This window comes from Rhinolophus hipposideros (assembly GCF_964194185.1).
Source record: "Rhinolophus hipposideros genome assembly, chromosome: 3".
Lineage (NCBI taxonomy): Eukaryota > Metazoa > Chordata > Mammalia > Chiroptera > Rhinolophidae > Rhinolophus > Rhinolophus hipposideros.
Window position 1 is genome coordinate 18,548,083 of NC_138049.1, and position 72,089 is coordinate 18,620,171.

The 72,089-nt window shown below is 35.9% G+C and overlaps 1 pseudogene across 1 annotated transcript; it reads left to right on the forward strand.

Annotated features, from left to right (window-relative positions):
* The first annotated feature begins 44,286 nt into the window (after positions 1–44,286).
* Positions 44,287–45,292, forward strand: LOC308491032 (methionine adenosyltransferase 2 subunit beta-like; annotated as a pseudogene). The gene has a single exon. The product of its transcript is annotated as a methionine adenosyltransferase 2 subunit beta-like (transcript).
* The last annotated feature ends 26,797 nt before the right edge of the window (positions 45,293–72,089 follow it).

Sequence of the window (72,089 nt, forward strand, 5' to 3'; positions counted from 1 at the left end):
GATGTTTTGAAAAAGTGGAAGAGACTCTTTGTCTGGAGTATGTCTCTTTAGTAAAAATATAATGAGACAAATCATCTGTAAAGTTACAAGTTTTTAGCCTGTGTCTCATGTCTGTGTCTTTAGCCTATGTATCATTTCTTCTATTTAAGTAGATAAGACAAGCAATGATTCAAAGAGCAGGTAACTTGGGGCCTGTTGCTGATGAGGAAGTTAGCTTACCATTTAGTTGTAGATTGGGTTGCTTGAGCACCAGTTTATATCTAACAAAACCTACAATGTTTATGAGTGTTTATTAAACATCAGGTGTCATACTATGAGGTCTGTTTGTATTAACCCTCTTTTCTTCCCAATGATTACACAAGTTAAATGTATTATTTCTGTTTTTTAGGTAAGGAAACAGCGGCTTAAAAAATTTACATCCCTTTCCTTTCCTTTTTTAATATTCTGTCTTTTTCAAAGTCTTCTGATGATCTCTTTCTTCTGCTCTTCAAAACAGTCTGCTCTTCAAAACAGTCTGCTGTTCAAAACAGACTGCTCTTCAAAACAGTCGTTTCCCAAATTCTTGTCTTTTTCCCACTATAGTTTCCATGGAATTTGACTTATATTATGCTTTTTTATAAGTTTGGGTAATTATAAACAGTGCTAAATACACCACCAAGTATAAGAACCAATGACAGATGAAGGAATACTTCACTAAGGTGAAGTATTGTATTCATATTTTGAATAGATAACACTTTAAATTAAAAAGCGAAATGGAAAACAATCACAGCCATGCATTTACTTCAATGAATCAATTATGTGGAAGCATTAGTCCCTGTGCCCTTTGAGAGAAAACAAAAAACAAAAAAACAAAAAACTGTGTCATATATATTTGTGTCCTGAGGTATTAAGACAGCTATTGATATAGAGCAGGCATAGATTAAGTATTCAAAAAAAATAGTACTAATATGATTTAATTTCTTTAACTCTAACGCAGAACTCTGCCACAAGAATAAGAGTAAATAAGGACTAGGCTACATCAACTGGATCACAGAGATCCACCAATATGTTATGTGCCTACCAAAATAATATTAAATGTTTTTGGAAGAAGATAGCACCACCCATTGCCTCTACGACTTTTCATATGTGATATTTACTTTTCAATTAAAAAAAAAATTACACAGCATGTTGGAAACAGGACAAAACTGAACACCAAGAGAAATGACAGACAATACAGACAGGCCTACTGATGATCTAGGTATCATAGTGTTTCAATTAATTTTGGTGCAAACATATTATCCCCAAACTTGGTGGAGTCAAACATTCATGATTTTGAGGGTCAATAATTTGGGAAGAGGTTGGCTGTGTAGTTTCTACTTGAGGTCTTTAATGCAACTGTAATTAGATGTTGGCTGAGGTTGCAGTCATCGGCAGCCTTTACTGGACTGGACATCCAAAGTGGTTCTTCCATATGTCTGGCAGTTGATGCTGACTGTTGGCTGGGATCTCATCTTGAGCTCTTTGCTAACTGGGACAAGTAATCATGGCTTCTCTAGCATTGTGATCTTTGTAGTTTGACTTCTTACATGGCATCTAGTTCCCTCCAGTATAATCATCCCCAAAGAGTCAGGCAGAAGCTATAAGAGTTTTTATAACCATATCCTTGGAAATTACATGGCATCATATATGTATGCTTTTTAGCTCAAGTAAATATAAACCTTTGCACGTTAAAGGCAAAAGTACATAGACTCTGCCTCTCAGCAAAAGGAGTGCCAAAAAATTTACAGTCGCTTTTAAATTGCTACACGGAGATATATAGTGTAGACTTTCAATAACTATGATAAGAATGATATCAGTAAAAATGGCTGAGTAAGGAACTCTGAAAGTTCACTACTCCATAAAAGCAAAGAAAAAAATTGGCCAAAACTGTCAGAATCAACTTTTTTAGAACTCTGGAAATTAACCAAAGGCTTGCAGGCCTAGTGAGAATTTATTCAATAAAAACAGCTGAATCTTAGTAAGCACAGTGAGATCAATAGCATTTTAACTTACCCTAAATTCACTCCTCCTTCATCAGCTCAATGGCACACTTGAATTTTGGTAGAAAGAGTAGGATGGACTTTATTCAGAAAGAATTATATTTATTTGCTTTTACCTATCTAATGGCTCCCTGGCAGACTGACTCAAAGGTTTGTTTCTATTTCACTTGACAAAAACTGACCCAGTGCTAAGGCTGCTAGTTGGGGGTGATTTATAAGGGAATGTTTTAGTTGCTGCTGCCTGTGGTAATAGATACCAGCAGGGCAAATACAGACCAACCAAAAAACTTGGGAGGAAAGGCTAGTGACTAAGATGTCCATAAGGTTTTTGAAAAGCTCTGATGTATTCCTAGGACTCTAGAAGGGATACACTTATACTCTGGGCTGTGCATATACTCAGGAAAAACCTGAGAGGGCTCTAATACTCACCTGGGCTGACCTTGAGGAACTAAGGAAGCAGGAAGTGAAGGCTGAGACAAAGTTGTAAACTGCCTGGATGAGTGTTGTAAGTATTCCCCAATTCACACACAGAGTCTTTGGACAGAGATTGGGAAATGTTTTGGTTCTGAGCATTAAAGCAAATTTCAGTTTATTACCTGACCAATAAGCTAATGAAATAGATACTTCAGAAGCCAACATATGACAACGAATAGGTATTTCAGAGAATTAGTTCAGAAGTCACTAAACAAATAAACAACTATAATAAGCATAACAACAAATACAAGTGAGGGGAGAGCATCTGATTTCCAGAGTTGCCACATTTACAATATTCAGACTGTTCACTTTTCAACAACAAAAAAATATGAGACTTGTAAAGAAACAAGAAAGTATAGTTTTGGGGCTGGCCTGGTGGCTCAGGTGGTTGGAGCTCCGTGCTTCTAACTCCGAAGGCTGCCGGTTCGATTCCCACATGGGCCAGTGGGCTCTCAACCACAAAGTTGCCGGTTTGACTCCCACAAGGGATGGTGGGCTGTGCCCCCTGCAACTAGCAATGACAACTGGACCTGGAGCTGAACTGCGCCCTCCGCAACTAAGACTGAAAGTACAACAACTTGAAGCTGAACGGCACCATCCACAACTAAGATTGAAAAGACAACAACTTGACTTGGAAAAAAGTCCTGGAAGTACACACTGTTCCCCAATAAAGTCTTGTTCCCCTTCCCCAATAAAAAAAGTCTAAAAAAAAAAAAAAAGAAAGAAAGTATAGTTTGTACATAGGACAAAGTCAATCAATTGAAACTGTTCCTGAAGAGGCCCAGATATTGGACTTCCAAGAGAAATAGAGATTATCAGTTAAAAGGTATAAATTATAAAGAGAAATTAAATAGAAACTCTGGAATTAAAAAGTAAAAAAAGAAAAAAAACTGAAATAAAAAAAATCACTAAAGGGGCTCAACAAAAGATAGGCACATCTAGAGAAAAGCAGCAGTGAACCTGAAGATGGTCAGTTGAGATTATCCACTTTGAGGAGCATAAAGAAAAAAGAATGCATAAAAATGAGGAAGTAAAGATAAATAACCCCATTTAAAAATGATTAATTGATTTGAACAGATATTTCTCCAAAGCATATATACAAATATCTAATAAACACATGAATAGAGCATGAAATTAGATTTTGTTTTGTGAGCCATTCTAAAAAATTTTTTAATGAATAAGTTAAAGGTCATTTGCATTTAAATTAGTGATTCATCAAATATATTTTGTTTCAGCCAAGTCAATTAATTTAAATTATATTTTCTGTATGCATATCTGTAATTACTGCATGTCTTTCACTGTATGTCTTTTTAATGTTTATGTCTTTATATTTCTTTTGCTATTTTGGTGTACTTTTATGTACCCCAAACTTTTCATTCTCATTATCTGTTTTATTTCTAAAGTTATTTTGTATAGATGCTGCCAACTTTGTTTGTTTGTTCATTATTAGCTGCTATGGGTTTTCCTACATAAAGAATAAAAAAGGTTATTTTACAAATCAAGAATGACGGGTTTGGATGGATGAGATAAGGCTTACTTGGTATTTTTATTAAAGAGTGCTATTGTATGTGAAATGAAAATTCTTTATTAAAAGGTAGCTTTTGGGAAGATTCTTTCTCTGATATTCTGATAATATTTTGTTTGTATAAAGCCATTGTTATCAGACGTTTCCTTCTTTCTCTTCACCACCAAACCCCTAGGAAGCATTTTCCCAACCAAACTGTCATTCTCTTTATCCCGAAGTTGTGCCTTCCTAAGAGTGTATCTGCTGGTGCTATGCACATTTTAGGGTGCTTTGTTTTTATGCCCCTAGCGTCAGTGCTCTAATCTACCAGGCTTTAGATCTTTTCTCAGTGTTCATTATCCCAGGATACAACCCTCCCATTCTGGAGGTAAATCCCAATCAATATTAACTGTAATTCACTATTTCTAGGGTCCTTGTATATTCTGTTCTCTTGTATAGAATTCTTGTCTGATGCTCTACCCTGATTTGTAATCCAGACAATATGTTCTTACATGTAAATCAAAATTATCAATATTAGCTGTCTCTCTGCTACTGTTATAGGTTATGAATGATTTCTTTTTTCTTTTTGTTGATATAAATATTTTTTGGGGAGGAGTATATGTGGGAAAATTTAAAGTTAGGTGGCCACAATTAGCCTGTGGGAAACTAAAAGCTCAATTTTTCTTCAAGCTCTGATGTTTGAAGTTAAGAAGATGGGAAACACACCTGAAAATCTGCAGACTGTACAAATCATTATTTTAGCATTTATGTTTTATATGTTAATTTTATTTAAAAATTTCAATCTGAAGTTGAAACTGAATAATTTTCCAGTGTTTTTCTGAACCTAGATTTAGTTCCTTAGCACCAGTTAATTTGGCAGTACTTTTGGTAGTTTATTTTTCATATTCATCTTTAGTTGAAGATAAGTGAATTCACTGCATTTCCAAAATCTAAATCTCAGATGTCAGATAGATGGAGATGGGGAAAGAAGAAATTTCATTCTATTTATTTTCTGTTGTGTTCTATTGCCAGGTTTTGTTTTGTATGCTGTCAATAATTTATTTTTAACTTCCAGTTTCCCCATTGAAAGACGTTGTTACAAATGTCATTTTTAACCATTGGGAATTATTTATTTCTTTTGTTTTGTCTCAGATATCTTTTCAAACCATATAGAAGAATTCTATTAATAACACAAAGTTTTTAAGGGCATTTGACTTTCAGCTGAGCCATCAAAATATTACAACCATGTATGCTTTTTACTTAAAAAAACAAATCTCCTGTTTAACACTCTTACAAGAAAAGGTTAAAAACATTTTCTTATTTAACAAAAAGTCACCAATAATTTCTATAGGAGACACTCATTTTTTTCCACAATGATGTGCATGTCTCAGTTCTTATATTAAAATCTTAAATTTTATTTTTGCCATCTTAAAACTGATTAAGAGAAACGAATAATTCTAAGTTATACAAATGTTTAATAAACTGTAATAAAATCTAGGATATTTGAACTGATATTTTTTGTATATTTAAAACAACAAAACTAAATGTATTCATTATTTCAGATTATTATGATATTCTCTAACTTTTGAGAAATATATATTAAGTACCTATAATATATGCCAAGCCTTGTTCTAGGTGCATGGAGTATGGAAGCAAATAATGTAGAGAAGACCATTGTTCTCAAGAAGGAAATAGAGATTAGACAGACAGATAAATAGATTAATCGGCTGATTAAAATATATCAGATTGTCGTAAATGTGCTGTTTAAGAACTAAAATAAGGTGTAACTAATAGTTAGTTTAGATTGGATGGATAAAGTGACGACCATTCTAGGAAATGGAAACAGCTTGCTAAAAACTGAAAGATGGCCAGTATTGGCAGAAAAAGATGAGACAAAGAGTCTATTTTTTTTAGAAAGTTTTGGCGTTTTAAAATATATTAACACCATCACATTACAGTGAATTTGTATTTGGTGTAGATAATATTTGAGAATAACTTGAGAATCTAGTGATTTAAAATACTTCATTGACTAAAGTATTTGTCAATGGAAAACTCAGTTGGTCCTTTGGTTTTGAGCTTTCCTGTTCTGAATAGAAATTTGGGAATGTGGTTTCAAGGAAACCTCGCTTCTTTTGAAAGAAATACTTCCCTAAGGATAACTTCTCAGTACTAGCAGCTGGGTAACTCTCTAGTTTAATGAAAGGAAGTGCTGAAGCAAAGAAAATCTGGTGTCTTCCAAACAGTTCTTGAGGCTCTTAATGTGTAATTGAGAAGACAGGGTATCTGTGTCGCATGCAAATGTTAAGTTCTTCTAAAGTACCTTGTTTTCCTTACCATGTTTACAACATAATTAAAACCCTCTGCCACCACAAGGAAAGAAAAATCCATCCCCAAATAAACCCTACATGTGCATAATAAGATATTTGTATGTGAGACTGTGGATAGTTTATAAATTCTAATTACAAAAAATTATATAATTCGGTGTGAAATGGATAATGGTATCCTTCCCACAAGCTGTTTCCTCTGCCTGTTATACTGTGCCTGGAAAAACATGTGACGAACTCCTTTACCTTCTTCAGAATTTGCCACTCTATTTAAAATAATCTAACCCTCCCCCAAACTCCTTATGCCTGATTCCCTTTTCCTTGTCTCTTATTCACTGGTTTTATAAAACAATATTACATTAGCTATGGGACACAATGCTAGCTATTTAAGATTGTCACAGTCAGCTCAGGATGATCTATCTTTGTTGAAAGATGCTATTTCAGGAATACTTCTGTGCTTTTTGGAAGAAAATTTCTTTGAACTCCATGAATGCCTATACAAAGCAAAAATTGCCACCAAGCATAAAAGAAAAAGTTGCTTCTCTGTCTTTCCAAACTTTGATATTATTCACAGTGAAATGTATATCTGTGCATTAAAACGGAAGAAGAGAAATAATTCTTTTTAATCAATAAAGCCATCCTTTGATGCTTTTTGAAGATGATTCAACAATTTTTGAAAAATGTAAACAGATATTGAATAAATCTCTTTGAAGCTAACTAAGAAAATGGATGAAAGCAAGGAAGTTCAAATGTTTATTAAAGTTGAAATGTAACATAAAATATTTAAACAATTTAAAAAATCAAATTCCATTTTAATTTTTGACATCTCCTAATTTTTATAATTTTTTGCTAAAGAAATTCTGAACTTTTATGTTGTATACTTGCAAAAAAAAAAAGAAAAAAGAAAAAGAAAAAGCAAACAAACAAAAAGGAAAAATCTGTTAATGCATGTATGCATATTTTCCTTCTCAGTGATTTTAACAATGCATAGTTGTATTGGTTTTTGCATTATTTTTCCTCTATGTATTCAGTCTTTTATTGTACTATCCCGTCTCTGAAAATGAAAATAACCCATTAAAAAATTTAGAATAACATGTGCTGCAATGTTGATTGTGGAAATTAAGACATTTCAATATGAATATGGTTTTGAGAGATTGTACTGTCAGAGAAGAAAGCTGTATATAAACCCACTAGAATAAATAAGTTCAAGGAAACAGGAGGAAAAAACAATGGCTCCAACTTTATTCCATCTTGGCCCTCCTGTGAACTTTAGCCAACAGTGAGTTGGTCTTTTCCTGAAAGGTGAAGATTGCTGCTCAATGCCTAGAATATGAACTGTAGAAGAAGTCAATGGAGATTTCTGGAGGTAGCATATAGTATTTAAATATTGCTACATTCTTTAAAAAGGTCATTCACAATTATTTTTCATTGTATTATTAGTTTTTAGATTCTTAATTCCTGCATGGGTTTTTATATACACAGTTAAGATGTCTAATTTGGTGGAATTTGGTTGACTAGAAAGCCACAGTCTTCATGAGCCTCCCGCAATTGATAGCCTTTGAGACTTGGTGGGGAAAGTGCTTAAGAATGAGACCTAAATGAATTACAGTCTATTTAAGTGGGAAGGCATAGTGAGGAGCTGGACAAACAACACAACATGAGGCAAACACACAGGACTCCCTGTAGCTAGTGGCTGTGTGTCTTCAATAAACTGCAAGTGCCTCAGAAGAATCACACTATCCCCTGAAATCTGACTTTCACAAAGTGACAGTATAAATGACAACAAACGCCGTACTTGACAGATATGATTGTTTATCCTTTTAATATCATTCCCAAATAGCTGGTTGTTTGATGGGAACGGGTTGGTATAGGTAAAGATAGAATAACTAATTTGGCTAGCTAGCGTACGAAATTTTAAGAGGCTCATTCTGACTGCCAAGTAACTTTATTTTCATAAAATAAAATTCAGACAATGACTTACATAGGAAGATATTCATTGAAATTTTACATATGAGAAAACATACATAAACTTGACTACATACTATATTGTGTTGTATATGCCTATATAACTCTATAGGTTAGATAGATAGACGGGTAGATAGATAGATAGAGATATAGATACAGATATACCTTGTTGCTCCAAAAATAAGACTGGGTCTTATTATTAATTTTTGCTCCAAAAGGCACATTAGGGCTTATATTTAGGGGATATCATCGTGAAAAATCATGCTGGGGCTTATTTTCCAGTTAGGTCTTATTTTGGGGGAAACACGGTAGACACATAGATCTCTCTCTCTATATATAGTATCTATATCTAGTAGAGGGATCATACATAATTATTATACTTGTATACAGATGTATACTGTGAATTATTTATTCACACCGTCATATAGATTGCGTAATTATTTGCACTCTTACATTTTGGTACACCCCTTTCCTATTTCTCTATAATACTATAATCTTTCTGAATAAACCATACCTTGCTAGGCATAAGGGTATAAATAACTTAAGTTTAAAAATTTCCAATTACTGCTGTTTCTTTCTCTCCCAGTTTAAGTAATTTCCTTCAGCTTTAAAACAAGCTGTCTCAGCTAAATATGTAGTCAATTCAAAGATACATACTCTGTGTCAGGCTGTTTCTCTATTCTGTTTTTCCTGCCTGAGATGACATTTAGAATTAAGGGAAATTTTATTGTCCTGAAGGGTTGGGCAGAGTGCAGGCTTTTGCTAGTTTTAGTTGCAGGAAGCTGGTGTCTGACTGGCACTCACCAAGGTGTGGCCTGGTGTCCTGTCACAGGCTTCCTGCTGGAGATTGCCCCTATAAACCACAGCCAGCGTAACCTGTGCTACGTTCACTCAGTTGAAGCAGTGCTATGGGGAGCACAGCCATTTCACCTGCTGATCGGCCCCAATAGTTCCCACTCATGTCACAGACTCTTGGTTTCTGGCAGAGAGCCCCATTTTGTCTCCAGCCAGTCATGTACTCTGTAGTACTTAGCTATGGAATGATTTCTCCCACATGATAGTGATCCCTGAATCTTTCTGTAAATATCCCCAGCTATTCAGTTCCCTTCTTAATCCCCACTTGGGAGGTTGGAGGAACATACAGGAACCTCTCATCTCTTCCTTGCCAAACAGTGAGTGCAAGATGTTTTAGGATTGCCCCAGACCCAACAACCTGAATGTTTTCCTCTGCTGATCATGTGCTATCTATTGCCATCCTCATACTGGCAAGATCATCATGACCAGCCATCTGATCCCAAAGTTTAGAACAGAAATGGGTGGAAACTTTTCTGATTATCATTCTCTCCTCTCTCTAACTTTTGTACACGTGGGAAGGTCAGGATCCAAATGTCTGAACGTTTGCTTCCCTTTCCTCTGATTCTCCTTTCCTTTCCACAGTTCACTGTAACCAGAAGGAGCAGGCTCCCCCCTTCCATATGACAGGACACGTTCCTGTTAATATCCTGTATTTTCTCTCCTCCTGATTTTAGCAAAGTTGGTGGTCGAGACTACCAAATCTGGGTAGAAAAGCTCTTCCTATCTTGTCAAAACCTTCATGTAACAACTTTTGTCATGCTAGGAGAAAACAACAACAACAAATAAAACATCAATTTTGATGATCAAAGCCAAGAAATTACTTTTTTTTTCTAGATGGAACTCAGTCTCTCCCAGAGCAATGAAAATAATAAAATTTTGGAAGAAAGTAAGGAGGCTTAAATCAAGTAGTTAAAAAATGATTGTCTGCTGATGAATGTTGTGGGATACAGAGAAAGTGGAGACAGATTTTAAAAAGAGGTAGAAGAAAGAATAGAAAGAAAAGGTGGTGAAAGTACAGAGTATGGAAAGAGAGCATACATTGTATGATACATTTTACTTTTCTGAGTCCCTCTCAGTTTAGTAAAATGAGCTCTATCTAATAGTATCTGATATGTGACTATTATATGTGAAAATACATATTCATTGTTATAAAATATAACAGGGGTAAGCATTTTAGGGTAAAAGGGAGTTAGTCATTGGGTCAAATGCTTACGATAAAATCTTTGGTGGTTAAATGTTATAAACAACAGAACTCTTATTGTTACAACCATGTTGATCTTTGGTGCCTCCTTAATTTCAGTTTGAAAAGGAAATCCGGGAGGCAGTGCAGTTGGAAGAGGCAGGGGAAAAGTAGGAGAAAAATGACTTAATTATGCTCTTATTTTACTGCATAAAAATCGAGAAAACGTCAGTTGTACATATCGCAGAATGGTGGTAGTAGAGTTGTCAATGGTGGCTAAAGAACCTTTGACTCCTACCTAAATGTCATCAATATTCGTGATGGTCCATAGCTTCTGAGGAAGGTGAATTGACCCCAGTTTAAGTGACATGAAATAGAATACAATTTAAATAACATGTCTGGATTCTAGCGACACAATGATAACTGCTTTTTCAGATCTTTTGCACAAAAGATGACAGAATTATATAACATATATAAGGAAAAATCCTTTGACTTACAAAGAAAATAATTAAAAAATAGAAAAATAAATGAAGTGACCCAATTAAGAAAAGTACAAAATTGGTACTTTTAGCTATTTTAAACGAATCTCAAATAATCTTTAATCATAAATATAGACTACCTATATATACCAGGGATGCCAATAAAATATATACACATTTTAAAAGATGGCATTACTTTTTTTTTTTTTTTTTTTTTTTTTTTTTTTAAAAGGATGGTTTATTAGAGACAGGAGAAGAGGTTGCAGCTCTGGAGTGGGAAGGGGTCCCGAATGGGGGTGCCCCGATGGCATTACTTTTTGAAGTTGAATTGAATTACGATCGCAATGTGTAATTGCAGAAGTCAAATATGACTTGTATTTGGTATATATATTGAATATTAAATTGAGTTTTGTTATTGGTATATATATTGAGTATTAAAATTTTAATACAGTGTTTTCCTTTTTAAAAAGTATGTATATTTTTGGCACCCTCTGTATTTTATCTACAATTAAAATAATAGCATAATCTACCTATCTAATCTACAAAAGTGTAGATTTTAATTCACCTGTTAAAAACAGTAGATTAAATAGAATATATATTACATTATATATGTATATAGACATATGTATATATACATATATAGTAGAGCTTACTATTTTTAGCAGGTTAATTAAAATCTATAGCTTAGTAGATTCTTAGTCTTTATAATTCTATTAGTTTTCACTTTATGTATTTTGAAACTATGGTTGTGTGGCTTTTTAAAAAAAATCGTAGGGTAGCATCTCCTTTTATTTCTTTTAGTACATTTTTCTTAAATTACCATTTTACCCGATAGTAATGCTATTTTATTTAGTATTTGGTGTGCTGTATCTTTTCAAACCTGTCTCAAACCAGTCTTTTTGCTTTAGATATAGTTCTCATAGATAGTATATACTTCTTGTATTTTTAATCCAAATCTAATACTGTCTACATTTAAACCTAATTCATTTATATTTACTGTTATCATTGACATTGACATATGTGAACTTATTTATTTCTACCATCTTAGTTTTCTGTTAATCTTTATCTTTACTCTTTTTCTAAACTCCTATTGAAATGTTTTTACAGATTGTTTTTAATTTTTTTAATATACATCTCTGAAATTTTCCTCACAATCTCCTTAAAAAATGCCCTGCAATGCTCTTTTCCTCTAGATTCCTTTAAGAAGTTATACAAATGCCTAAACGTGATGGTAGAAAACTCCCTGTATCACTTTCCTAAAGTTATGCATCAGTACAGAAAAAATGTTTGTTATTTAATGTTGAGCAAAAGCAAGATCCAAAATTCATAGCATGATATATACTGTATTTTGTCTCCTCTTGATGAGATAGTGCATGAAACTTATAAAATAGACTGAGTGGCACAACTTTGAAGTAAGCAATTCTCACAAAGAATTTGCTTAGGTAAGATACAGACCGTTAAATGCCATAATTATTATCATAAATTATATACTCCATTGTCCAGCCAATGTAATTATTGTGAAATAATTAGAAGTTTCCTAAGTGAATGTTCACTGTCAGGGTAAGGAACTAGTCAGAGTCATGATTAGCTTTTATGACCTCATTTCTTTGAACAAATGTTTCTTACCTGTTATATAAAGAGAACTTATAAAAGGTATACAAAAAGTGATGGAGAGGATGAAATTATACCTATAATTATATGCATGCACTAATCTCTGAAATTATCGATGCAGCAAGGGTAAAACATAATTTTAAACGTTCTAGTAGAAACATATGGTGAGCAGTTTGCAAAAATTGCAGAATATCATAAGCATATGTGTCTGTTTCATATGATCTTAAGTAATTTTAAGGGCAGAGGATATCATTTCAGAGAGCATGCTTTTTTAAATGTCAAAATCAAGCAACATTAAATATCTTTGGCCTGAATACTATGGCAGTGGGCGTGGTGTATATGTGTGTGAGTGTATAAAAGAAAAAGAGAACATAAAAATAGCTGATGACTTAATTAAAATAAAGTATATTCATCATAAATATTTCATTGGACTCCTAGGAGTTGGTTGTGTCAAAGCTGACTGGTAGTTAGAGACAGTGGTTTTGATTTCAGTATTTTTAACATTACTGCATCGAAAGAAGCTGATAACACAGAACAGTAATAATGACTCATTAAATTATATTTACAATTATGACTTAGATATTTCTTTAACATCTTAACTATTCAATGTTTAATCATGATTTATTTTAGCTCATTAGTGTATATGTGATTTTTGAACTATTTTTTCTTTTTGTATTATTCACAATTGTTATATATTTAATTAATGAATAACAAATTATTCAGAAAAGTTTGATACCAAGTTATTTTACATTTGTAGCATTTGGTTAAACTTCTCAAAAGCTTTTTTTTTAGACACTGAATAATAGTTACTATATGATCATATTGATGGTCTTAATATTTAGTGCAATGGAAATTTTCTAAACACAGAGTGTGTTAAAGAAACATCAAGGTTTCCACTGCTGTTTTCAAACTAAGTGTTTCTTTTTCAAAAAATTGAATCCCTCTGTGCTGGAGAATTAAAATATGAGAAGTCTCACAAATCCTAACGAATATAGATGCTTCTTGACTTATAATTGGGTTATGTCCCCATAAACTCATTGTAAGTTGAAAATATTGTAAGTTGAAAAGGCATTTAATACACTGTGGGGACAGAGCCCCAGAAAGCAGTTTCCAGGCTCTCGGCCTCATATGGACAGGTGCTGGCTTGGCTAGTAGATGGCCGTCAGCTGTAGCCATTGAGCCATTGGCCACTGATGTAACTGCCGCTGTTACAAAGGGGAGCCGAGGAGAGTGAAGGAGGAGACTGAAGGAGAGTAAGGAGAGTCGAGGAGAGTTGGTCGGTTGGCAGCAAAGCGGACAGCAGGTCGCACGTCGTGTAAACCCAGCCTCCAGTGAGACCATAGTGGTATGACTTCCCTACCCATGGCTCCGTGGGTGTTCCGTTTTGGCCTCACCATGTCCTGCGTTCTTATGTGGGGAGCGGGAGCAGAGACCCCGCCGGATGCCCCGCACGACATACACCTAAGCTACCAACATCAAGGTTCAGCCTAACCTACCTTAAAGGTACTCAGAACACTTACGTTAGCTACATTTGGTTAATTGTCTTGAGTTTCATCTCAAGAATAATCACCTTCCTCTTCTCACCAGAAACAGGAGACACAGAAGGGCATTTTGTACACATGATGGGATATGAAAACACAAAACACAATGTTCAAAAACACTGACAACCAGTGTATCGGTTGTTTACTCTGGGGATCACGTGACTGCCTGGGAGCTGCAGCTCGCTGGCAATACCCAGCATCCCTAGAGAGTATCAAACCGCATATCACCAGCCCAGGAAAGATTGAAATTCACAATTCAAAGTACAGTTTCTCTGATTGCGTATCATTTCTGCACCATCATAAAGTCGAACCATCGTAAGTCAGGGACCATCTATATATTTACTGCAAGTTTTATCATTGTACTTAAGGCACCTCACATCAAAATCTTTTGCAACCATTTCTCCAATTTTTGAGATTTGATTCTGTTTCTATTCCTAAATCATCTGCTTTTGCTTTAAATTCTCTTTTGTAACCTGTCTAAAAGAGTTGTATTTTTGAAAAAGTATCTTATGAAACTCAAAAAATATTAGATCTAGAAAGACCTTTGGAAGTATTCTAGTCTAGTAGGATATTTTTCTGCCCAACACATCCAAGTGATATAACACACTTCTGTTAGTAGTGGAGGATCACTGGTCTGTAATTTTCCATGGTAAGGCAATGCATGGGAGGACAGAAAGGAAAGGAGAGGTTTTCGACAGAACTTGCATGAGAAATGAGTGTGCGTGGTTTTAAAAAGCCACCCAAGAGATAAGGATATGCTTCCTCAGAAGAGAACCTTCAAATTGTAGGTATAGCTACATGGAGCACATAAGCTGTAGCTATCCATAGCAGAACTGGAACTAGAACCAAAGTTTTCTGACTCCTCATCCAAGGCCCTTTCTTCAATACCATAATACCCGCACTCATTCAAGTCCCATAAGATTTAGATTTCTTTGTTTGCAAGCAATCTAAACTGACTGGCAATTTAATTCAAAAAGAAGGGTTTTGAAATACATAGGGACAGCTCATGGAATTGCAAGGAAAAGGAAGAACCAGGCTTCAGAGCCGTTGTGGGCACTGGCCATCAAAAACAAAGTGATATCCTTTCACAAGAATCAGATCAACAGTTCATATGTCATTCTGCTCAAGAGTCAAATTGAGCAAACCTGGGGTGTGGGGTACCTGGATCAGGTGTCCCAGCAGGATTGAAAAAGGGTTCATTTCTAAAGACAGATTAGGGTGCTGTTACCTAAGGAAGGAAGAACTAGTAGAGGGCAGCCAGAAGAATACCTGTCTACTCCAGCCCCCTTCTTGAGAGAAGTCTCACTGGAGCAGAGTCTGCAAACCTGGTTTTTTGTTGTTGTTTTTGTGTATTTGTGACAGTGAGTCCTGGCATAATTTCTGGATGCCTGTGCATTGGTCACAAGCATAGATTTCTTCTCCACTCATGGCATTCTCCCACTTGAATCATCCTTCCTCTTAGCCTCCACTCAACAGATGGGATAAAGCATGCAAGAGGAGGTGGTATTCCTGGAAAGAAGTTTTTCAGAAAGGAAGAAAAGAGTAGTGAACAAAGCTGAACAGAAAACATTGAGCACTGGAAGGGAGGAATTCATGCCAGTTCTTTTCTGATTTCTCACTCCGGGCATTTACTGAGAAGGTGTAGGTTTGTAGGTGCCTGTGTGCAGCAGGTTAGAGGTGATTTAAGGGTTGCTGAGTAGCTGGTCACACCTAGATGAAAATCAGAAATGTGCAAGGGTCAGGCCAGGAGCCTAAACAGTTGTTCCCTAGTTCTGCTCTTCCCATGAGGCTGGATGAAGGGAATAGAATCTGGAATTGAGTGGTGGGGGACCAAGTGGGAGAGGTGAATTATCAGGGATTACGGTGCAAATGAAAATTACATTTGATTATGGGATCCAGGTGAAAAGGAATACTTGAAGGAGCTGAAGGAAGCTGGGCATGGAAAACCTCAGAGACTGGAAGCTGGCATGTCAAAGAGCCACGTCCTTGGTGTGTGGGGTGTAGCTGAAGGCGGCCACAGGAAGTTACGAACACAGGTAGGAGTTTTCAATGTTCAGAATTCAGGTGTGGGACCTAAGTTAATAGGACAGGACCAAAGTCTAAACTGAGAAAAAAGTCACTCCCTCCTATTTAAGAAAATATCAGAAAAATGTAAATTGAGTAATGAGAACTGATAAGTTATTGTCATGAGTTGCACTTAGAGTCAAATTATATTGGAGGCATAGCTGGAAAATCCATTTTGCTGTTCTTTTATGGGAGGGTTGTTCTTCTACCTACATATATGAATGCACCATGCTACAAAAACTCATTCTTACTGAAGAGAATTTGAGCCCATGAGACTGACTACCTCAGTACTCCATTTTTGAAAAGCTATAAAACGGAATAAAAGTAACAGATGAACTGTCTGGAATGCTGAAGGGTCAAGACCCTTGTACGACTGCCAGTTTTTAGAGCCATATTCTATGATGTGAGATGCAAAAGTGTGTTTTTCTAGGTGAAGCCTTGTGATAGAGTTTTATGGACTACTTTGGGATTTGTACTATTGAAAACCAGGATCGTTACACAAGTTTGAAATGCTAAGTAGAAGCCAGTTAAGGAGAAAGCCAAATTGAAATGAGTGAAGAGCAACTAAAACCTCTGGGAAATCTTATCGAAATTCTAGGCTGCACACCCACTCTGAAAAGCTTCCTAAGCTTTCTCGGAAACGCCAACCCAGTCTTAACATTGCCTTATCTGACACGCAGCCAGCTTAGCTAGGAGAGAGATTTCAGCCATTAGGGGGAGGTTTAACTCCTCAAAAGAGGGAATTTTCTGGCCTCTGAACATCCTGTAGGAACCCTTTTTATAGTTTTTTGTTTGTTTTACCTTTCTTTCCACAAAATACACTTACCTGGGGAATAGGATGGCAATAAAAAAATGAAGAAATAAATTTATATTTTTGTAACCCCTAAACATAAATCATATTCATACTTTGTTGGTTTGCCTATTTTGCAACAAATCCCCTATATTTTAATAACAAAAATAAAAGCACATCCTGTAACGCTCAAAACTATGCGTAAAAGCATTTGAAACAGTTTTACCTCAGGAAATATGGGACAACTTAACTCTAAAATAGAAATACCGTTGTTTGGGCTAAAGGCATGTGGTGTACCAACTCTTCCGACAGAGGGTAGGCCCAGCTGCCTACAATCTCCTAAATTGTCCTCATCTTTCAGGCTGTCTGCCATCCCTGTATTTATACATTTGGTTTTGAATTCCTGCACGTCATAGGCACGCCCATTGCTCAATATATTCTACTTCTGGGTTATAGGAAGAATTCAGGAAAACTGGAGCTATGTTTATAATCCTTTATAAAGTAGAAGCTGGGGTAATTGTGGTCAAGTTTTCATGTAAAAAAAGTATTGAAAAAAATGCCAAGTTGTGGAGTTGGGCATCATCCAACATAATCCCCATAGTCATGCTTTAATATCACCACAATTGTTGGGAAATGGACTTCATTTTGTGCCAACATCACATTTACATTAAAAACAACAACTGCAGGTCTTCAGGATGAATGGCCGACTTCACTGAGGGTATCGTGTCTGAATCATGTTTGCCTGTGGGAAGAAAATCTCTACTCCTGTAGGGTTGCTAAGCTGGGGGTTTTAGATGACACCTTTTGTTGGCAGTTACACTGATGACCTCCCTCCCTAAGTGGGCAGGCTCAAGACTGTGATTTCAAGATTTGCAGTTGGAGGTGGCTAGTGAGCCACTTGGCTACAGGGTACAGAACAAAGTGGAATGGAAACCAGAGTTCTGGAGTGAGGCAGGTCCAAGAAGAAAGGGATCTTGTAAAGCTGGGGGAGAGAGTGGAGAGCAAGAATAGGAACCTTCAGGTAAGAGAATTCAGGTAAGAGAAGCATGCGCATATGGGTTTGGGAGCCTCGAGTTACCTGAGCAACAGAACAACGCAGGGATGTCGCCTCTATGGAGTGTCTGTAGCAGAGCTCGTGGGAGGCAGAGGAGCTATCATGGGCTCCGAGAGATTCAGTCATGAACAGAGGTAGATATCATTGCAAGGCGCATTTTTGGAATCTAATAAGGTAATGTACACGACAATACTTTATAAAGTACTGCACAAATGGGAGGGGTCATTAGTGTCCTAGCTGTCATTATCATCATCGCAAAGCCCTGAAGAGCTAATATGTCTAGATGCTGGAAAAGAATGAAAAGAAATGACAACAACCGGATTCTTTACAAAACAATTTAGATGCTAAATGTCAGGCACAGATCTAACTGGAAGTAAAATGAGTTCTCTAATGAGTGCAACACCGAAGTTAAAAATGTATCTCATGTACAAATTTAGGGAAAATTTATGTTGGTGGTGGAAGGCTAAGGCAGGTATATCAGTGGACCTAATATGCCCAACATTGTCAGAGCAAAACAGGTCGTCTTGCTGTGAACAATGTGGGAAGACTTCACAGATTAGGAGAGATTTCAGAATCTCTGAAACGTTACCAAAGCCAGTCATATGGTCCAAGTGAAAACCTGTACATTATCACATTACATATTTTAACATTTTGAGTGTTCTCCATTTCTTATGATGTGTTCTGTCTTGACCACTGAAAGTGAAACTGCCTGAGGGCAGATCCTAAAGTTCCCTGATCTTGTATGTTACCCAGAAAAGTGCTAAATACTCTTTAGGTATTTAGTTTGAATACTTGGTTATTATGGCTGAAGTAACAGTGACAGTAGAGCATGGCTCAGCTTTCACAAAGGAGAGAACCCAAGTAAAGTGAATGGGCAGATTGAATAGGAAACAAGAGACTCACTAGGATAGAGGGGGGAAAAAAGTGAACCAAATAAGGCATTTCAAAAATGGTTTAAAAATAATATTTTTAGATATGTAGAAAGCCATCCCATTTCTAGAATGAGATGCTAAAGTAAAAACAATAGGCTGAAAAAAAGGACACAGTAGCAGTTGGCTGGGCAGAAGAAAATGTAAGATATTTTCAATGGCAGGAAATCCTCAAGGAGAAATTATAGGGTGGAGGAGAGGTTGAGGACGAAAGTGCTGATCAGAGGAATTCGGCATCCAAATTTGACTTGCAGGTGAAAAGATAGAGACGAGCAGGAAAGTGAAGGGTGATATTTGTGTAACTGGATGTTAAGGCAGGAAGTCTCTCTGCCTCTACTATTTCAAAATATGATGATAGACCCTCTATGCAGAAATGACAAGAAGAAGAGACAAACAAAGCAATGTAGGATATTTAGGAGGTTGAAGTTATAAAGAGACCGGAGTGGTTTGGGGAATAATTTCTTCAGAAGCAGCTAATTGAGTGCTATGACATTCTTTGCTAGCCATCCCCCCTAGGGGCAGGGCAGAAATGTCTGTGTGCTCATTCCCCACATCAAGCACAGATAGATGGGCTTTAAGAAAGCCACTTGGGAAGTTTAACTTGGGCATTTAGAGTTTGTCAGGTACAGACACAGGTACACATCTGCAAAAGCCAAAAGGCAAGATTGTGGCTGGCGAGCTGCCCAGGACAGCAGGGCAGAATGGGCTACTCTGGGAGTGGCTGGGCTTGTGTGAAGGGGCAGATGTGGAGGGAGTTGGCCTGGTGTTATTTTGATTCTGCCAAAGAGGTTTTGCTGGAGGGGTAATAGGACTCGAGCAATGTCAAGTCCGGAAAGCACCAGTGCCATGGTAGTACCTATCAGGTAAGCCTGCCCTGGTTTTACCAGTTTTCTCTCCTCCCTAATCTATTTCTAGGGAGAAGAAAAAGGCAACCTAGAGAAAGGTGAGGGAGAAGAAGTATACCATGTTTCCCCGAAAATAAGACTTAGCCAGATAATCAGTTCTAATGCATCTTTTGGAGCAAAAATAATATTTTTTTACTATAAGACTGGAAATTATAATATAATGTAATGTAATGTAATATAATATAATATAATATAATATAATATAATATAAAATACTGGATCTTATATTAATTTTTGCTCCAAAAGATGCATTATTGCTGATTGTCCGGCTAGGTCTTATTTTCGGGGAAACACAGTAAGGAAGGGAAATATTTACTGCCTAAGCAACCTACCATCCCCATCCCTTTTCCCACTCTAGACCCAGGAGAAGAAAATAAGTGAGTCAGTTTCGTGGTATTGAGAACTTTTTCATCTGAAAATATACTTTTTTTTACAGCCTGAAGGCCTTGTAACTATGGTGATGGATAGAAGTTACAGGGGCAATATTGTTTCTCAATATAAAGAAGGAGAGTCTTTTTTTTCTCAAATTGAATACATTTGACATATAGCATTTTGTAAATTTAAGATGTACAATGTATTAATATGGTACACTTATTTACTGTAATATTTACTGTAATATGATTGTTGTTGGAGTGATATTTAGCACCTCTCTCATAATACATAATTGTCCTTTCTTTTAAGAAGATGGGATAATTAGCAAGTTTCATGACTGTAGTACAATATTGATGTCTATATTCATACTATACATTAGATCTCTGTGGCTTATTTATTAGTTTGTCTCTGTAAACAGCATTAGTCTTGTCCCCACCACCCGCATCCCCTGCTAACTATTAATATTATTTTACTCTCTCTTTTTTAATGAGTTTTATTTTTTAGATTCCACCTATAAGTGATACCATCCAGTACTTGTCTTTCTCTGTCTGACTTATCTCGCTTAGCATAGTGTGCTCAGGGTCCATCCTTGTTGTCACAAATGGCAGGATATCTTCCTTTCTCATGGCTGAATAATATATATATATATATATATATATATATATATATATATATCACATTGTTCTTAACAAAACATCAAAATCAGAATTCACTGACTCGCGCTTCATGAAGGGTTCCTTGGCATCCCAGTAAGAACATGTTTCCAGAATGGTTGCAGGATCACACGAAGTGTTTAAAGGGCTATTGATGTAGGTGTCGTAGAGAGGATTCAAGCATGGGCTGGAAATTGGACCACTTGTCTTTCAGGTCTTTCTAATTTGTTTGCTATTAAGATTCTCTGAGTATAATTCATAAGCTGTTGTTCCTGCCTTCCTTCAAGTGCCACAGTTGAATTTGCAGGGCATGGTGGTAATTTCAAACTGCATACCGTAGTAAGAATTTAAGTCTTCATTATATAACATTGACATGGCCTCTGTGAAGGCTTTTGAAAATAATTTGGCATATAATTTGGCTTACTCTTTGCTCGTCGTTGAGAATCATGCTCTGAGATATAGCCAGGTGTCTAAGTCTTAACAACGTTTGCTCCTTGACTTCCAGGTTCTCCCCCCAGGCATTCTCTTTGTGTAGCAGCAGCATTTCATTGACACTTGTCCAGTGTCATGATCTTCAAAATGAAAATTGTTTATCCCCATGCACTGCATTGTTCTTATGCTATTCCTTCTTCATAATCACTATCGATTACACCAATGTTAGTAAAACAGAAAATTGATAAGACGGAAAGAGCAATCCCTGGCATTTGTCACCAATTTGAATGACTGTAGATTCCTACATATCTACTGAGGTGGAAGCAACTGGTGGAGTAAAGGTAGGACTCAAAAAAACCACTCTAGGGGGGCACAGGACCACTGATGCCTTTCCTTCCTTCTGTTGCCTTAGCAACAGTCACAGGCAAATCTCATGGCATATTGTGCAAACACATTTCCCTGTATCCTATAACGATGACAAATACAACAGGAGGCTTATTTATTTACAATGACAATTCTGACAGAAGTCATATATTTCTTCCAATTGATATTGGCAATGGAGTGGATGAGAAATGAACAAGAATCCAAGCCTCAGTCAATTTACTGAATTCCTCAGCAAATATATTCTGAGTTCTGATTATGTCTTGAGCATACTTCTGGGCTCTAGGAGAGAGCCGAAATAGAAATCAGATATGATCCCCTATACTTTAAAAGATTATAATCTAATTAAGGGGTCAAATCAATGTTGAAGATCAGTGCTAAGGGTTATCGGAATTTAGTAAAATGGGACAATTAATTATTCAGTTTTTATCCACAGAATTAGTTGACAAGCCAGATAAGTGATTTACCTCCTCTCTCTCTTTTTTCCCCATGGATGTACTTGCACTTGATTCAATAAGCTTTTGAAAGACGCCTATGACTTTTGAGGTTTATCTTTTAGAGATATTTTTCAGGTGTATGTGCATGTCATGTGTACTTTGTTTCCAACTATATATTGATTTAAAATTATGTTTATTCTATGTATAATCTGAATAAAGTATGTGTGCCAGCATTGTCAGGTAAGGATGACACCCCTTATTAGGCCAACACTGTATCTGTGAAGATGTTTTTTGAGCTTATATCCTCTCCTTTTTCTACTTCCTCTATTTTAGAAAGATCTAGGATGTTTAAGTCATACACACATCAATTCAAACCCCATCTTTGCTACCTACAAATTGTATATTCTTGAGCAAAGTTTTTATCCTCTTTGAGTATTAATATAGTAAAATACATAAAATGCTTTGGCATATGTGGAACAATGATTTTTGTAGTTGAGTGATTGTACATGGGTCTTCATTGTACTATTATTTATGTTTGAAATTTTCATAGTAAAATGCTTTTTTAAAAAATTCTTGGAATACACAGTTTTATATGTTCTAATGTGTTTCAAGCACCCTCATATCCGCTGTCTTACCTCTTCCAAACTTAATTGATTTCCTTTTATGATTTCCATCACACTTACCACCTGTCCCAATATTGTAAAATGGATCATATTTTCCCTGTGAGTATATCTGAACTCCTTCAAGTACTTATGGCTCAACTCTCTTGTATAGTTAGATATTTAACAAACATGTTTTGATAATGATTATTTCTATCTTTAAATCAATCAAGTCATTATGCCAGGAGTATTGCTAAGGAAAACTTGTTATATTTCTACTTTCCATATATCGATTCAAAAACAAACTTATTAAGAAATGTATATTGTCACAATAGAAAGAGTTGGAATCTTGTACACAAGATATGAGTACTGATCACTAACCATTATAATAAGTAATACTGGTCAAGTCACAGTAGCCCTTTCGGCCTTGGTTACAGAATTAACTATCGCTAGTATCCACATTGATGATTCTGTTGCACACATGTTCATAGAGGAAATGTAAACAATTATCAGAGCCTTTCTAGTTCATAAAATAGATTAAAAATTCCACATTTCTCCTTCTCAATAGCTTTCTTTACCTCATATTTCTTATTTGTTTTCTAGGCTGCCATCTTACCTGACTATTGTGTTTCAATTGTGAGGTCATAAGGAAGACCTGGTCAGTGTTTACTGGAGCTTTGCGAAATATATTATTTATAACAATAATTATTTTTATTGGACCAACTTCTCCCTAAAAAATTAAGAGTGTGGCTGGAGAGAGTCACAAATGATAATAGGTGCTATGAATGAAAACATAGTTTTAATATGTCCTTTTTTATTTACTTTGTTGTCACAGCTCAGACTCAATTTGTTCAAGCTCTTCAGCAGTTTATCACCTTATTAACAGCTTATCACCCATTTCAAGCCCCAAACCCTCTCTTCTCTGCTTCTCACCATTGACACCCTCATCCTATTTCATGACACAGGATCAGTGTTGGCTCTTCTCAGGCATTGTTGACAATTAACACTTTTACTTCTTCTTCCAAAATGTCCCTGACACCCATCCTTCTTCTCCATCACTCCCAACTGCCGGCAGTAGCCAGCCTGGGTCTTTATCCCTTCACATATAAATAATTCCAATAGTTTTCTTATTATCCTATTCTAAGAAGTCCTTTACTACCAGCTTCATCTTATAGTATTAATTTCATTTTGTCAGTTGCATGCTTTTCTGTTGCCTGCAAAGATTAAATTCCAAATCCCTAATTTGGCTCCTATTTACTCTCCAACCACCTACTACTTATCTTTGGGAAAACTCAGACACTCTAAACTTGGTCGTCCTTGCTTTGTTACATTTTCCACAACTCTTGTTCTTCCATGTTTTCTTCGCTCCACACATTTACAAATCCTACCATTTCAAATCTAGTACCACCTCATCCTCTAGGCCTTCTCTACAATTCCAAGCCTCATCGATCTCCCCTCTTTGGATCTCTGTAGCCTTTTCTCTCAATAACCCTCATTTGGATCACACTATTATTTTATTTCCTATGTATACATAGTAGCAAGCATCCTAGATAACTCTCACTATCTACACCTGTGTATTTTCACCTTCCACATTGAATCAGCACTGGCCTTTGTGACCAACAGAGTGTGGCGTAACTGATGGTGTGTGACTCCCACACTAAGTCATAAAAGGTTTTGCAACTTCAGCCTTGTTCTCTTGGGTCACCCACTTGGGAGACACATCATAAAGACACTCAAGAAGCCCTTTTCTTTGGTGAGGCCCATAGGAATAGGAACCAATTTACCCACATTGGCACTTTACTCACCTTGGCTTGCCAGCCATGTGAGGAAGATACCTGAGAAATGGATCCTCCAGCCATAGTCTTGAGAAGATGAGCAACTACATGAGAGGTCTGAGCCAGAACTGTCCAGCCATGCCCCTTCGAATTCCTGACTCATAGAAATTCCGAAAGATAATAAATGATTATTATTTCTTATGTCATTATGCTTTGAGGTGATGCTTTAAATAACAAATAGAAACTTACACCCAACTGCATTGCAAGCTCTTTCAGTGTAGAACATGTGCTTAAAATTTTAAAATCCAGGCAATTACTTAGGTACCATTCAATACTGTAACAAAATTAGATATTGCATTTGGAACTATAGAAAGGAACTGTCATTTATTGCATGTCCACTAAGGGGCTTTACATATGCATGAGTTTTATATGTATATATCAAAATGGCTACATACATATATATAGAACAAGATATTCTCTAAAGACATAAACCATTGTACCCAAGCTACAAAACTATAAAGTCAATTTTTCTCTTTCTTATATCATCATTTCCCAGACTTTAAAAAAAGTAAGATATGTGTGTAAGGACACTTAATAAGCTATAAAATTCTCAGTAGACATAAGGCTTTATGGCTTGCGTCAACTTATTTTTCTACCGAGTGCTTTAAAGGGATGCTTTAATACTTCTATTCTGCTGCTGCTTTTGCTTTGCTAAGGCTAGAATTAGAAATGGCACTTTGATACAAATACCTATTTTTTTTGGTAAATAAGGTAAATGGCAAAAGAAAGAAATATTGTGGCTTTGGTACTACATTCTCTCTTTTGCTCTTATAAACCCAGCAGGTGTCTACCAAAAATTGCATCATTCAAAGTCTCTAAAAGGAAGAGGTGGACCACTCAAATGGGTAATTGAGGAGAGTTTCACAGAGTTAAGGGAAACAAGAGAGAAAAGAAGAGATAGCAATTAATGGAACCCAAGGAGAGTAACGGAATTTCCGGAGAAGGCCTGCCAACAACTGTAGCCTTTGATATAGAATGCAGCCAATTAGCCTTAACCTAGCAGGGAGGAGCCGGACGTACTGAAGTTTTGGGCTTTACCCTCCTTGTACAGTCTGCTCTGCTGTCTTGATTCACAATGGCTGAATGCAAACAGAAGAGAATAAGGAAGTTGGGATGATACAGTTTATCCTAATCAGCTTCCTGGGGCACAGAGCAGGATGGAGAAGAGCAAAGAACTAATTGAGGGTGGGCAATGGAAAATATCCATCATAAATTGTAGCATTAGTTATATAATAGCAAAACAACCCCGATGGTTTACATCAGGCACAGAAACCAGAGATATATTCCAAGGGACAACTAGACAGCTCATATCAGTCAGGGTTTCAGAGAGTCTCAGATTCAAGATAAAAGAAAAAATAAGGAATTATGCTCTCAAGTAGCATGAGGGTGAGGAAACAACTGTCATTTCTTTTTGTTTTTAATCATGAAAAAGTGCACTAAGTTCCAAAGGGAATATTAAAGACATAGCTGTCTTAATGTCACTGCCATTTAAGGTGGTTAGATGCTACTTCCTAGCTATTTAACTATATAAACATGTCACCTGTGCAGAAGACATTGAAAAATCACCCAGAAACAAGCTTCAGCCAAACTGAAAGTATTTTTTCTGTATCCATTTATAACTTCTTGACTTGATGACAAATTTTAAGAATAATTTTAATAGTATTCATTCATGTCTGATATGAATAAAGTTCGTATTTTATTAACCAACATAACCCTGAAACATCTTTCCTATTTGAACTATGAAATTCATTTAATGATAGTAATAGAAATAATTTTCAGACTCATAACTTGGAAAAATATCATAAAGAACATTTTTGTTTAATGCATGTGATACCTCTACAGTTTTAATTTATGAAAATCCTTGACTATTACCATTTCCCAAAAATAAGACCTAGCCGGACAATCAGCTCTAATGCATCTTTTGGAGCAAAAATTAATATAAGACCCGGTCTTATATTAAAATTTGATTAATTTAAAAATTATGAAAGTCACTGTTTTTCATCTTCATCCACAACAGTAAGGTAGACACAACAAGGTGAACATGTAAATTCCTGGTATTAATACAAGACCTGGTCTTATATTAATTTTTGCTCCAAAAGATGCATTAGAGCTGATAGTCCAAGTAGTTCTTATTTTCGGGGAAATAGGGTATATGAGAGTTGGTAATTTTATAATATTTTGCATAGGTGTACAGAAATGCAGTAAATATGCCTTTATGCTGTACTCTTTTTTTGATTTGCTCTCATTATGTCACTGTGATATTATAAGCCTATAAAATATTTTAAATTATGTGTCTTATTTTAGAGACTCTTCCAGAATTATATAGTCCTTGACAAGCATCTCTTAGTTGCATGTTCAGAGATCATATTTTACCTAAGACAGGCAGTTTGCTTAATTTAGTGTAAATGCCTAAGACTGCCCAAATTAAAAGAAATGTTTCAAATAATTTTAGTTCATGTCAATTACCTCAATGTACCGTGACCAGGTTTGTTAATATAGTTTCATCAGAAACAAATCTCACATGTTCCTTATCCTCTGTATAGCATTTTTCTTTTCCAGGTTTGGGAAACATTGCTGTTTAAGACAAAGGCTAATGAGATACAACCCTGGGTTCAGCCACAGATCACTTGTTAGTATCTACCCGCTTTGCATTGGTACTGGGCATGATTTGGCTTTTCCCAGCACTTATCCAACTCCTTCCCAATAGAGCTCTCAGTCAAGTCTCCATTTCTTATTTTGGGAAATGATTGATTATTCTAGACCAGTGGTTTTCAAACTTGAGAGTGAAGCAGAGTCACCTGAAGGAATTGCTGAAATACATCAACACCCTAGTTTCTGATTCAGAAAGTCTGGAACTAGGGTGGCCCAAGCATTGCATTTCTCATAACTGCCCATGTGCTGTTAATGCTGTTGGTAAAGGGTTCTCACTCTGAGAGCCATTCCTATCACTCGTCTTTGGGAAGTGTATCAGTCCTTAACCAACACTAACTTCCTAGTATCGGTCCTCCTCATATTTCTTTCACTCCTCATATTTCTGCAACATTCTATTTTCCTAGAAAATTCACTGCCTCTGACTCAGCATCATTATGTACACTGCATTCACACCACCTGCCTAGCTATTCCATCTTATCTGACACCTTAATAGCTGCCATTAAAGAAAGAAATTTCAGCCAAATAAAAGGCAATTCTTATGTATGTGTATGTATCCAATAAAACATTTATCAGACATCATTCTTACTGTCACTTTCACACGCAATGGTTGCCTTTTTAAGAGTGGAAGTTAAATGACAATGGATGATGCAATTTCAATAGCAGCACCCTTATTTTAAAGCACTGAACCACAGGTCTAGCACTATATTAAATTTGTGTATGTGAAAATGGTTAGTTAAAGCTTCTTGTGTATTGTACTCAATAATTTGGGAATTTACATGTTCACCTTGCTGTGGCTACCTTCCTGTTGTGGATGAAGATGAAAAACAGTGACTTTAATAATTTTTAAATTAATCAAATTTTAAACATCCTTTGGCTGTACAAAAAACAGTATGAGCCTTTGGCAGCAGCAACCATGGCATCTGGCTATGAATGTTATTTTGACAACAAAGAGGCTTGCATTAATAATCTGAAAAAAAGAAAGAAATTTATTTGCATATTTGCGTGATGTTAAAGAAATATAAACAGAGTTTAAATAATACATAATGTGTATATGTGTTTATAGAAGTATCTCCATTATTAGATACTTACCCTCAAAATTTTTAAAAAGTAATTGATGTTTATGAATAGTAAATTCCAAATGATATTGAAGGAATATTCATAAGCAGTCAATTCCAAATGATATTGAAGGAATAATTAGAATGAGGGAAAGTTGTGAACTTGTGCAGCTTACAATAAAATAAAATAATCCCCCCAAAGTGGTAGTGTACTAGGAAACAGCTTTCTAAGAGTTTCCAGCATGTCTCTTTCTGGCCAAGCTCTCTAATCTAGTACTTCTTGCTTTTGGTTATGGCATCAAATTTCATATAAGGTGATATTAAAAGAAACAACTTCCTTCAGAGGCAATCTAAATAAAATAATAGTCTTGATCTAAAATTTTTGAATTAAATAAAAAGGTTTGCATATTTATTCTGGTGCTCTATCTTTTAAGGTTTCAAAAGAAGAGTTCAAAATGGATTTTGATAGAATGGTCTGCAGGTGGGCAACACTTATGTGTACACCTCCAGAGATCCCGAAAGGGCCCTATACTCAACTTCAACCCCTCCAGCCATGGTCAAAGACCATTCCAGCCCACTGAGGGGCCTGACAGGAGACACACCCGTATATGTCTCAGAGCCAGGTCCGTGGGCCTCAGTCTTGGCTATTGAAACTCAAATAGTCCTAGGGCTCAGTTACAGCAGCCATCAGCCACGGTCCAAGGCCAATTCTCACACTGTGACCTTTCCAGGAATCAGGAAGGAGAAGAGGACAACCAAAAATACCATAACCAGAAAAACTGTCCTTCAGAAATAAAGGAGACACAAAGAACAAAAGAGAAGAAAACAAAAGTTAAGGCAGTTAATTACCACAAATGCCTTACAAAAATATGCTAAAGGGTGTTCTTCAAGTTGAAATGAAAGAAGCTAAATAACAACATAAGAACAAAAATAAAAAAACTGATTGGTAAAGGTAAATATGTAGTCAAATTCTGAATATTCTAATATTATAATGATGGCGTGTAAATCACTATAATCTCCAGTATAAAAGTTAAAAAAAACAATAATATTAAAAAGTAACTATAGCTACAATCATTTGTTAATAGATGCACAATATAAAAAGATGTAAAGTGTGACATCAGTTTCACAAAATGAGAAGTAAAAGTGTAAATTTTGTATACAATTGAAGGTAAGTTGTTATGAGCTTAAGAAAAAGAAAGAGTGGTCTGTATAGAATATTGTTTTATCTGGGGAGCCATAGCATAGTCATTTGTGCTTCTGGCATGAAGTTCATCCTTTTTTAATTTTATATTTAACTTGAGTCTCATTTAATACTCATAGTCACCAATAGAAAGCCTCACCTTAGGATGAAAGGACTGTCTGGTAATCACAAGACGTGATCCTCAGCCACAGCAGGCAAGCAGATACAGTTTTGTTCAGGAAAAAGCCTACTGTCATCAGAACATAGGCCGTAGAATTGACAATGAGCCCTTGTGTGTTTGTCCAATCATTGAATCAAATCGCACTTCTGAAAAAGGGATATGATAAGTAAACGTCGCTGATTATACATACAAATTAAAATCCAACATCTTCTTAGGTAGTACTTTCGTGTAAGTCTACTTTTTCTCACATTGTCAGCAGCTTTTCTATTCATAACAGCAGCAATCCAATTAAAATGGCCAACAGAGCAGAGCTGAACTATTTTAAATCGTTCCCATTAATGTCACATTTAATTTGGAAGTACAGTGTTGAAGATGATCATTACTGTCCTCTGCAAATCTCATCCAGCTTGTGCACATCACAAGCTGATGTGTTATAAATTTATACCTTTTAAGAAAGATAAAGATCAATAAGCTTGTATTCCAAATCAACTCTGCTGGCTTTCTTACTTCCCTTTAAATCTGCTATAATCAAGTCACCAAGTTTAAACCAGTTTTTTTTTTGTAGTAATCATTCCTGAAGGTGTCAGGAGAAGGGATATATACCTTAAAGAAAAACCAAAATCCCAAAGTAAATTGCAACCTGCTAGGAGTCTTATTTAAACATGTCTTCCAGGAGGCAAAGAATAGAATTAGAATTGAATTATTCTATTGGATTTTCAGGATTGACAGTGTTGTTGAGCCTATTTTACCACTTAATTTAAAATCAGGTAATAGGAAGCTTTGAAATTATATATATTTTTTAATCTACTGTGGAGTGGTACTATTTAAAGAAGCTGCAAAGTGGCCATGGCAATACCTCAGGCTTTCTCCAAGTGTCAATTCAGCACATAAGTAATAAATGATGAGCTTTAATTGATTTATTCAGCCTACATATCCTTATGCAGACCCTCAAAATGTAAAAATTTTTAGATAATCATGCATATAGATTTTAAAAATTTACATATGAAATTAAGACTAGTATATAAAAAACTGTGTATCAGTGAGAAAAAGACAAAATAAAAACATTAAAAATAGGCAAAAGATATGAACCGATAATCCATGGGAAAAAAACTATGAGTGTCTAAAAACATGGAAATATGTTCAGAGTAATCAGAGAAGTGCAAATCAAAATAACAAAATACAATTTCATAGTTATCAGAGTGGCAAACATTTACATGTAATAGTATCAGATTTGGGGAAAGTTATAGAAGCTGGGGAATTCTCTATACTGCTGGAGAGTAATTTGGCATTAAAATAGAAAACCCACATTTTCTTTGAATAGTAGTTTGAAATCTAGGTTTATGTGATAGAAAATAACCCAGGCATGTATACTGGTATAAAGTAGATTTAACTCTATGATGATTTTTTTAAAATTTTTTTTTAAAATTTTATATTATGATATAAATCCAAACTTACAGAGAATTTTCAAGTATAATACAAAATATTCACCCAGATATTCCAAGCATTAACCCATTTTCCTATGCTCTCATTCTTTATCTATACTAAATTATTTGAGGTAAAATTGTACACATGATGCTCTGTCACCCTTTAGATATGTCAGTGTTTATTTTCCAAAATAAAACCATTTTCTTAACCAGAATATAATTACCAAAATCAGAAAATTAATATTGATTCCATATTATTGTCTAATCTACAGACCTATTTAAATTTCATCAATTGTCCTAATCTAATTCTTCATAGTACAGGAAAATATCAGGTCATGTAATACATTGCTTTCTAATGTCATGTCTCTAGATTCCTTTAACCTGAAGGATTTCCTCAGTCTTCCTCTTTCTTTCATGACATGTGGTACATTTGAAGGGTAACGGGCCAATTACTTTGTGGAAATCTACTCAGTTTGGATTTATCCAACGTTTGTTCGTGGCTAGATTCAGCTTATGTTGTTTTGGGCAGGAATACTACAGAAGTGAGGCTGTGTCCCCAGAGCATCTTTCAGGAGGCACATACTGTCGATTTGTTCCATTGTTGTAATCATTTGTTTTGATCTCTCGGACAAGAAGGCATTTGCCTGTTTTCTCCCCTTACAAGTTACCATCTTTCTCTTTGTAATTAAGAACTAATTTGAAGCACAAATTGGTAGCCACAATGTTGCTATGGGGATACAAAAGACAGTTTGGGGAATATAATCAATAATGTAAAGATTTTGTAGGGTAGACAATAATTTAGTGGTTACCAGAGGGTAAGGGGGTGAGGGGTGGGTGATGAGGGTAAAGGGGATCAAATATATGGTGATGGAGGAGAACTGACTCTGGGTGGTGAACACACAATGGGATTTATAGACGATGTAATACAGAATTGTACACCTGAAATCTATGTAAATTTACTAACAATTGTCACCCCAATAAAATTAATTTAAAAAAAAAAGATTTTGTAGGGTGTCAGATGGGCACTTGTCTTAGTAGGGAGACCACTTCATGGACCGTGTAGATGTCTGACCACTGCGCTGTACACCTGAAGCTGGAGCTGAATAATATTGTATGTCAACTATAATTTAATATATATAGTCACGGGATATGGAGTACAGCATAGGGAATAGAGTCAGTAGAGTTGTAACAGCTGTACATGATGTAAGAGGGGTAATAGATTGGGGGAGGGGGATTATCACATTGTGAGGGGTGTAAATGTCTAACTATCACATTGTTTTGTACATCTGAAACTAATAAAAAAAAAAAGCTAATTTGGAGGGAAATACCTTGAGACTATGTAAATATCCTATTATTCTCCAAACTTTCTCCCACTAGTTTTAATATCTGTTGATTCTTTCTTAAATCTTTTCTTTTTCTGATGATTGTCAAATGGTGCTTTTCTAATTGTGTCATTCTCTCTACATGTACTAGTTGGCTTTCTAATCCAGGAAAAGTTTTCCCTTCTCTCTTTTTTATTTATTCATTAATTTAGATTAACATTGGTTCACTAATTCTTATTTTGTTCAATGGCTTATAATCTTTATTGTCACTATTTTATTTGATTCTCACAATTTTCCAGGTTTGGCCATTGAAAACAGGCTCTTTTGTTCTTTTGACCTGTCCCTGCCATTTTTTAAGCACTGCCTTACGTTCTGGCACAAGAGGATGTTCAGTGGTAAATCAACAGACCTTAGGTATAGTAACACAATGCTGACTAATGAAGTACTTAAGAGGCAATAACATTTATTAATGGAGATTTTAGCCCACAAATCAAAGACTGCAGTTTAATTTTACCTTAATACTCTCTAATTGTATAATTTTAGCCCAATCATTAAACTTCTTTAATCTTCATGTGAACTCACAATGTTCTGGATAGAATTTGATAAAATGATTCATGTAAAGTCCTGAGCATTGTGATACATGATAGATCCAAAAATCAAATACATTTTGAGCATCAGAAGGAAGAGTGACTGGAAATAAAATAGAAATTATTATTTATCCTTAAAAAGGTAATTCACACGCAGGGGATGCTCTTCACCATTCTGGTCCCCACGCCTTATAAGAGAGATCAAAGATCTCGACAAGGTTAGGGCTGAAGAGATCAGGAAAATAGGGTACTATAGGTAAAGTTGGGTGCAAGTATACACATGGTAAATGCTCTATAAATGGTAGATGTTTTAATTTTCCCATTAATTTATTACCTACTTTTTGTCACATTGAACCTTAGGTTTTTGTGTTTTTTTCCCTCTACTCATTCTCATAAACTTTACTGCCATCAAATAAAATAAATGAAACTTAATAATAATGGAAATGTCTTTGTTCTTTTAAGTTACTGGTTCATTATTAAAATATTGTATTAAGTACTATATTAAATGTTAAATTAAATTATTAAACCTCTTAGCAAAGTCAAAGTACTTTATTAGAGATTTCTTAATCTAACAGTTTTACTTTCCGTATAAACATTCTTTCTTAGAGAAATCTGCCTTATTTCTATCTCAATTATTGCCAAATCCCCATTAAGCATATAGCAAGCCACACATCACCAATTATTTTTGCCAAAAACAAATGGAACATTTGACCAGGTGCAATTGGACAACTTGACCAAGTAGAACTAATCTGACTGCTTCCTAGGAAGTGTGTACTGAGATACAAAGAATGTTGAGAGTTGGTTATCGGAGAGGATATTTAGGGTTGAGGCTAGTCGGTGCCCAGATATTTGGTCAAATGTTAATCTGGATTTTTCTGTGATGGTGCTTTTAATGAAATTAGCATTGTAAATTAGTGGACTTTGAGAGAGGCCAGTTGCCCTCTGTTATGTGGGTGGCCTTCATATAATAAAGACTGACTTCTTCTGAGCAAGAAGGAAGGAATTCTGCCAGCGGAGTGTAATTCCTCCCTGAGTCTCCAGCCCCCTGGCCTACCCTGCAGATTTTGGATTTTGGATTAACCAAACCTCCACATTGCATAAGCCAATTCCTTAAAATAAATCTCTCTCTCTCTCTCTCTCTCTCTCTCCACACACACACACACACACACACACACACACACACACACACACACATCTGTTGGTTCTATTTCTTGAGAACGCTGAATAATATATAAGGAAACAAAAGCATTTCCAACTATTTTTTAAATTCTTTATATTTTTTTCTGACATGAGAATATTTGCATGCTTGATATTTTCTCATTTTTCTTCTCAATGCTCAATCGACAGAGAAAAGTTGCCCAGCGGATGTCATCCTTGATAGTAATGTCAGTAACAGACTCCCATGGATGGATGGTCCAGGTTGTGACCACAAACCTCAGAGACACAGCAATCACTGGTTGTATACTCTCCAGAAATGAAGGGTAGGAGACCACTGCTTATCAAGGAGAAACACTTCACAGAATAAGATTGAGAAATCACGTATGCATTCATTCAACAAATATTTAGAGAACACCAATTATGTGTCAGGTACTGCTCTAGGCATTTGTGATGTATAGACTCAAATTTCTGTCCTCTCCCTCCCACCCCATAAAGGTTACATTCAAGATGGGGCAGAAAGAGAAATGAAAAATAATAAATGTGTAAAATATATGTGTGTTCAAAGGTGATAAATGCTTTAGAAAAAAGTCAAAGAGAGAAGAAGAGTTCCTTTTGCAATTTTAAATATAGATGTTGAGGTAGGCCTTGTGAAAGCGATATTTTTGCAAGGAATTAAAGGAGATGGTCAGGGTTGTCTGTGGGGAAAGGGAGCAACAGACAGAGAGAACAACCAATACAAAGATATAACTTTGGGCACATGCCTGGCGCCTTCAAGGAACAGCTGGGGATGGCTGTAGTGGAGCAAAGAAAGGGGAAATGAATGAGGGATGAGGTCCAGAAAGTCACAAGGGAACCAATTCTTATAGGCCTTTGTGGAGCTTCATAGGCTATTATAAGGGCTTGGCGTTTACTCTCAGTGAGATGGTAAGCTTTTGGAGGGTTTTGAACAGAGAAGAGAAATAATCTGACTTAATTAAAAATGAAAAAGCTTTTTATTATAAAAAGTTTTAAACACACAGTAAAGAGAACAGTATATCAAATCCCAAAGTACTCACCAACAAGCTTCAATAACCAGCAACTCTGCCATCTTTGTTTCAGGTTTCTCGTCTATTTTTTTTTTTTTTTTAGCTTAATAGTGAAACACACAGATCTCAAAAGCACAATTTAATAAGGTGGGAAAATGTTTATAGCCAACACCTAAATCAACTCACAGAACATTTCTCTTATCCCTGAAAGTTCCTCATATGCCTTTCTAGTCAAATCCCTTCAACCATAAAAGAAACCATTATTCAAGTGTCTATGGTCATAGACAGTCTCTCCTGTTCATTTGCCTGTTTTACCCAGACTATGTGCCTATTTCCAGGAACAAAACTTTTGTGACACTTTTCTCACCTATGATGACTTTATCCCCCTCTGGAATTAATTTTGAGTCCACATTTTTTCAAAGCTTTCTTAAAACAAAAACAACAAACAAACAAACATAAAACTATGACTTTGGTTTATCCTTTTCTCCTCTTCTGTTACCATGGGAGGAAATGTCCTTCTTATAACCTTCTACATCCTAACTAGATGTTACACTTCTTGACTGGATGAAAACCCAGACAGTGGGAGTAGAGAGAATGGAGATGAGGACCAAGCACTAAGCCGTGGGATGCTCTCTTCTGGTGTCTGATGGAAACAAGATAGAGAGCTTTTGAGATTGTCCCAGCAGACAGACAGATAGTGAGTATTAGAAGAGAAGAAAGGGCGGTATCTGGGGCTCCCCTTGATCTTTGTTGGTGGAGGCAAGGCAGTCTGCAGAAAAATGACTTTAGTTCCCATTTATAGGCCACTAACTTGACCCCTGTTGAGAAAGTCAAGGGAAATTTGATGTTATTGTGCAGAACCCTTTTATCTTCAATGATTGGAATGTAGAATGTTTGGGGAGGAAAAGTCTTTGGCCCAGTATGTATGTGTTTTCTTGAGATTACTATTTATTACGTAATATAATCCTGAGAAGATAATAAAGTGATACCTGTTGAATTTATCTCTACTTTATACAAGGAAACTTTCATAAAGTAAAACTTTAGTTGTGGTGCTGCTGAAAAAGGGATAGCTCTGCTAGGTTTTGGCCAACAATGCCTCTGAAACGAATAGTTAACTGATGATTTTTCTGTTTCTGTTTGTAGTCCTTTGTGAAGCTCAAGGATAATACCAGTCCTTGGAGGTCCTAAAGTATTTCAATATTTTAAGAACGTCTGTTTTCTTCTTTTTTTTTAAGGGTTACTTTAGATAGGTTACTATTAGTGACAGTCAAAGTGTCCTAAGACAAGAAAAAAAGACACTGATTATTACAGATGACAAAATTTGGTGGAAGATTGCCTAAACCATATCTGGCTCTAATCTTCATCTTTCTAACTATTCCTACATCTAGTTACTTAATGTGATATCGTCTTACATGGAATGGAAATCACACATCTTGATATGACCTTTTAATTTCCTATTTGTTCAGGATAAATACTTAGCTCAGTCGTGGCTGTACTTAAGACTTATTTAGTGTCCTAAACTCCATTAGTAAACATAGAGGACTTTTTTAAAAAGCACAAAACTTCTGATTTTTTTTCTTTTTATATAAATTCTATTTTAACAGGGCCATGGTGACAGTGGACTAGTCTAGTGTAGTCAATTATATGATTGAAACTCAATGTCAAAGGTTTTAGAACTATTTAAAATGATCACTAAGTTCCTTGCATATAGTAGACCCCCTTATCATCAGTTTCACTTTCTGAGGTTTCAGTTACCCGCAGTCGACCACAGTCCAAAAATATTAAATGGAGAATTCCAGAAGTAAATTATACCTTTTAAATTGTGCCCCTTTCTGAGTAGCAGGATAAAATCTTGCACTGTCCCACTCCATCCTGCCTAGGACATGAATCATCCTATTGTCCAGTGTATCCATGCTCCCTGCAGGTTAGTTACTTAGGAACCCTCCTGGTATTGCAGGGCTTGTGTTCAAGTAACTCTTATTTTACTTAATAAGGGCCCCAACACGCAGGAGTAGTGATACTGGCAATTCGGATATGCCAAAGAGAAGCTGTAAAGTGCTTCTTTTAAGTGAAAAGGTAAAAGTTCTCAACTTAATAATGAAAGAAAAAAAATTCAACATTTCTAGTAGAAATTCCAAAGTACAATAAAGATCACCAAAAACTAGCAGTAGATATCATTATAATAACTAAAGTGTTGAAACTTTTACATTAAAATCAGGAACAGTACAGGGATAGCCCTAATAAGCATTATTTTAATAATTATTTTCATTAAACACACAAAAAACTTTAATTCCATACAAAAATTGTTAAAAATTGTCAAATTTGTATTAATTAAAAATGATAATCTATAAACTAGATCATCCAACTATTAAAATTAATAATTTAGTCAATATTCAGTTATAAATGAAAATTGTGACAAAGCTTATAAAATACTTTAAAATACATTTAACAAGAACTGTGTCAGCTCTATAAAAAAACTATAAAACTTTATTGAAATAAATAGTTCCACCAAAATAGACAAAAATATATCTAAATAAGAAAACTTAGTGTTGTAAAAATGTGAATTCTTTTGGTTAATAGCCATATTTAATGTGTATTACAAATATTTAATGAAAGTTCAATCAATATTGCAATTTGGGAACAATAAAGTAATCTTAAGTTGATATTAAAAATCAAATGCTTGAAAATAGTCTAAAATTATACAAAATTTTAAAACATGATTGTTTGCCTTATGTAATATTAAACCTTAGTACAAAACAAATCGGTAAACATACTGATTTTTATAATTTTATTGATGCAGGAATAGGTAAACCAATGTAAGCTATGAGAAAGACCAGAAATCAGTATAATATTCTGAGACCTTAATAAAATACAAAGTTGTATTTTGTTTTGATGAAAAATGTTGAATATTTGTACTAGAATAATTTTTCATTCTTCCGGTGGAAAATAAATTTTATACCTCTTCCAAAAATATAGTCCTAAAGATTTTAAATACAAAAAATTAAATTGTATTTATTTTAATAGAATATTTTGATAATTTCAGAGTTAGGAGAAACCCTAGAAGTCATAAAAGAAAAGTTAATATTTTTGACTAAATAAAACATAAGACCTTGTGTTTTATTTATTTATTTGATGATAGACTGGAGTAGATATTCACAAGACACAGGAAATAGAAGGGCTTCATGACTCTAGTTTACAAAGAGTGCCTACAAACTTGTTAGAAAATAAATCCCAATAGAAAAATGAGATAGGCACATAAATAGCAATTCAAGAAAGAAGTGCAAATGGCTAGTAGTCAGGGTGATGAAAAGCAAAGCAAGGATGTGCTACCATTCCCATCTATCGGGTTGGCAAACATTGACACCATGCTGCTGGTGAGGATGCAGGCAAACAGGCATCCTCACTCACTGCTGCTAGGAGGCGAATTGCTCCAACCACAGGACAAAGAAATCTGACCTATCTGTGAAAATTATAAAGCCACATGCATACCTTGGAATTTATAATTCCACAGATAAGGTTTTTTGCTGTTGTTGTCATTTGTTTGTTTGTTTGCTTGTTTTATGCCTCAATTCCCTATAGTGGTGAAAACAACAAAACTGAATGCTCATTAGTTGGGAAACGGTTGGATTAATTATGGTACATCCAAATGATGGAATATTACACAGCTATTAAAAACAATGAATTAGTGCTATATCTGTAAACTGGACAAATATATCTGTTCATGATGATTTAGTGAGGAAGAAAAGAGTGTGAAGGAATAGTGAATATTATATTTCCTTGCTTAATAACAGACACAAGAGTGTGCGTATATATACACACAAATATATATACACACACATTAAAAAACACAGGTATATTTATACACACAAGTATAAAATATTAAAAATACATATATACATACATAGAAGTATAGGTGTGTAAATAGGTGTATGCAAATATATGTGTGTATAGATACACATCTACATATTCGTATTTGTATGAGCATGGAGAAAGGTGTGGAAAGGTAGATCCCAAGCGTGATAGGCACCATCACTCCCCACCTAGTTGCCCTGGATCCTTTTGTCAGCTGTGTGCACCCATCCCAGCTTCAGCATGCTTGCTTCTAAGACTGCCCTGTGACATTGAGAAGATTGCTTTGGACACTGGAAATAAATCACTTCTAAGAGAACTAGAAATCCTTGTCAGTTATGTGTCTCCTGTGGGCTTTTGTTCTGGGCTGAGTAGAAAGCCTTGCCTCTAGGCAGACAAACTCCCAAGGCATAATTTACACTCCATGACTTTCTGAGAGAGAAGTTGGAGTTTGGGGTTTCCCCTGAAATTACACCCGAGAACTTCTCCATTCCTATCTTATTTCCTCCATTTTCTTACTGGTTTCTACAAAAGGTACATCCTTAAGAAATCATTTATATGTGAATTGTCTCAGGGTTTGCTTCTGGGAGAATTTGATATAAAATACCACACTAACTTTGGTTACTTCAGGTGGATTAGGAGTGTATCAATTATTATTTACACATTTTTGCATTGTTGTACTAGTTACAATAAATGTCTTACTTTTTAATTAAAAAAACAAGACATTTAAAAAATAAAAAATAAAAAGCTTTCGGTATCATTTGCTTTATGTGAGATAGCTAGGTGAGAATTTCTCAGTTGTAATTCTTATTCATCACACAGTTGGAAATGCACGTAAGCCTATTTCTGAAGCAGTACCTGGTGTCATATTGCTGTGTTTTTGCTTATGATTTTATGTCAGAGTACATCGAATTAAAGCAAGACACTCTGTACCTGGCTTCATTTGTTCCTGCTTTTAACCATACAGAAAAATCAGAATGAAGTTCCAGGGTTCACTGTACCTCAGTTTCCTTTGACAATTTCAAAACAATTCATAAAAAACTTGTATTTTATCATCCCACCAGTTCTTCAACCTCCAATCCTATTTATTTCCTTAATATTATCAACAAATAACTGATAAAAATAGTTTCTAAATGGGAATATATAGAAACAGCTTTGTTTTGAACTAAAAATTGTAAAACTCATTTGCACATATCAATTTCTCAATGGTTTTTCTCTGAAAGGAGTTCTAAGAACTTTCTTGACAAACAAAACTAGTCCTCTTATCAGACAACATTTAAATTCCAGCCCAGTAAAACATTTATGCTAAAAAACAAAAAGTAGACTTTTAGGTGAATTGCTGTATAAAGAAAGCAACCTCCTACACTGGATCAAAGAATATCTGATAAGAAAATTGTATTTCTTGTAGTTTCTGTCCTCTGTTCAGTTCAAATATGAGTAGTTCTTAATCTAAAATACATAAAGCATGAGACATTATTGATTTTATTTTGTTGACTCTTCTTTGTAATGTATAATGGCTACTTAACTATGCCCCATGTCATCATGCTATATTTTATATATTATAAAACAATTTTAAAAATGCTATTCTGGTAGACTATTTTGTAAGATAGGGAGTTTCTTTCTGACCAAATAATAACTACATGGTATTTTCATCCAACCTGATAAAAGTGTTCTCATCTAAGAGAAAACATTTTATAACTGAAAAAACAAATGGATATGATGTACCTAGATAAAAATTTCTACTGGTGAGATAAAAACCAATAAGTAGAGCAATTTGCCAGCACATTTAGAAACTATTTTGTAAATGAAGAAAAATGCCATTTAATATTTTTTTGCATCCAAATACATGTACTCTATCAAGATGTAATCTTTTGAGCTGATGGGTGCTATTTGTTGGGGTGCAATTTCAATAAACATGATTCAATGGAAACAAACTACTGAAAAGGCTAATAAATGTAGATACTTGTAGATGGATTCAGTGTTTACAAAAGACTTTCTCTTTTAATTGTGGATTTGTTCTTCTTTCTTAAGATTGCTGTGGCTATTTGGGTTTTTTGTGGTTCCATATAAATGTTAGGATTATTTGTTCTAGTTCTGTGAAAAATGTCATTGGTATTTTGATAAGGACTGTATTGAATCTATAGATTGCTTTGGGTAGTATGGACATTTTTAACAATTTTAATTCTTCCTAACCATGAGCACGGTATATGCTTGCATTTATTTGTATCTTCTTCAGTATTTTTCTTGAGTGTCTTATAGTTCTCTGAGAACAGGTCCTTTACCTTCTTGGTTACATTTATCCCTAGGTATTTAATTAATTAATCAATTAATTAATTAATTTTGATTCAATTATAAATTAATTTTGTATCCTGCTACTTTACTGAATTTATTCATCAGTTCTCATAGTTTTTGGTGGAAACTTTGGGGTTCTCTATCTACAGTATCATGTCATCTGCAAATAATGCCAGTTTTATTTCTTCCTTTCCAATTTGGATGCCTTTCATTTCTTTTTCTTGTCTAATTGCTGTGGCTAAGACTTCCAATACTATGTTGAATAAAAGTGGGCATCTTTTTCTTATTCCTTATCTTAAGAAGAACGCTTTTAGCTTTACCCCCATTGAGTATGATTTCATCTGTGAATTTGTCATACATGGCCATTATTATGTTGAGGGATATTCCCTCTATTCCCACTTTGATGAGTGTTTTTATCATAAATGGATGCTGGATTTTGTGAGATGCTTTTTCTCTATCTATTGATATGATCATATGATTTTTATCTTTCATTTTGTTTATGTGGTGTATCACATTAATTGATTTGCAGATATTGAACCAAACTTGCATCCCAGGAATAAATCCCACTAGATCGTCTTGTATGATCTTTTTAATGTATTGCTGAATTCAGTTTGCTAATATTTTCTTGAGGATTTTTGCTTCCAGGTTCATCAGGGATATTGGCCAACAATTTTGTTGTTGCTTATTTTTTTAGTAATGTCTTTATCTGGTTTTGGAATCAGGGTAATAATCTTGGCCTTGTAAAATAAACTTGAGAGCTTTCCCTCCTCTTGAATTTTTTGGAATAGTTTGAGAAGGACAGGTGTTGATTCTTCTTTGAATATTTGGTAAAATTCACCTGTGAAGCTCTCTGGTTCAGGATTTTTGTTGTTTGAGTTTTTGATTACCAATTCAATTTCATTTGTAGTAATTGGTCTAGTCAGACTTTCTGTTTCTTCTTGATTCAGTCTTAGAAGATTGTATGTTTCTACAAATTTGTCCATTTCTTCCAAATTGTCCAATTTGTGGGCATATAACTGTTTGTAATATTTTCTTATAATCCTTTGTATTTCTGCAATGTTAGTTGAATTCAGTAAAGTAACAGGATACAAAATTAATATTCAGAAATTGGTTGCCTTTTTATATACCAATAATGAACTATCAGAAAGAGAAATTAAGAAAACAATCCCATTTGCAATTACATCAAAAATAAACAAATAAAATACCTAGTAACCAAGGAAGTAAAAGTCCTATACTTGAAAAACTATAAGACACTGAAAAAACAAATTGAAGAAATAAAAATAAATGGAGGCATATACCATGCTCATGGATAGAAAAGTAGATAGGAGTTGTTAGTATTACTCAAGCAATCTATAGATTCAGTGCAATTGCTATCAAAATACCAATGTCATTTTTTACAGAAGTAGAATAAATCCTAAAATTTATATGGAACCACAAAAGACCCAGAATAGCCATAGCAATCTTGGGAAAGAAGAAATAAGTTGTAGGTATCATGCTACTTGATATCAAATTATACTACAAGGCTATAGTAATCAAAACAGCATGGTACTGGAATAAACACTGAGACATAGATCAATGGAAGAGAATTTAGAACCTGGAAATAAACCTATCCTATATGGTTATTTAATCTATGACAAATGAGGAAATAACATACAGTGTGGTAAAGACTGTCTATTCAATAAATGATGTTGGAAAAACTGGATGGACGCATGCAAAAAAATATGAAACTGGACAACCTTCCTTCTCCGTATATAAGAATAAACTGAAAATAGATTAAAGACTTATTTGTAAGGCCTGAAACCATAAAACTCCTCGAAGAAAACATAGGCAGTAAACTCTCTGACATTACTCTTAGTGATATTTTTCTGATCTATCTCCTTGGGTAAGGGAAGCAAAAGAAAAATAAACAAATGAAACTACACCAAATTAAAAAGCTTTTGCTTAGCAAAGGAAACCATCAACAAAATGAAAAGACAATCTACTAAATGGGAGAAGATATCTGACAATGATACTTCTGTTAAGGGGTTAATATTCAACATTTATAAAGAACTCATACAACTCAACACCAAAAAAAAAAAAAAAGAAAAGAAAGAAAGAAAAAGAAAGAAAAGAAAACCATACAAATAAGCCAATTGGCCGATGGGCAGAAGTCCTGAATAGACATTTCTCCAAAGAGGACATACAGATGGCCCATAGACATATACAAAGATGCTCAATATACATCACTAATTATAAGAGTAAGGCAAATTAAAACTGCAATGAGATATCACCCCACATCTGTCAAGATCGCTATCATCAATAAATCAACAAACCACGAGTGTAGGCAAGGATGCAGAAAAAAAGGAAACACTTGCACACTGTTGGTGGGACTGCAAATTGGTGCAGCCACTATAGTAAATGGTTTAGTGGTTCCTAAAAAAATTAAAAATGAAACTAACTTATGACCCAGCAATTCCGCTTCTGGGTATTTATCCAAAGAAATCCAAAACACTATTTTGAAAAGATATATGCACCCCTATGTTCATTGCAGCACTATTTACAATAGCCAAGATAAGCAAGTATCCCAATTGCCCATCAATAGATGATTGGATAAAGATGTGGTACATATATAGAATGAAATATTACTCAGCCTCAAAAAAGAATAAAATCTTAACATCTGCGACAACATGGATGGACCTAGAGGGTATTAGACTAAGTGAAATAACTCAGACTGCAAAAGACAAATACTATATGACTTTACTTATATGTGGAATCTAAAGAACAAAATAAATGAACAAACAAAATACAAACAAACTCATAGATACAGAGAACAAACTGGTGGTTGCCAGAGGTGAGGGAAGTTGGGGAGCTGGGTGACGAAGGTGAAGGAATTAAATAATACAAATTGGTAATTACAAAATAGTCATGGGGATGTAAAGTACAGCACAGAGAACAACACAGTTAATGATGTTGTAACAACTATGTATAGTGCCTGGTGGGTACTAGACTAGTCAGGGGGATCACTGCATAAATTACATCAATGTCTAACCACTGTGCTGTACACCTGAAACTAACACAAATTAACATCGAATGCCAGCTGTAACTGAAAAAAAAATATTAAAAAAAATAAAGACGGGCTGAAGTGGCGGTCACTGAGGTGGCCACATGAAGACTGCGGGCATGGTCGGGCTGCAGAAGGAGATCTCCATTCATTTACTTCTCGGGAATTGCCAGCTGGTGGAGGAGGAAGTTAACATCCCCCTCAGGCGGGTTCTGGTTATTGGGGCCATTGGGCTTCTTGGCAGAGCTATGTACAAAGAATTTCAGCAAAATAATTGGCTGAATGCCTTTGGCTGTGGTTTTAGAAGAGCAAGACCAAAGTTTGAACAGGTTAATCTATTGGAGTCTGATGCAGTTCATCACATCATTTATGGTTTTCATCCCCATGCCACAGTACATTGTGCAGCAGAGAGAAGACCAGATGTTGCAGAAAGTCATCCAGATGCTGCAGCTCAACTTAATGTGGACGCTTCTGGGAATTTAGCAAAGGAAGCAGCTGCACTTGGAGCCTTTCTAATCTATATTAGCTCAGATTCTGTATTTGATGGAACAAATCCTCCTTATAGAGAGGAAGACATACCAAGTTCCCTAAATCTGTATGGCAAAACAAAATTAGAAGGAGAAAAAGTTGTCCTGGAGAACAATTTAGGAGCTGCGGTTTTGAGAATTGTATTCTGTATGAAGAAGTCAAAAAGCTTGAAGAAAGTGCCATGACTGTTATGTTTGATAAAGTGCAGTTCAGCAACAAGTTGGTGAACATGGACCCCTGGCAACAGAGTCCCCACACATATCAAGGACATAGCCACCGTATGTTGTCCGTTAGCAGATAAGAGAATGCTGGATCCATCAATTAAAGGAACTTTTCTTTGGTCTGGCAATGAACAGATGACCAAGTATGAAATGGCATGTGCACTTGCAGACGACTTCATCCTCCCCAGCAATCACTTAAGACCTATAACTGACAGTCCTGTTTTAGGAGCACAGCGTCCAAGAAATGCTCAGCTTGACTGCTCCAAATGAGAGACCTTGGGCATTGACCAGTGAACACCATTTCGAATTGGAATCAAAGCATCACTCTGGCCCTTTCCTCGTTGATAAAAGATGGAGACTAACGGTCTTTCGTTAGTCTATGTGTTGTTTTTTTTGTAATGATAAATATAGTATGTGGCACTTTTTAAAGAAAAAAGGACATAGTTTTGTATGCGTGCTCTTTAATTGTGATTCATGATCTTTCAGGTAAATGATGCCTTTGATCTAGTGAAATTGTGTAAAAAAACTACAGGAAATAATGCCTTGTTTAATGTTTCTTTTCACCATTTTGTTCTGGCTCTGAGTACAGTAGATGATTATTCTTAAATATCTGAGAGTCAGGATGAAACATCTGCTGTAGACTTATATTTTGGGGGGTAAGGGGATAAAATGCATTATCCATTCCTATAACCTCTACATTTTCAGGACTTCTGCAACTGTTGACCTTGTTTTAAAGTGTGTTAAACAGTACAAAAACCATTGGTGTTCATAATTTGCTTTGCTTGAGTGCAGATCAAAATGTTTGAAGAAACTTTATTTTGGCAACTTAAATACAGTTTTTATGCTTGAGATATTTAAACATATTATATATATGGAGCTCCTGCAGCTTGATGCCTCCTGCTTTTGCAGCAGCGAACACTTGAGAGAGAGCACGTGTGTATTTTTTAAATATATATAAAAGTGTTCTTTTCACTCCATATTACAAATTGATATTTCATATGTGTGATTAATAATAATGGGCCTTATATTTTGAGCATTCATGAATAATAATAAATACATACTTCTGGCATGGTAAAAAAATTTAAAAAAATAAAAAAAATAAAAACAATAATGGATGTGGTATCTCAATTTTTTTATTGGAATGTAATTTATATATAGTAAAATGCACTTAATCTTAAGTGTTCAGTTCAGTGACTTTTGGCAGTTGCATGTACCTCTGTAACTAGCAAACCGAAACGAGATACAAAGTGTTGCAATTACTCCAGGAATTTACATCATTCCATTTTTCAATTACACCTCAATAGAGCCATCTACTTTTTGACTCCATCTCTATAAATAAGTATTTTAGACATTATATAATATGAATTATCTAGTATGTATTCTTTTGTGTTCTCCTTTTTCTGTTCCAAACAATGTTTTTGAAAGTCACTCGTACTGTGGTATCAGTAATTCATTCCTTTATCTAGTTGAGTAGTGTTGTACTTTATGAATGCACCATAATTTGCTTACCCCATCTCTTGTTTTTGGTTATTGTGAATAAAGCTGCTGTGAACACTGGCATACAAATCTTTACATGAACAGTTTTTGTTTCTCTTGGGTCAGCATCTGGGAGTAAAACTGGTTGAGTCATGGGCTACATGTAAGTTTTAATTTTTAAGAACTGCCCAATAATTCTCCAAATAATTTGCATTTTATGTTACTACTACCCATGATGTGTGAGAGTCTCATTTGCTCCATATGCTTGTCAGCATTTGGTGTTGCCAATCTTTTATATTTTAATTCTTATGAGGGATCATCTTGTAGAGGTAGATTTCATGGGGTTTTCTATTTTATAATTATAAGACCTCTAGAAAAGGTTGAGAAGTGATGGGTATGGATATCTGTGTCTTGTTTCTGATCTCAGGGGAAAAGATTTAATGTTTCACCAGCAAGCATAATATTAGCTGTAGTTTTTTGATAGATACCTTTTATCAGATGTCCCTTCACTTCCAAGTTATCTGAGAGTTTTTAATATAAGATGGATATTGAAATGGATGTTGGTTTTTGTCCAAAGCACTTTTTGCATCTATTATGATGTGATTTTTTCCCTTTATTCTCATAAAGACTGATTGATTTTCTAAAGTAAAGTAATCCTTACAATCTTGGCATAAACCCCACTTGGTCATGGTGTACTTCTTTACTTAAATATTGTTGTATTTGATTAGCTAAGTTAATTAGACTTTGTTAACTCTATGATCATCAAGGATTTTCTTTTCTTGTTACCTCTCAGTTAGGTGTTGATATCATAGTCTTAGTATATTGCATCATAAATCAAGTTGGGAAATGTTTTCTGTTGTCTCTTGTTTTCTGACAGAATTAATGTAGTACTAGGATTACTCCTTCCTTAAATGTTTGATAGCATTCAAAATTACCTGAGTCTATTTTGATCTTCTATTTCTTAATCTAACTAGTAATAAAATAAATTGAAATTAAAACAACTTATTTCATTGTTTATTAATATCATTTGCATAATTTCAAAAACAACAGTCAGTGTTGTCGAGATAGTGTGAAATAGGCATTCTCATCTATTACTACAAATGTTTTAGAAAACAATTTGTAAATAAGCATCAGGAATCTTAAGAACACGTGTGCCCTCTGTTCTACACATTTAAGACTTTTGTAAGGAAACAATCAGAAAGATATCCAAAGATGTATGCATAAAATATTAATTAAAAATAATTGTTATATCACTTAAATTTTAAAATATCCTAAATACTCAACATTAGAGAAATTCATTTGGCATGCATATATAATGAAATATTATACCACAAGTAAGATTAAGTTTCAAAAATGTTCATAATATGATGTTGGGGCCAGAGAAACAGTTCCCCTACTCATTTAGTTCTTTTGGCTGGTTGAATAATTCAAACAACATACAGCAGATTAATAGGAGAAAATTAAATGTTTAATACATGTGCATAGGGAATTCACATAAGCGTGAAAATTCCGAAGGCAGGCAACGTTGGGTGTATAAAACATTTTTGGACAAAGGAGAAAGGGTGGGTGGTGGGGTATTAGGTTTCAGAAGTGAGAATGGGCGATTTATAGGTATGAGTAGCTGAGAAAGAGAGGAACAGATGGTCAGGAAAATTCTTGCTTGACAACTCAAAAACAATGGGACACAGGGGTGTCTAGCTAACAGGAGTGGAGTCTCCCTGACTAACGCAAGGGTGAAGATTCTTAAGGGAATTAAGCCAAGGCTCCTTTCCTAAAGTATGTTTTTCTTTCTAAATCTCTTGGGCAGGAAAGGAGGAGGAGACACAAAGTTTCTTTCTAAGTCTTGTTTCTTAATAAACAGCTTAAAATCAATATCCCAAAAAAATAGCTTCAGGATAGCAAAATTTTCATTCCTATCAGTGAGAAAATGCCTATAAGTAAAAAATGAAAGATACATTTTAATTGATGACGTGATCACGACTATTTAAAAAATTAAGCACTAGAAACTACATGACAAATGTTAACTGCATTTTTTTTCTGGTTAATGACATCAGTGATATTTTGTTCTTTTTACATATTCTTGTGCTTTTCAAATTGTTTTTTATATCATATAAAGTAATTATATATACACAAAAGAAATTATATATATCTGAATGATGAAAAAGGCCCAAATTTGAACTTAACTCGATTGATTTTGTTTTAGTAAAAATATTCAATACTGAGTTAGAAAGTTGATAACAAAACAAGGTATGAGTAAAAAGCCTAACATTCTACATGTATTATAGAACAGAGAGAGTTTGTCCACCTGGCTTTTAGCAGAGCCAAACAAAAAAACATGGAGAATTGCAGTGGAGAAATATTGGCTATTGTATTATGAATGGCACCATCCGGGAGAATGGGAAGCTAAAGCACAAAAGCCCGAACTCCCCAATGGTGTGTACATTACAGATTATATAGGAAAAATCATGAGACACCATGGATTAGGGGTTGCGAGTTATGCTGAAAGTTGATTGTTTGAAGATGAGGTAAGAGTAATGAATTATTTCTTTAGGTCTTGAGGACAGTTCTAAGATTATTTCTGGAGTCCCTCTGTTTGGTCTCCTGGGAAAGTGATAAGGGGGTCTTTCCACTTTAGGACTCAGGAATTAGGTGAAAGAACTTAGGTGAAGATATTATCTTTAGACCGCCCGAGGTCTGAACTGTGTGACCATTAGTCAGGTCCAGGCTACTGTTTTCTGCCTTGGGGGCTGCCAATTATCCAGAGGAAAGGCAAATACATACATATGTATGTGTGTATATGTATATATGTATATATGTGTATACACACACACACACACATACTGGGGGTGCCAAACAAATTTTAAGAGATGTTATCTATGCATTACTTTTTGAAGTTGAATTGAATTATGGGAGCAATGTGTAGTATGACGTTCGCTCAAAAGATGGTATTAATCAAATGAATGCTAGCGCCATTCATTGTATAATTTTATTATAGTTTTTTCCTTTCTTAAAATGTGTATACATTTTTTGGCGCACTCTTTCTCCCTCTCTTCATCTCTCTCTCCATTTATATATATATTATTAAGCCTTAAAATGTCACCAACAGGAACACCCTGAAGCGATTTTCTTTTGACAAGTCCCCCTCCCACCCGCCCAAGCTTTTATTATAATGGAGATTCAGAGCAAACACGCGTCTGCTATAGGGGTTCCCAAAAAAGCCCTTTTCAGTCATTTCTATATATGGAGAGAGAGAGAGAGAGAAGGATTATTTCTAGAGCTAGGATTTAAAACTACATTTAATTAAAGTCATAAGGACCCTAGGTTTCACATGGAAAAATGTGATGATAAAAAGTTAAAAAGTCAGAGTCAAAATAAAAACATTTCATAGAACAAGAAAATAATTGTTCGGTAAACTTACTGAGAACAGAAGATGTTAAGGCTTAATAAACTCAACAAACAAATGCCAGCTGTCTTGAAATGCTCTGTATACAGTTTAATTTGAGGCTTTTTGATAAATATTAATTTTTTTTACCATCCTATCTCTGAAAATGGCTCTTTTCAAGAAGAAGGAAAATATGCTGAATTCAAAACCCTAAAGGAAAAATATTTTTATGTTGTGATTAAATGTAATCAAAAGTTGGAAATTATGCAACCAGAAGGTGAGAACTGATTTAATACTCATGAAAGAAAGCTCAATCTTTAATTTATTAATTAAGTAACTTTGTCTGTTGATGTTATTTCTTTAAAAAGCAATGAGAGAAGTTAAATTTGCGGGAAAAAGAATGTTAAAGGGAAAACATAGAGCTATTAAGTCTTTCTTCCCCAACCAACATTGTGACAGACCACCTGTTTCAGCCCTAGTCATGTCACCTTGGAGTCTTGCTTGACTCAGCCTCTCAGTAGCTGATTTCTTGGACCAGGTTCTAAGTATTTCTAGACGTGAGTTTTCTCTTAAATCATAATGAAGTCATAAATGCTGCCACTCTTTTTCCAGTTCCTTATTCACTTTTAATTTACCTTTCAACAATTTAATACAATTCAATGTTAATAGTTTTGAAAACATAGTAAGGTTGTACTTTGTTGCCATCTTGTATCTCAGTGGGGACATTTGACAAGTCATGGACAATCATTTTGAGGAGCCTAACATTTGTTACCCACAAGCAACATCCTACAGACATCTTTGCCTGTCTCATCGAAGCAGGAAACCTACAGTGGCTGTTGCATCAGCCTGGGTCCTGGAGTGCCCAGATCCTGAAGCAGAGCTCCTGGCTAACCCACAATGAACATTATCATGACAGGAAATAAACTTTGTTGTTTAAAACTATTGCAATTTAGGAGTTATTTGTTACTACAGCATAACCTAGCTTATCTTGACTGATATCTAACCAAAATACTGTACAGTAGAGAACCAGTTAAATGATTAATGATGTGACATAACTTGGAACACTGTATAGTCCTTAAGAATTTTAGAGTCAGATTACATTTTGATGTGAAGAGTTGCTTACAATATAGTAGTGAAAAAAAGTAATAAAATATATATGTAGTATGGTCTTTTAAAAAATATTTAATGCAAATTTACATGCAGGTATTTGATTAAACAAAGATTAGAATGTTTTATACTAAGATAATATACAGCAAAATATTAGCCAGGATTACAGGGCAGGGTATACATAGATGATACTTTTCTTTTTGCTTATTTCTGTACTCGTAACAGGGTGGAAGGCTTCTGTTTCTCTCCCTGACTGCACCTTAATTCCAGCCTGTATTTCTATAGGTATGCTAATTGTTGGAGGAATTCTGCCTGGGACTTTAGTAACTTCTAGTCTGAATTGCTGGGATTAAATTGAGTTGGGGATTTCCTCTGCTCTTCCTTCGCCTTCCTCTGTTCTTGCCCTGCCCGTTCTCCTTTACCTAGATAGATAGGTCCTAGGAACTTGGGGCACTCTCAAGATGGATTTGAGGACACTAGAATTTGCCCTTCTTCTCGTTATTGTGCCATTTTATAAATAAAATCTTTCCTTATTCCAAACTCTAATCTATTGAATATTAAATATTTGATGTGCTGAGCACACTGGCCTCTGACTGCAACATATTGTTTTCAGCAATGAATACATAAAACACTAATGAAATAACAGAAGTTTTAAAAAAGAAACAAGAAAAAGATTGGGAGTGGGCCGCAGTGTGTGGCAAGGATTTTCTCTGTACTACACTAAAATACTAATTTCTGAATCCCCAGTATCCAAATCAAACTGTGTAATAGACATACTTGATAAAAATGGGAAGAAACTCTAGGATAAAAAGGATGTTTCACTGACTGTTATAATCATAGAGCCTGAAATATCTTATCTTCAGTTGAAAGACAGGAGTTTCAATTATAGAGAAAAATTCTAAAAATGTGACTCTTTCCTGTGGTGACAATAGGACTTGACAAGTAGTATGTGCCCTGAGGCATTTCCTGAACTTATTTTTCTCTTTAGAAATGACTCAAAAGGGCTCTGTTGAGGAACCCCTATAGCAGACGTCCGACCTCCTGTGTTTGTTCTGAATCGCCATTATAATAAAAGCTTCTGGGTCTTGTCAAAAGAAAATTGCTTCAGGGTGTTCCTGCGGGCCACATTTTCAGGCAGCTTTCCTTAAGTAATGTTGGAAACCTAGCAATGCTGGGCAAGATTAGCCCCACTTCCTGCGTTCCTCTTCAGAGGTTACAAGTCTGAGTCAGTTTTATCCCTCAGTAAACTGGGCACAGGTATCCCCATGGGAATATTGACTGGGCTAGATTTGGGGAGTTTTCTCTTAGGTCTGAGGGCACAAACTTAATGAAACTTTACATAACCTTTTAATCTGCTAAGGGCATCTGTGAAGGAGAGTGCTTCAGGCTTTACTTCCACAGACTTTTTTAATTGATATGATGCAAATGTACTTTCTACTTCTTTGCAAATGTCCAAAATCTTTCCAAGGAAGCCAAACTGCAAAATTTGAAAACTCTTTAAAGGTTGTTAGAAATCAAAATTCAAATGGGTAACTTTGAAGATCTAATTGGCTTTAAATGATTCATGAATGAAGCAGCATCCTAGCTAGCAACTGGAAAGGCCCTCTGAAGACATGTAAAATACGAAAGGTTTTTATAGGAAAAAAGGTGTGGCAGGGGAGTTATTAGCAAAAGAAAAGGAAGGATTATTTTTAGGCCAGGGCATTTCCTTTTGGGGGACTATGGGGAGGTGGAAGGGAAAGACAAGGATTTTTGTCATGCAGTGTGTGTCTTCTTGCAAGGGAGAATAAGAGGGACCATGTGACAGATTACATTATCAGTGCTGTCCAGAAAACTCCAGATTGGTTGATTAAGGTTACATTTCTCCGGAAGGTCAAAACTGCATTTAAGTAAGTTATTAACTCTAGGTTTGGTATCATGGGCTTTAGCACAACTGATGCCATTGGGCCTGTGGTTTTTCTCTTTAACAACGTAAATCAGCTCCCAACTTTCAAAGGGTTAACGCAGGGCTCTGTCTCTTAGAATATGGGTCTGTAAATGTACAAACAGAGCCCTCATTTCTCTGCCTAGGAGAGTTATATGGCTCTACATACTACTCACGAAGTTTGCTGGGGAAAGAGGGGGGTCCACCCAGTTAATAGAATTGTTTTGTTGTTTATCTAATAATCTGTACTTTAAGAAATATTGAGACAGTCTTGCTGTAGCCATGGTCCCAGACACTATATATAGTGTGCTCCATGAAGGGGTTCAGAACAGGCCTCCCCAAGTTGTACCACTTTGGCATGTGAATTATTTTGAGCTGAAGGCCATTGAGACCTAGCAGACTCACCGAAACTTTTGCCTCTTCCTTAAAGAAAATTTGGGGCTTGCCCATAATAACAGTTATTACCAGATATAACATTTTATGACCTATCTACGGGGCAGAGCAAACATCTAATTACTGAACATCTGCTCTTGTTATAGTCCCTCTAATTGTCTTCCTCCCCTCTGAAGCCCCAAGGTACCTTACCTCATCCATAGTTTGTTACGGATACCAGGACCGGAAAGAACCCAAGCGGCACTCAGAGTTAGGAGAGTCAGCTTTATTACTGCCAGCGGGCTCAGCGGTGTCCTTCCCAAAAGACTGAGCCCCTAGCAAGGTTTTGAGCAGGTTTTTATGGGTTGGGGACTTCCTTGAGTTGGGGAAGGGGTAGGTGTCATCTGGTGATTGGCTCGGTGTGTAGCTTGGAGGGGATTACGCGAAGTGGGCTGAGGCTTAGCCTGGGGACTTCTCTCTCTGCTTGGGCCACCATTTTAGCTCAGTTCCACATGGCAGGGAACCATCTTAGGTCAATTTCTTCATCAAGCTCAGAATGCCATCCATGCCTCATTTTAACTTTCTATCTCTGAACCTCTCATGTATGTGTATGTGGGGTTACCATGCGTATGTACATAATTAAATTTGGTTGTTTTTCTCTTGTTAATCTGTCTCATGTAGATTTAATTATTAGATCAGCAGAAAGAACCTTGAAAGATAGATGAAAGTTTCCACCTCCCCACATTCACACCTCTAACAGGTCTGGGAGACCTGAAAACACCTCCAGTGCTATTCCCACAGGGTCCAGTGGATGCAAAGACCTTGTTTACATTATTCTGGCCTCTCACTGAAGCCTCATCAAAAGTCACTGTCTGATCTCAGCTGCACAGTAAGAAACAAAGAAAGGTCTGGCCTCCACCCAGGGCTGACACAGGATGGTGGCAAGTGGTGTCGGCTTCCCTGTGGTGGTCATTTCCAAGGCCAGCTGTGCCCAATGGAGCAGTGACCTAATCAGGATCATCAATTGTGATGCTAGTGAAGTAATGATGAGTGTTAGATGGCAATGGAAAATATGAATGGTATTTCAGATTTAGACTGTACATTAACTGGTACCTAATAGTATAATGGAGAGGTCAAATCTAATTCCTAAGTTGTTTTGGATAAAAGATTAAAACTGAAACAACAGTATACAAGTTTTCATTTGAGGGGGAAACAAATTCACTGTGAGAAAGTTGAATTTCAGGTCCCTGCAGGGACTTCCAGGCTGTCGGGAAGAGGTAGTTTCTATTCTTGGCAATTAAGTGGTTTTGAGGAGGACTTTGAGGGAGAAATTAAAGATGACATTAAGATTTGGGTCACGCAGGTGGTACTGTTGACTTCAATACCACCTGTGATAAGCAGTGATAAGAAAACAAGGAGATTGCAAATAAATAAATAAATAAATAAATAAATAAATAAATAAAATTAAACCTAGAAGAAAGAAGAGCTAATTGATAGAGTGAGATCCCAGAGGAGGAGAGGGGGGAAATCAAGTGTAGGGCGGGGAGGTGAGGACATAAGTATTGAAAAAGAAGGTGGATTTCAAGAATTTATTATGTCAGAATATTTTGCTAATCTTATTGTGTGTGTGTGTGTGTGTGTGTAAGAATATAAGCACCCTTTGCTCACCCAGTTGGGGAGTGTGATACAATACACATCAATATATGTCAAATAGAGCAGAGTGCCTTATATTCTGATGCCAGCAGCTGATGGTAAGCACAGAAGAGTGGTGGGTCTAGCCTTTGATTGCCAGGAAAGAGCAAAGAGAAAACTAAGTACACCATCCAGAGGCAGAACAGGAGTGAGGAATAAAGGAAATCGTTTAAAAGACTCATCCAATTCAAAGGGCAGTGAGAGGGCAAATATTGGGTTTCCTGGTAAAAGTCTGTTGTAGGCTCAGAAGATAGAAAGAACATGTTGTGGAATGGATATAGAGTATGAAGCCTGGAGCAGGACCCCTGAGGAGTTTAGTTTAGATAGAGAGTCAGTCCCCTTGTACAGGACATGGCGGGCAGGGGGGTCATACCCATGGCCATGCCTACAAATGAGGTGGAAGTATTAAGGTTGATTCTGAAGGTTTGGAGTCATACAAATACATAGCAAATACCATTTGCTTTCAAGAGAGTGTCCAACTGATTATGTGGTTGAATTTTCAAGGCCAGTCAGTGTGTTTATTCTAGGTTAAATGGAAAATGATAATTAGGACCCATTTATTTGCCTTTTAATTTAGTATAAACATATATAGCCAATGCAGAGTGGTTTTATAGTTCCTATAACATTTATTTTCCAAGTCAAATGTTTAATTTTATAAGGTAACCAATTCTGTTTCATTGAGATAGAATACCACCCTTTGAATTCCCAAATACACATTCACTTTTGACCTGCTGAGGTTTGATTTTTATGGCTCTGTTTAACAAACAGCAGAAGTCCAAAATACCACTTATTTAGAAGTGTGAAACTGATTTCAGAGATGAAACCAATGCTTATTTATTGCATATCTTAAGAAGTAATTGAGCTTCTGATGAAAGATTTGATAGACAAATTGCTTTCATTAGTAAGATGGTCTCGCAAGGCTGATTTAACATAAACAGGTTAAGCAGTTTCTAGCTGGACTTTTCATAGAAGTCATTTTTGCAGAGTAAGGAAGTCTGACAAATATTAAACTCTTTTTATGTCTTTCTAAATTACCTTCCTATTTTGTCAATGTATAGAAACTCCAATTTACATATTAATAATCACTGTGTGTTTGTTAAGTTGAGCCCTTTGCTATGTAATACTGCACCACATATTAAAGGTGCCAAACAAAGGTATACAAGTGAACACTTTGGTTAACATTGCTCAAGCAGTCGTTCACTGTAATCAGAAGTGTATAGACAATGATGGCAACCACTTTGAGCACCTCTTGTAATTGTAGAAGTCAATCGTGACTTGTATTCATCTTTTGTTATCGGTATATATTGAGTATTACAATTTTAATACAGTTTTTCTTTCTTAAAATGTATATGCTTTTTTTGGCACCTCTGTATATATCTACAGTGAATTATTTAGCATCCATCATGGATAACCTGATGCTGCTCATTTTAATCTTTTGGACCGAAAAATAATGATCTTATAGGTATGCAACAAAACATGTTTTGAGAGTCTCATAAAAAAAAGTGTATTAATAGCTTTTGAAAATCTAAGTGAAATGGTTCATTTCCCCCCATTAACATCAGTGTAATAAGGTATTTATTTCTGGACTGGCCAAAATCTACAGTAATAGAAGTTTAAGAAAAGGCTCACGCTTTAATTATCTTTGCCAATTTTCTCAAACATAGAAAAGGTACTGTTTATAGGTTTTGGTTGTTTTTTGGTTTTTGTTCCAGAGTAATGCAGGCAACAATCTCTCTTATAGCCCAAATTGGAAAGGGGGAATTAATCTCTGTAAAATCAATTATGTATTATTAATAAATGCAACCTAGAATATCTACTACACATTTTATTTCAGGTGCTAAATGCTTGATGTATCACTTTTACAACATTTTCATGGAGAAAACAGATGCAGATATTAACTCCCATTTTCCACAGGGCAAACACAACGCACCAAGTGAACAATAGTCCTATTAAAGGGAGTTAGTTGCAAAGCCAAAGTAAAAAACTAAGACTCTTTTTATTTTACTATAAAACACCCAAGAGCTTGTTTTCTAAAACTTCTTAAAATAAAACTAAACCTGAGTAGCCAAAGTAGACTTTAGACTAATGGCCATGTTGTATTTCCTGTCTCCAAGAAATTACGGAACCATATTACAATCAGTGTTTTATAAACTCATTGTGATAATTTCAGGCTGCCATTTTTCTAGACCTTTTTGGGGGATTGTTACCAGTTTCATTCCAAGGGTATGGACTAGTGAAAATAAAAATATGCTCAATTTCTTCTTTACCACCAGAGTCTAGGGAATGGCGGCAAGCTCACGCAGTGGTGCCCCTCTACCTAGGATTCTGATCAGATACCACACCAGACAGTTTCCCTTTACCTGCCCCATGCCCTGCCTTGGCCCCACTTCTCCAGACTGCAGACCACTGCCTCACTGTAGTCTACACTCTGTCCACACATCCCCATTCCTTCTCAGCCTTGGATTCTACTCCAGGAGTTTTAGTTGTATCTTGTCCTATCATTACAAAATTTCATGTGATAATTTTATAGATGAGGTTTATAAAGCTCAGGGAGATGAACACACTTGGTCAAAAACAAGCAGCTTATAAGTGTAAAAGGCAGAATTTGAACCAGATTTGTTTGATTTCAAAGATTCCTTTTTAACCACTAAGCCACACATACAAATATTGAAGATCCTCATCTGACCTTGGTATGTGGAGCGGGAAAGCTCGTCTAAGAAGAATTACTGAACATCCCACTTGTAGTGCTTCTCTGTAAAGCTCCGCTCACCCTGAAGCAGGCCTGGCTTTCCTCTTACTCTACTGAGCTATTACTTCTTCTAGGGAATCTTCCTCTAGAGTGCCAGTGCCTTCTCTTCCCAAGGATGTTTTGACCCTTGGGAATGTCCGCCTGTGTGGGGTGCAGTTGTGTATGTACCTGCCCGACTGCTGTTTTACCTTTTCTTTATAGAATGAAAGTAGGCCAAGTCCTTTCTATAAAATTTTCTCCGAAAGACTCAGGAAGTCTTATGTGGAAGGTGAATCCAGGACAGCTACTTAAAAGGCTCTTGGATTTAAAGGAACTCAGTAAATAAAAGTACTCCTGGCTTTTACATGATACATTGCTCACAGGCTCGAAAATTCTTGAAGGAGGGATTCAGGTCTAATTGTTGAATCTTCTCCATGTACTCTGTGTGCCATAAAATACATCTCTCTTATATTTGCATGTGGTGTAGATGTGTTATCCATTTATTTTTGTTACCAGTTTGGCCTTCAACCTCCATTAGGTACCCTTCTTTTTTCCATTCCAGACAGTTTCAGAGGCAGCAAATGGAAGGCCCAGGAATAGGATTGGTCTGAAAAGTTTATGCATTGTATTTTCTTTTTCTTTCCTTGAATAAATGGCCAAAAAAGAAAAATTAGGAGCTTTTACATAAAAATCCAGATTTTGAACACTTCTTACAATGTCAGGAGACCTAACAGCATGAGGCTGGAGTGACAAGCAACTGTCCCTGAGGGAGGGAAGGCAAGCTCTTGGTGTCCCTGCTCCCCCCAGTGAAAGTGCATTGCTGAGGCCAAGAGGCACCTCTCTCACACTGCTGTTTCTCTTATAACGAAGTTTGTTTTCTTTTTTTTCAGTTATAGTTTATTGGGGTAACAATTGTTAGTAAAGTTACATAGACTTAAGGTGTACAATTCTCTAATACATTATCTGCATCTCACATTGTGTGTTCACCACCCAGAGTCAGTTCTCCTTCCATCACCATATATTTGATCCTCTTTACCCTCATCTCCCACCCCTCTTCCTTTACCCTCTGGTAACCACTAAACTATTGTCTATGTCTATGAGTTATTGTTCCTTCATTTGTCTGTCTTCTTCTTTCGTTGTTTTCAGTTTTATATCCCACATATCAGTGAAATCATATGGTTCTCTACTTTTTATGTCTAACTTATTTCGCTTAGCATTATAATCTCAAAATCCATCCATGTTGTCACAAATGGTCCTATTTCATCTTTTCTTTCAAATAATATTCCATTGTGTAGATATACCACAACTTCTTTATCCATTCACCTATTGAAGGACATTTTGGTTGTTTCCATGTCTTGGCCACTGTAAATAAAGCTGCAGTGAACATTGGAGCACACATGGTTTTATAGATAAATGTTTTCAGATTTTTTGGTAGATATAAAAAAGTTAAAAAGCTAGCAAAACAATCATCGTCATTTCTCTACCAAAAGTCGGAAAGTAAAAGAGAGTGTGTTTCAGGAAACACTGACGTGACCATATTTTGTTGCTCAAGTGAATACTATTCCTGAGTTTTATGAAAAGAATGTTTGTGATAAAAGAAAAAGATTTCATAGATACCATGAAAAGTAACCTATGGTAAAAACTGTAAGAGAATATGGGAAATATCTTTGATTAAAAAAGTGAAAAAGAACAGTATCTAAAATATTTTGCTTTTCCAAGCGATGTTGCTGTGAAATGCAGCTGTGATTTATGAGGTCTAGCTTTTCGTCACCTTGAGACTGTGGGAGGAGACAGTTGGACATCGTTGGCCTGCTTGGAAAATTTATCGCTAATTAATTTTATTACAATAATAATGTCTGTTCTATGAAAGAAAACTCATTTAGGAGCTACCGTATGTGATACAAAGAGGTATAGGATACAGCCCCTGACCTTCAGGAACTGTCTTAATGTTGTCATTCATTATTCTACATTTACTGAATTTCCCTGTGGGTCAAAAACCGTGCTGGACTGGTGATGCCAAGTTGAGTAATAATCTCATCCCAGTAGAAGTTCATAGTCACATTGGAGAGGCACATAACGAAGCAAGTAGGTACAATGCAGAGTGATCAGTAGGGTGAGAAGATGGGCACAGTGGGAGCTTAACATGGCAGAATGAGGAACAAGATGAACAGAGTGAGAAACAGGTAATCTCTTGGGAGGTGATTCTCCACGGAGTCCCATGTGTTTCTTGCAAGTAGAAGCACTGAGTATTGTTTACTCTCGACTATCTTTTCAAAGGTCTGTACAGTAAATATCCTTCGAAGACAGAAATATCTCCTTCGAGAATAAAGGGCAGGCATGCTGATTGCCCAGTATAGTAAAGAAAAGGTCATCCTCAGGAGACTTCCCAGTATTTTTTAAATTGGTTTCCTTAAGCTCAGGGTTCCTCTCCTGTAATGCAACCTGCTGAGTATGCAGGTGTCATCTGGGTCCAAGGGACTTGAGGACAAGGGGAACTGATGCAAATATGCCACCCCTCCTACTGCTTGTTGTGCCATGAGCAATAAAGTCCTTTGTCTCTGACCAGGAATCTCATGTTTCTTCTAGCATCCATGAAACTAGTTAGCTAACTTGTTAGCTTGTAAGTAGAATAGAATCTCAGGCTCTTCACAGTTCTTGGTATAGCCTGCTGGCAAAATTTTTGTCCTCTACCTTGTTTATCCAAAAGCTCATATTTCGGTGGCCTCTAGGTTAGAAGAGGAATGTGTTTCTTAATTGGATTAAAAAAAATAGAATGGGGAAAGGTGCTTTGTGAAAATAGAGTTAAAAACGTTCATTATCACTGTTCATATTTCTGTGCAGGTGAAAGGCAGGAAAAATAGACATCAAGGACATACTGAAGGAAATAGAAGTCAGGGGATGGGGTTTCATGAAACAGAAGCATGTAGCCTAAAATAGGTATGGGGCACTGGAGACGTGATTATTTCTGCATGTCATCTGCATCATTAAATATGAACTTCAAATATCTATCTATCATCTATCTATCTATCTATCTATCTATCTATCTATCTATCTATCATCTATCTACCTATCATCATCTATTGAGTTGTGCCAGTTAATAGAGGTACATTAGCATCTGATTCCCACAATGTTTTCTAACAACCCACACATCAGCATCTTTTTTCCAGCCAGATTGAGTACTGGGTCCTGATCTGTTGTACATGGTACTGTACCAGGTCATCTATCTGCCATCCTTATCTCTGGGCCTGGGTAAGCTCTTTCCACACCTTATGTGGTCATGTCCAGGACTTTCCCAAACTATTAGCCTCTTTATGGCAAGACCTATTAGCATTCTCAAAAACATTAAAGAACCCAAAATAGCCACGCCTCTTGAGTAGTTATATTCTGAAGCTGGTTTAGGTTTGATATAACGCTGCTCTTTCCTCCTCAACTCCCTAAACAACTGACTGTATCTGTTTCTGTCTCAGACTTTCTCTGTTCATAAAAATGTAGTTACTTGGCTTGGATCTGCATTTGCTCTTTCTCTCACACCGAGGTCCATCAACAACCCTGAGTTGCTATGCTGCCTTTACAATCAGCACAGGCTTCTCCCTCCCCCTAGCGTTTTACCTCTATAGGTAAATGACCAGCCACTGAAATATTAGCAGAGTTAGGAGAGCCATACACATCACAGAAGTTTTAAAAACAGGCAAAATAAAATAAGGCAGAAGAAGGCTGTGATAAAGTTAATTAGGAAAAGATCACTTCCTGCAGAGCAAGGGAGAATGTAAGAATCTCCCTATGGGGCGTGGCATAGATGAGCACCATCTTACAGGATGACTGTGAAACCTGTGTGTATTTTCCACATCTTCCTGTTTCTGCTCAGATATGCATTGCTCAGTCATGAGTCCACACAATAAGTTTTGGTTTTTTCCTCTGTGCTTCTTTTTTGGAGGTGGATGTCTGGGTGTAATGGAGGAAGTGGGGAAGTGGATTTGTTAAGGAAAAGTGGCCAGAGGGTTGAAAGGGTGGAACTTATTAAAAATGGCAAAAGCAAGTAAGTCCAAAGTGAAAAGTTTGTGTTTAACTAAAACTAACAGTACAAGAGGGAATGGTGATATATATCCAGACACTGTGCTGAGTTTGGAAGCCCAGTCTAGGCAGCATGATGTTAAATGTCATCTCTTCCATGAGAGCCCCTTAAATCTCTTTTCCTATTTCTTCAGGACTGGATATTGCTCTATTCTGGCAAGGCTAAAATTCCACTCAGCTACAGATTCTTTTCCTTTGCATTTTTTTTTCTCTCTCTGCTTGTTAAATTAGCAGCAAGCTCAAAGCTCAGATTATCTCTGGCTAAAGGAAGGCAGCACTTGTGTGCTCTGTAAAATGACAGTTTATCAGCCCAGTTGAAATGCAGCCTTTGAGGATTTGTGCTGTCTCTCTCAAGCTCTGTGCTAATCCTCCTGTTATCATTTCTGTCAGATTTGTTGACTATAATCAGTATGTCACCAAAGGTAAACATATCTGAAGACAGGTAGCTAAGCCTTCATCTCACAATGAGTTATTTTGTTTGCAAAGAACTAACCCTAATAAAGTTTTAAAACTATAAGTCACCATTTGTTAAATAAAGACAAAAGCCATCTGTCACCTTCCATCTATGTGTTTGCCGATTCGTGTGCATGAACAAATTGACATACACCATTAGTTTCATAAACAGGAAAATGCAAGACAAGTGTTCCTGGTGATTTGTTTACTGGTCAGTGATGCAGCCAGGATTAGAGTCCCTGTAACGTCTACAGGGAGAGGCTAAGCAGGTAGAAATATTTTTCCCTCCAACTTCACCCACAGGCATATCACAAACACACACACATACACACACACATTTTGACTCTACTAATCTTGAATTTGTGACAGAGTAATCTGGATAAAGAAGATTTTTAGGCAGTAATGTAACAAGCTAGGGAAAAATATCCAATGCCTTCCAGGGAGAGCTATTTTAGAAGAAAGACAGTGACAGATAAATGAAGGTAAGAATGGGATCCTGAAGCCTGCTTAACCTTCACATAATGATGTCTAAATGTTGTGCATTAGACAAAGAGAGGGCTTTGTTATATTGCTTGGAGAGGGGAAAAAAAACAAGAGAGAGATGTTTAGCTAGAGACATGGTAGATGGCCATGATTGGAAGGAAGAGACCCTTTCTATGACTGTTACGGTTTGGTAACTTTAGCCAAACTCAAAATATTTTGTGTGGATAGAATTTTGTTGAAATCAGTGATATGTTTAATTTTTTTTGTCCAGGTTCTTTATAGTGAAGGTTACTGCTCTTATTAAGCTTTTATTCAAAAGGAAACAGAGACAAATAAATTAGAAAATACATAAACAATTTAATTTAATAGAGTGGGAATGTTATTAAGAAAATACACCAGTTTATTGAAAAGCAGTTGACTGGAAAGGGCTCGTACATGAGGTAACATATATGCTAAGAGTATAAAAGCAAGAAGATGCGCCTCTTTCTTCTGAATATAATGCATATTCAAATGTTTTGTTAGCTGACTGTAGGTAATACAAAGATGAAAATGACAGTCTGATCTGCAAAGAGCTTAAGATCTCAGAGGAGGAACAGGGTAAAGTATAAGGCATTTAATGAAGTTCTACCGTGTTTTCCTGAAAATAAGATCTAACCGGAAAATAAGCCCTGGCATGAGTTTTCAGGATGACAGCTCCTGAACATAAGCCCGAATGCATCTTTTGGAACAAAAATTAATATAAGACCTGTCTTATTTTGGGGGGAAATATGGTATACACTCATGCCGCGATACCTCTCTGCCATACTCCTGCATCCAGCTGGAATTAATCTCTATGAGAGCCAAAGGAATGACCAGGTAGCTCCACATGAAAGAAGTCTTTCTGACAAGGAAGAATATATTAGTTAAGTCTCTTAGTTGCAAACTTCAGAATCTAACTCAAGCTGATTTAATAAAAATGAGGAATTACGAGGTAAGCATAGAAGGGTTCTCAGAAGAGGTGTAAAATGGAAAAACAGTCTTGGAAAATAGGCAGGAAACAAGGCAGTGCCTAAGATTATGCAGCAGCAAAAATCTGGCCAAGATACCACTATGTCACCATTTCTCTAAGACACAATTTCTGCTAGGGACATTTCTTCCGTGACAGAACCTAAGCCTGGCAAAGTCACGTGAAGACTGCACCATGGTAAACAAATTTTGACTATTTTATGCTCTTGAATCACTCCCACAATGTTCAAAGTCCGGGGAAAGTGCATCCAATATGCTAAGCCAACATACTCTTTCCTTTCCAGATTCAGGGGCAGGGAAAGAGTGGATTTGGCTGTTTCCATTGGCTTACATAATGAGAGATAAAAGCTTTGCATTCTACTAGATTCATGCAATGATTATTCCCCAGAAATAGGAAAAAAGATTGGATTCTGAGCAGGGAAAGCGACAAACATCCACTGTATTTCACCATTTTTGGCTGCCCAACATCCATGTATCTTTATCCTCATATCAATTTTCCAAAATAAAAAGCTCTTGACTAATGTAACTAATATTTATATTGTCAAAAAATTGTATTCACCCTACTCCAAGACCAGAATCCCTTCCATCGCTTCCATTTAAATTAAACTTAAATTAAATCCTTCCATCTGTAGAGTTGTCACAATCCCACTTTAATAGTGTCTAATGTAGAGCCCATGCCACCATTGTCCTGGAACCAGCAGCCTTATCATCACCTGGGGACTTGTTAGAGACACTAATTCTTGGGACTCAACACATGCCTACGGAATCAGAACCTTTGGGCACAGTGCTGAGCAATCTGAATTTTAATAACCCTTCCAGGTGATCCTAAGAGCCGTTGGTCTATAGAACTTTCTGTGATGATGGACATATCTTATCTGTACCATCCAACAGAGTAGCCACCAGTTATATGTGACTATTGAGCAAATGCTAGAATGGCTGAGGAACTAAATTTTTAATTTTATTTAATTTTAATTAATTTAAATTTAAAGAACCACATGAGCCTAGTCATTATCATATCAGTGCAGGGCTATAATATTAACCACTGTTGACATTAAAAAGGAGAGAAAAGATATAAGGTGTTCAAATATATAAATATATATAATACATGACATGAGAAGAAAGAAACTATTGGTAGGAGCTTTAGCCTTATAACGAACCTATTTAGACTGGTTACAAGCAGGGGCTCAGTTATGAGTGTAGATTGTATTTATAACTCCCACACATTTTATATTGCCTTTCTTTTCAGCCAGCAACTTGACTGCGACAGCATGTTAAGTGGTTGAATGACCCAAAATTTTATTCTGCAGGATTTTGATCCTTGTTGGTCCTGCCAATTTTATGTAACTAGTAGTCTTCCATTAGCCTTTACCACTGGGCATAGTAGTAGTAGAAGGAAGTACCTCGGGGTTTTATCCTACCCATTGATCCTCCCTCCTTCCCCCTTGGTGCAATAGCAATGCTTGGGTACCTTAATAGGGTTAATTCTTATCCTACCCAACATTTTAACCTTATCTTTCACTATTTCCCCAGTAGCATAAACTCCTGGAAAGCAGACTGTGGTGGAGTCTGATGCACCGTCCTATCTCTCAATCCCCCTTTTGGAATGAGGGACCTAATACTCCTATTGCTAAGAGGTCTACTGGAGGAGAGCCCTCAGCTGTCATTCCCCTTTGGGGATTGCCTCAACTAAAGACAGCCATTTCACTGAAGTTCACGCCGTCTTTTTAGATGATAGATAGACTCAGGAGTGTAAAGGCCTGACGCTCTTACCTAAAGGATCAACTCATCTTAGCTACCTGTAGGGTTGGGTGAAGTTTATTGAAACTGTAACGTGGCTTGACTTCACTCTCTGTCAAGCCCTGCTTTCACGTCTCTTCCCTTCCACAGCTGTTGATCTCTAGACCTCTCTCTGATGAACCTATATGCTAATGACTATATCAGATTCTACTTCCTACAAAACCGTCTCATTTTAATTCTGAGGAACAATTGTTGTGTCCACCATAAGAAGCAATCCCTCATTGAGCACTAAAACCCCAACTCTCCAGAAATCCAGAGCTGTAGGAGTGGGAAGCAAACATTTTGTGAGTAGATCATTATGTTCTGAATGTGTGTACTCTTACATGAAAGTACCTGCCTGATACAGTGTTTTCTGGCTCAGCACATCTGTCACATCCAACAGTGCTGTACCACAATCTCTGATGGCTTTGTCTCCAAGCTGGCAGGTCCCATAACTAAGTTGTCAATAGTTCTTTCTCTCCTTTTCCTAAGGCCAGTTTCTTCTGGGTACAAGATAAAACCATTGACTCTTGTTCGAGTCATAATGGAAGGCAGGATATTTCCTCCCACTAAGATTCATATCAAGAGAAATTCCCCTCAAATAAGAAGGTAGTTTGAATACACACAACTAAAATGTTGACATGTTGCTATGGAGACTTTAAACTTGATATAAAGAAATTATGTAGGATGTGATAAATACCTCCTAAATGAGAAGAACAAGAGCAACATACATGTAGCTGGGTGTGCTCTAGACCAGTTCATGATGTGGAAAGTAGTCTAGTTTGTCACAGAATGGGAAGCAAATATTCATGTTTAAAACTAAACATATTGTCAATAATTTAGACACATCCATTAATACACAAAAAAGTATTTCATACTCCAGTTAATTAATTTCATATATTTTCAAATGGAGTCTTGGGCATTAAATCTCTAGTGAGCATAATTCAAATAAATTTACATGCCCTAAGGTGAAAGAAAATAATTTCATTTGAAATATTAGATAAGTTTGACTTTCATAATTGAGCTGAATTTTCTTGCTATTTAGTCTGGCAAGTGAATTTTCTGTACGTGTTACATTCCATAAGGTATGAGTGACCATCTGGACCTTATCCGATGTAGATAATCAGGGTCATTTTAAATTATTGTCAACTGAATTTCTAGAATGTGCATAAGAATGCAAATGTCAGTTTATGTCTGGCAGCTTAGGAGAATAATTTGAACTATTTGAATAGTTTTGAAAACTTCCTTTTGAAAATTTTGAAAAATTAGCAGCAGTTGGGTAAAACAATTTCCCATGTAGACAAAATTTAATTTGCTTTGCTTGTTGACTTGGCTTAAAAGTGAACTAACAATATCCTTAATGTTTTCTTCATTTATATGTGAATTTTATATACCTGTACATATACACACCTACAATCATAAAAGTAACAATGGGGAAGTCTTCCCAGAGTACATGATATTTAAGCTTTGCAATGAAGATAAGGTTTCTACACATGAAGAACACAGTATTAAATACCAGTGCTTGGAAGTAAGAGAAAGCATCATGTATTATAAAACTGTAAAAGATTTAGCATGGCCAGAAAATGGTATATATCTATATGAGAATGGCAAGAAATAGAGTTAGAAATGAATGAGGATCAGGTCACAAAAGGCATTGTATATCATGCCAAGAAGTTTGGATTGTTTTCTGCACTTCAGCACCACAACCTGAAACATATTATCTCCAAGCTGGTACCATAACTAAATCTTCAGTCATCATTCCTGTCATTCTACTGGGTCCAAGTGCTTCTGATACAGGATAAAAATCTTTAATACCTAGATTTAGCTAAAATAAGTAGGCATTTCACAGTATTTAAGTAATAAGGAAGATTTTTTAAAATTTAATTTTGTATTGAAACCAGTTCTCCATCTGGTTTCTGGCAGAAAACTCTTAAAATCCTTTTAATTTCCTAAATAATAAAAGCACCAGGAGCATCTTTTGTTCTAATATTTGGTCTTTGACCATGGTTTCTGATGCAGGAGCTCCTAAACCCTTGTGATTTCCTCAGTAATAGGAGTGGTCTTTTGTTCTAATGAAGCAACTCTTGGTGGGCTCCTGGATGATTCAGAATCCTCATCCTGGTCACCAGAAAGACCAAGCTATGATTGAAAACTTGGAAATTTCGGCCCCATTCTTATCCTCTAGAAAGGGAAGAGGGGCTGGCAATTGAGTTAACAATAAATAATAAATGTGTAAATAAATAATACAAGCTTCCAAAAGAATCCCAAAGCACATCCCAGAATTCGGAGAGCTTCTGGGTTGGTGAACACATCTTCATGCCAGGAGGATGGCATACCCTAATGCCATTGGGACAGAAGTCCCTGAATTCAGGACCCTCCAAACGTTCTCTTATGTATCTCTTCATCTGGCTATGCATTTGTATCCTTTACCATATATTTTATTACACAATACATCAGTATACATAAGTAAGTATTTCCTTGAGTTCTGTGAGCTATGCTAGCACAGGATCAAATCCAAGGAGAGGGTCATGGGAACCTCTATTTGTAGTCATGTCAGACAGAAGATGTGGATAACCTACCACTTATGAGTGGAGTCTGAAGTGGGGGCAGTCTTGTGGGAATGAGCCCTTAACCTTTGGGATCTGCTGCTAACTCTAGTCTGTTAGTAGAAGAATTGCTTGGTGTAGAAAACCCACACACTGGTGTTGCAAGGGTTGTAAATATGGTAACACTATTAGGCTAAAGAAAAATACAGTGTACTTTTCTGATAGGCTGATAAACTATCACAAGAATGACACATCTAGATAACCATTATTCAGATCAAAAATAGAATGATAGGATGTTATTAGCATCTCAGAGGTTCTCCTAATGCCACCCCAAAGGTAAACAACTTCCCTACTGATTTCTAACAGCATATCCTAGTTTTGCTTGCTTTTGAACTTTATTTAAATTGGATCACATAATGCGAATTCTTCTGTATCTGATATCTTTTGTTCAACAGTGTGTGTGTAAGTGTATATTTGTGTGATTCATTCATGTTGTTGTGTGTAGAAGTATTTTGCCCATTTTCATTGCTGAATAGTATTGGTCTTGTGAATACATATCACACTTTATCTACTCATTCTACTGATAGATATCTGGGTTGCTCCCATTTTGTAGTGATGATGACTAGTGTTGCTATCAGCATTTTTGTACATGAATTTGTTGCAAATGTGTACACATTTCTACTGTATATACCTAAGAGTAGAATTGCTTGTTCATTGTATAGGTATACTTACCTTTAGTAAATTCTGCCAAACAGTTTTCCAAAATGATTATATTAGTTTACATTTCTCCTACAGTATATATAAATTCCAGTTGCCCCAAATCCTTGTCAACACTTAATATTGTCAGATTTTTGAAATTTTATCCATTATGGTGGGTGTGAACATGAAAACTTTAAAATGTTCTCTTTAGTTCCATGTTGACAGCATCTACTATTGCCAGAATTAGACTAGTTCTTCCTAAGATTCAAATATAAATCAGACACAATCTACAGTACTCTAAGACAATCTTGCCATTTATATGAAAAAGTTCCATAAATTGATTACTTCTTTTCCTCAAAGTCAAGTATGCTTGTACAAGAAATTGTCTGAGAAATACAATTCCAGGACTCCTTAAAGTCTGCAGGAAGTTATTATAGAATACTAGATCCATGGACAGGTGAGAAATATGTTCTAAAATGTTGCTGTAATAACTTAATTACCCTGAGGAAAAGCTAGAGGCAGTTCACATGTAACAAGACTCATTAGCAATAAATCTGTAAACTGCCTCAACCTCAGTAAGACATTAAAAATTTTCACCTATTTCAATGAGTAAGGAATTTCACTATAAATAGAAGTAAATATATAAAAAAAATGAGGTCATTGCTTGAGTAAGCATCTCAGGTTGAATGCTTATTAGAGGCTATATTAGGGTGTAATTACAATGTAACTGTAATGCAATATCTTCAAAGATATATAAAATAGATATCTAAATAATGACCTATTTCAAACCACTTATCTTAATTGATAAGAAAGGTGAGAAGTGAGCAATATTTTATGAAGTAGAGCTTTATTGCCCATCTTGGGGACTAAAGTGTTTTTCAGTCTTAGGACTTAGTCAGCGTTAACATTGGAAACACCAAAGAACTTCCTTCCAGAGGCAGGACAAAGAAAGGACATGAGAAGAAAAAAAAGCAAAGATGATTTTCAGGTGGACAAAGACATTGGAATGAATCCAACCTACCCCAGTGACCCATGGGTACCAGCTCAGAAGTCAGTGGGTGAGATAGTAGTAATGTGAATGAATGGATCTCAACTCCCAATCTTTTTTTCTTTATGTCCTGGGTCATGTGTGGCTCCTCCATAGTGAACTTCTGGGATGCTTAGTTAGGGGGAGTTTTGTGTCCATGACTGAGGAGAGTACAGCCCGAAGTGAACTCCCTTAAAAAACAAACTTCCCACATTGCCAAACACGCCCATATTATGTTTGTGCATACAACAAGCTTTGACTGAGGGTGCATGTGCTCTGCAAGTTGACTTTTCACATTAGCTCTCAGGAAGCCATCATTTCCCCAGAAACGCTTTCTTCACTGCTTATCCATAAACTCTGAAATTCTACACGTGTTAGTGCTTTCCTTTATAGAAAACATTTTCTGCCTATGGTCCTTTCAGAGTCTGAAAATATGTCTGGACGATGAAGTCCTTCCTCTCTAACAAAAGTGATTGGGACAGTGTGTGTGTGGTCAATGCAAGGAGGAGTAAAGAGAGAGGTACATTCCTAAGGGAGAGGAAAATGTCATGGAAAGGAAACATTTTGGAGATGTCTGCAAAAAGGCTGATATTCTTCACAGTGTTGCTTATGACTGACGTCCAATAATTATCTCATGAGTATAGATCCCTTGCTGATGAAAAATGAAAAGGGAAAGAGGAGAAGATGGCAAAGTGCATTAAATTTATCCCACGCAAATGCACATGGATTCTCATTAGGCATTAAATGGTTTCTTTAGGACTTGGGGTTCATGGAAAAGTGGTTATTTTCATGACTGCTGTATTTCAACGATTATATTCTTCCTTTCTGGATTTTGCTTTGGTTTTCAAATAATATTTGCTAGAATCTGAAATGCATACTGAAATATAGTAAGGCAACATGATTATTACATCTGTTGCTACAATTTGATTACCCTGATTCCTCTTATAGAGATCACAGTATTATTAACAACAGTCAAAATAAGAGAAAAGAAAAATAGTAAACAAACAAAAAAACAAACAAAAACACTATCTACAAATATAGGTTGTTTCCAAAAAAATGTATTTCAAGTGGGTGTGAAGATATAGCTACTCACATGCCAAGATTGCTCCGTAAGGTATGTTGTTTGGCACAAATTAAGAAAATGACATCTCTAATGAGATAAATACTTATGAAAATACTCCCCAATCTTAGCGTTTTCATTGGAAAGTTTTTGCTAGTAATATTTTCATTAATGGAGCTTATATAACTTAACCAGGTCAAATTTGACGATTTTCATATTTTTAAAAGTTTAGAGTGATTGCTCTGTCATGGGGCCTGGAGTTATTATTAGGCAATGATAGAAAATGCAGAAAAGACTTGATATAATCATACATTTTCAATGTCCCTTTCCTCTCTATTGGGGTATAGAATTGAAAACCATTTTCCAAGCATAATTTAATTAACTTGTCACTTTATTTTGGAGGCTTGCTGGTTTGTGGTGCAAAAGGACTGATTTATACAGCATTCATCACAAGGAAAAAAGCTAGACACTGAATAGAATTAAGCAGCATAAGCATAATCTAAGAGTAGAATTATTTTTGAATTAACATCAATTTTAAAATTTGTTCAAAGGATTATTTACTGCTTAGGCTGGAAAGTGTGTAGTTTATTGATCTGATTTTTTTTTAATCTGACTAGAGTTTCCTGTTATTTCTTACTAAAAAGTTAAAATAATATTAAAGAATAGTAATACCAATCCTTTAATATTGCCAGTTTTTAACAGGTATTGTGCTAGTTTCTATTTACATATAAATTTTCTATTCTCACAAAAAGTTTCAGAGTAAAAAATTATTATTAATGATCATCAAATGATGCTCTAGGAATGCTGTTATTCCAACTTAGTTTATAAAACTTATTGTGGTGCCAAAAGAAGATTAAAGAGTGTAAGGAAAGGGAAAAATAGTTACATTGACCTTGGGAGGCTCTATTCTTCAAAAAATTTTAAATAGTAAGAATCAATTGTAAAAAGTCTCCTAAGCATCAGTTTCCTGAACAATATCTAACATATATTCTCTTTTAGAACATCAGGAAGTTGGAAAATAGAGAAGCACATACCCTTTAGCAGTTGGGAGCATTTATGAATAAAAAGAGGATGACACAAGGAGAAGAACTTAGGTCTGAGAGAAACAAAGCTGTAACTCTTGGCCTCTGAACCTGAGTCCTTTCCTTGTTACTGGGTTGGGTTGGGTTGGGTCGTGTGTAGTAGAAGCCAGCACTAGCACAGCAGGTAAGAAAGTGTCTTAACTGAAGGGTGTGAGTTGGGTGGGGCCCTTTTGCATACTCTAGAAAGTTCCAGTTATTCTTTTGTATTCTTACAGGAGATCATTTTGGGTGGAGCCCAGGAATGAGCTACAGGTTGGTGGCCCATTTACTATGTGAGGGAGATTGTTCAG